The sequence below is a fragment of the Sapajus apella genome, unplaced genomic scaffold, assembly GCF_009761245.1.
Source record: "Sapajus apella isolate SASKATOON/1434 unplaced genomic scaffold, GSC_monkey_1.0 scaffold6, whole genome shotgun sequence".
NCBI classification, from domain to species: Eukaryota; Metazoa; Chordata; class Mammalia; order Primates; family Cebidae; genus Sapajus; species Sapajus apella.
In genome coordinates, this window is record NW_022436946.1 from 12357152 (window position 1) to 12429240 (window position 72089).

Sequence of the window (72089 nt, forward strand, 5' to 3'; positions counted from 1 at the left end):
TCAGGTGATCGATCCTCCAGCCTCAGCCTCCTGAGTAGCTGGCAGTCCAGGGCCATGCCACCACACCCGGGTAATTTTCTGCTTTGTGTGTGTGTGTGTGTGTGTGTGTTTGTGTGTGTGTGTAGAATCAGGATTTCACCATGTTGCCCAGGCTGGTCTTGAACTTCTGAGCTCAAGTGATCTGCCCGCCTCGGCCTTCCAAAGTGCTGGGATTACAAGTGTGAGCCACCATGCCTGGCCAGTTGCTGACATTTTTAAATGTTGTGCCCCAATCACAATTTTTGTGTAAGACCTTTGGTTGTTACTGTGTGTATTTTGCATAGCACAGAGATTTTTTTTAACATACACTATGTTATAGGATAACAGAGCAGACTATACTGTGTTTATAGCCGTGACACTGGATGAGGCCATTCAGTGGGTGAGTGTAGATACAGAAGAGGCGAAGGTTTGTATCCAGGGACACACCAACTATAACAGGTCTAGGAGAAGAGGACCCAGCCTAGGAGCTGCCTAGTGAGATGGGAGGAAGCCCAGAAGACCAGGGTGTTCTGGAAGTAAAGTGAAGAAAGTTCAAAGAGGCTTGAACGCCCACATCTGACGCTGCAGAAAGACCAAGGAAAAGAAGAGGAGTCACTGAGAAGTGACCACTGAATTAGTACTATGGTGGTCTTGAATAATTTTAATAAGTGCGATTTTGGTGGAGTAGCAGCAATAAGCCTAACTGGAAAGAATTTAATAGAAAAAAAGGAAAAGAAGAATACATTTAAAAAATAATCATGGAATAAATTTGCTTTTAATACATGTCTTTTTCAAATAAGCTTTGTCATTAAGTGCATATTTTTGTCTTCTTTGGTATCTGATAGATCAGGATCTGTTTATAATTTTTAAAGATTACTATAGAGTTCTGGCCAGGCATGGTGGCTCCTGCCTATAATCCCAGCACTTTGGGAGGCTGTGGCAGGAGGATCACTTGAGAGCAGGAGTTCAAGACCAACTTGGGCAACATAGCGAGACCAGCCCCCTTTGTGTGTGTGTGTGTGTGTGTGTGTGTGTGTGTGTGTGTGTGTGTGACCTGGTCTCACTCTGTCACCCAGGCAGGAGTACGGTGGCACTATCTCGGCTCACTGCAACCTCCTCCTCCTCAATTCAAGCAACTCTCCTACTTCAGTCTCCTGAGTAGCTGGGATTATAGGTGGGAACCACCATGCCTGGCAATTTTTTTTGTATTTTCAGTAGCATTTTGTATTTTCAGGAGACGGGGTTTCACCATGTTGGCCTGGCTAGTCTCGAACTCCTGACTTCATGTGATCCGCCCTCCTTAGCCTCCCAAAGTGTTGGAATTACAGGCGGGAGCCATTGTACCCGGACTTTTTTTTTTTTTTAAGATTACTTTAGAGTTCTTACTATGTGCCTGACATTCTGTTTAAGAGTGCAGATGCTAGAATTGAGACAGACATACTCGTGAATTCTGGTTCTGCCACTTACTAGTTGTCTAAAGTAAGGTTTACCCTTTAGATTCCTAAAATGAGGTTAATATTCTAACTCGGTCGTTGTCAGGTTTAGGTAAGTGAAGTGCTTAGCATGGTGTCTGACACACAGAATGGCTCATGAATGTTATTATTAATAGATTCAGGCTGGGCACGGTGACTCACAGCTGTATTCCCAGCACTTCGGGAGGCCAAGGTGGGTGGATAGCTTGAGCCCAGAAGTTAGAGACCAGCCTGGGCAACATGGTGAAACCCCACCTCTACAAAAAAAAAGTGCCAAAAATTAGCCAGGCGTGGTGGTGTGTACCTGTGGTCCCCGCTTAAAGTTGGGGAGACAAAACAGAAAATCAATTAAATAAGTATGTAAATGGTGATGAACAACTAGTGCCAAAAGAGACTGAGACACCTTGGAATTAAGATGACCAGGCAAAGTGAGATTTTACATAGAACTTAAAGAAAAATTGTTCTGAGAAGGGATTCTTTTTTTTTTTTTTTTTTTTTTGAGACGGAGTTTTGCCCTTGTTGCCTAGGCTGGAGTGAAATTTCGCAATTTTGGCCCATGGCAACCTCCTCTGCCTCCCAGGTTCAAGCGATTTTCCTGCCTCAGCCTCCCGAGCAGCTGGGATTGCAAGCATGCGCCACCACACCCAACTAATTTTGTATTCTTAGTAGAGACTGAGTTTCTCCATGTTAGTCAGGCTGGTCTCAAATTCTCGACTTCCGGCGATCCACCCGCCTTGGCTTCCCAAAGTGCTGGGATTACAGGTGTGAGCCACCGTGCCCAGCCAGGATTCTTAACTCTTGCAATATACCTGCTACTCCGCATGGGGCCGTAAGTACAGTCATGTGTTTAAGCCTCACCACCCACTATGATGAGGCATTCTTCTTCCCGGTTCATGGGTGAGAAGCTCTGAGATGCTTATTCGCTTGCTCTGGGCCACCAGTTAGCAGGCGGCTAGAGTCAGCCTGGGCGTGCATCCTCTGCAAAGTCCATGCTTGGTGGCGGCAGAGCAGCAAAGCAGGGAGGTGCGGGTCAAATCCACTCTCTGCCATTTGCAGGTGATAATAAGAAACACACAAAACATCCATAGCATGTAAAGCCTCGTTTCAGCCTGATAATGTACGTCATCTAGAGAACTACAACAAAGCAAAAAAAAAAAAAAAAAAAAAAAAAAAAACCCAAAGAAACAAGCTGCATGTTTTTCCTCTTGACCTTTTTTGCCCTGGGTAGAGTTAATTCGTGCCCAAAAGTGGTTCAAGAGAAGGTGAGTGAGAAACAAAGGTGGGGAATTATCAACAAATGCGTATCAAGAGGTGACTGTGCTTCTGGGGAAATAGTTACAGTCCAGTGTGTGTTCTGTTCCCCCACCGAGCTGGCTGATCTGGGTTTTCATCTCTTCATGGGCTACATTGCTGCAATCCTGGTTCCTGTATAGTTCCTGCTGGGATACCTAACAGGAGGGCAGGCATTGAGATTTCCAGAATGACTCCATTCTGGCTGAGCCTCTCATTCAAGCTAAGAATGGAAGGCCACAGCTGGCCTGCAGGGCATGGTTCTGAGGAGCTGCCCAAATCCGTCTCCACCACCTGGCCATTAAGAGTTCTCAAAGAGTCTCCTTAAGTAGACATAGTTTAACCAGCAGAGATACATTGTCATTGTCGTTTTCTTAGAGTTCAATTTCTGGAAGAGAATGAGATATATTTTATGCTAGTCATCAAGTTAGCTACTTAAAGCATTAGCAAGTACAGTCTATTCACCCACTGTCACCTGGTAAAGGCTGTGACTCTGAAGGATATACCCAGGACAGATAAATGTTGATGGGTTGAGAGAAAATGAAACATGTGTCTTTGTCAGGCTTCTGTGAGATTTGGAAGGAGGGCCTTGATGGGGAGGTATATATGGTTCCCAGGGTTGTCATAACAAATAACCACAAACCGAGTGGCTTCAACAACAAACATTTATGCTTTCTTAGTTCTAGGGGTCAGAAGGCTGAAATCAAGATGTAGAAGGGTTGGTTCCTGCTGGACATTTTGAAAGAGTGTTCTATGCCTTTGTTCTAGTTTCTGGGAGTTGCTGGCAATCTTTGGTTTTCCTTGGATTGTAGAGGCAGCTCTCTGGTCTCTGCCTTTGACTTTACCAGCTGTTTTCCTTGTGTCTCCGTCTCCGTGTCTCTTATCTTCTTATAAGGACGCTGGTTGTATTTTATTAAAGGCTTATCCAGGATGACCTCTTCATAACTAATTGCATCTGCAATAACTCTACTTTCGAATAAGGTCACATTATGAGATTCTGAAAATAACATGAATTCTGGGGGGACACTCCCCGACCTGGTAAAAGAGAGAAGCATAAAACCATGAGACTTTGTTGTTTGGGGACAGAGAATAATGAGGAAAGGAGAGGAAGAGTCTTGGAGACACAGCTGAAAAGATACAGCATGCTGTAAAGCAGGCGGGGTTACATGAAATAGATATCCCATCGAATGGGGAACTCGAGGAGAGTTTAAAGAAGGAACTATTTCAGTGAGTGTCAGGGTTAAGTAAAAAATCAAACAAACTAGAAGGCAGCAAAGCCTTCCCTGGTAACAGTGGCGGGGCTCCGTTTTCCCCAATCCTCCTGCCCTTCCCCTTGTCAGAGCTGCACCATCAGGGCCTCTGTCATCTGCCTGCTCCATGGTGCCCTTCAGGTCCCGCCCTGGGCCTCCCTGATGCTGAGATGCAGGTGCCTATGGGACCTTGCCTGGCCTTCTGGCATGTGTGACCTGGAAATACAGGTGAGTCTGTGGGGTTGCACTTCGCTTGTAGAATGAGGGCTGGAAGGCCACTGGTGCACATTCCTCGTTTTCCTCCCCAGTAGACTGTATGAGGTATATTTCATAAGATTTCGCAGAAGATTCTGAGGGTGAAGCGCCCATTGAAAACAGCAGTGGCCCACTCAGGAACTCATCTTTGTTGGCTTTGAGCCTCGCTGTTGTTCACTCTTCCTGCCCCTCATTCCTCTTCTCTAAGCTGAGTTTCCTAATAGACCACCTGCACCCAAGCCTTTGTCTCAGGCTTTTCCTTGGCAGAAGGTGTAAGGGGCATGCAGGGTTACTGGGGGAAAAGGGAAGGGGAGAGGCTGGGGAAAGAGCAGGAGCAAGCTGATGGTGAAGACAAATTGCTGTCTCCTGGGAAGAAATCAGTTACTGCCAACTGTAGGACCAGCAGGTAACAGGGAGGGAAGTACACAGTCCAGACCCAGCCTCCTCCCACCCGCTGGCCCCTGTGAAGACATTCTATGGCGGAACCAAACCCCAGAGAGTGAGGAAGGAGCTCAGTTAGTAGAGGTCCACCTCCCAGTACACAGAGCAGGTGGGAAGAATGGAGGGGCGAGCTGGAATCAAACAGCGTAGGCCCAGCATGACTAGGTTTGTTCACATATCAGTTTTCCCTCTTACTGACCAGAGCCTTACACAATTGACACAACACTGGCGTAATTCATAAGGTCATCTTTTCAAATGGGTAAGTGCTTCTAAGATGAAGTTACTTTTCCAACTGCACAGAAAGAACTTTTCTGCTACCTAGATTCTTATATTTATTTACCATCATTGAGCATAATGGTCTCAGTAAGCCTGGCCATTGTCTGAGTTAAACAGCCTCATATATTAGGAAGAAAGTGGACCAGAATTCAGAACAACCCTGATTCAAATCCCAACTTTGCTACTAACAAGTGATGTGCTGTTAAGCCGGTGTCTTAACTCTTCCGGGTCTCAGTTTCTTATCGTAAAATGGGTTTAAAATCTCAGCCATATATCACAAATTTTTTTGTGAGGATTCAATGGAACAAGGTATTATAGATGGTGGCTTTTAAGAAAATGCTCATTTGGGTAAGTGCCGCTATTTTCTTACATTCATAGATACTGATGGATATTATTAATGAATTATACAGCATTCTAAACATGAGAAGATTTCTCTTAAAGTTTTAGTTGGATAATTGCAATATTTTATCGGCCCTGTCGTTTTGTGATCAACCATATAAAATATCCAAGAGTTAATAGTAAGTAACAAATGAAGAAGGTGTTTTCCAAATGCACTCAGAGCTTAATAATCTTTAAACCCAAATTGGTGGAGATGAAGTAATTTATGCCCAGACTTTATGAGACAGTTTGTCTGATTGCTGATAGTGATGAATCACTGAGGGAAAGACCCACATTTCTGTGCTGCTGGAGGCTTTTACTTAACTCCTGCGTCAGCTGATCAGCGTACAAGCTCACTGGCAGTGACTTCTCTGTGGAAACCCAGCATGAAGGGACTTCTCATCTCGTGGCTTGCTCTCAGCTATTTGAAAATGTTTTATGAGACTCTGTGACCCATATGTGCTGACGGAAGAATGTGCTCTTTCTGAGGTGCAATCCGTCTTGCATCCAATAATCAATCTGAAATTTTGTGAAATAGAACATGTTTATTTTTTTCCTTATCCTTTGTGGAAAATCTGCCCAGTGCTCTTTGGAGCCATGGTGTCATGTAGAGGAAATGTCTCCTGCCTTGTAAATCATTTTTCCTCCTATTTTCTTCCTCTTTCCCAAACAGAATTTTTTTTTTTTTTTTTTTTTTTTTTTTTTTTTTTTGATTCACCTTTTTATTTTTTTTTTTTTCGCTCTGTTACCCAGGATTGCAGTGGCATGATCCTGGCTCAGTACAAACTCCACCTCCTGGGTTCAAGTGATTCTCCTGCCTCAGCCTCCCAAGTAGCTGGGACTACAGGCACATGCCACCATGTCCGACTAATTTTTTGTATTTTTAGTAAAGACAGTGTTTTACCATGTGAGCCAGGATGGTCTCCATCACCTGACCTCATGATCTGCCCGCCTTGGCCTCCCAAAGTGCTGGGATTACAGCTGTGAGCCACGGCCCCAGGTCCCCAAATAGGTTTTTTTTTTTTTTTTTTTTTTTTTTTTTTTTTTTTTTTTTGGTTAAGGTGAATGAGGATAATGAGAAAAAGAGAACTTAATGAAAAGGAAACCATGGATACCAGTTTATAATACTAGCCTTATTTTTTTTTAAAGGAAAGCAATGAGGTTGAAGCAAATTGGATAATAAAAAAATAAGAAATATTATCTAAGTAGTAATGTCTATATTTTCTCTCTGGATTAGATAGTTGTTAAACCATATATTTAATTTGTTGAACATTTTGTGGTTATTGCTCTGTTTGTAAAATGATTGCCGGTTTAAAGTCTCATTCAGAAGAGGAAGCCAGGGAACATTGTAATAAATATGTATTAGTCCTGAAGTAGTGTTTAAACAATAGAGCTGACAGTTCTTAGCAGGGCTCTGGTGTTACAACCAAGAATTAAGACACAACAGAATTTAAAATAGGTCTTATATAAGAAATTTTTTCTCAGGGGTGTATATTTTGAATCTGTTTTCAGTGAACAGAGAAGGAAGATGCTGAGAAATGCATTTTTGACTGGGAGAAGTGAAGGAGACACATGGAAGGAGACAAGAGATGAATCAAATATTTTCTTTAAAAAGAGAAGTCACAAAAAACCTATTAGCAATTTGAGATTGGGCGCTATGAGTACCATTGCTTTTGGGACTCTGCCAACAGAAATTTTTCTAAATTAGTTTTTAAGTGACAAGAATTATAGATATTTATCATGTGCAACATGTTGTTTTGAAATATGCATACATTGGGGAATGGCTAAATTGAGCTAATTAACATATGCATTACCTCACATACTTGCGTCTGTGTGTGTGGTGAGAACTCTTAGAATCTACTCTTCTCATTTTCAATAGTACAACCTATTATTATTGACTATATCACCATGTTGCACAATAGGTCTCTTGAACGTTTCTCCTATCTAACTGAAATTTTATAACCTTTGACCAATATCTCTTTGTAAAAATTCAATGGGGATTATTGGTCAGAGGTCCTTGGGAAATCGACCAGGCTCCTCACCGTCCTATACTTCTCTTTTATAGTTCAGTGTTGCCTGCCATAGAATTGTTGAAGCCCTTCCTCTTCCTAGAATTAGAAAGTCATTCTGGAGAAAGAGGCAGGGTCTAAGGAATAACTCAGTCTTGCTCAAGACAGTGCAGAGGGGGAACCTGAGTTATATTTCATTTGTGCCTCTCTTACCTCATCCTTGTCCTAGCCCTGAGAGGCAACTAGTGCTGTCGGAGAGCTCTGGGATTTAGGCAAGACAGCAATTCGATCTGGACACCTCCCAGGACCATGATGGCTGGGAGCCCACACTGGCTCAGGTGTGGCAGCAGCTCCAGCAAAGAGAAAGTACTGGTTCTATGCCTGAGCTTCAACTGTGCAAAGTGACAGTTTACCCCTATGACTAACATATACTTAAAACACCCAAAATGCACCTGCAACTGATTAGATCTCCCAGAGTTAGCCCAGGCTGATCCACGTGCCTGCTCGAACAGCTGAGAATTTGTTTTCAGAACTGTGTGGTCTGACTGTCTCTCAAGAGGCTTATGGGTGCTTGGCTTGGTTTTCAAATATATTTTCTGTGGTCCCCTCTAATTCTGACCATCTATCTATCCCCACTCTCTGGGTCCTGAGATCCACCCTTCTGTTCTGTTTGGTGATCAGACAATGACTCCCGATCTTCTGTTCCTGTGAACAGAATGCCCAGATACTAGATCACAGCTGGGCTGTATCTTCTCCATCAGAGGAAATGAGATTGTTCTTATAAAAATGTTAGGAGGTAGGTGTCTTGACTGCTTGGATTTGGCATATATAGATAAGGCTGTTTCCCATCCTCCCCAGGTACAGCTCCTTCTCCACTCCCCAAAGCACCTTGATTATTTACTGCTTTCCCTGCCAGTATCCACAGAGCATGATTTACACATTTTGTCCTCATCTGACTACAGGCTTCATGAGTCCAGGGACAGCGTCTCATTAGACATCGGCCTCTGCAGCACTTCACCTAGTGCCTGGGACTTCAGAAGGAATTCTTAGCTGAATGAATGAGTGAATATCAAATGTGTAACTATCAAAGGGCATTCATGGGAATTTCTGCTTCTCATCTGAGTAGAAGGTATTTTTCTTGACGCTCAAGCATCTTTTTTGCTAGCCATTGAAACTGCATCAGGAAGACATTGTGATAACTGAGGCATGGCCAGAGGAACAGATCCAGAGAAGAGACATTGCCATGAATCACACCTAGGTACTTGTTTAGATAACAAAGGGTAACACCAGAGTTAGTAATCAGGTAGACTAGACAGACTGCCTTATTACAAAAGCACAAAATGAAGAAATAATTGTTAGTTGGGAGCCTGTTGCTTTAGAATGTAAGTGAAAATGTTGGCAAATTATATTTATGTTGGATAAGATCCTTAGACTATTATCCCAGATATATTGTAAAATTTTTATGACTCAGTGTAGCGTATCCATGGGGTTGACTCAAGAGTATCATCATGTGGCAGAAAGATTCTTACAATATGTTCCTCCACTGCTGTCTTGTGGGTGGTTTCTGAATGAAGCATTTAAGTGCTCTGGGCTTAATTTTTGTTATAGAAAACAAATAGGCGAAGTTGTGCCTAAAATCTTTCCAATCTTTAAAATATAATGATTTTTATACTTTTAAGTGGTTTCAAAAAACACACAATCATTCAGAGTGCTATTTTCGTTTTAAAGAAGCTCCAAATATACTTCTTTCCATTAATATAATTTAAATATTTAAATAAAATTTGTTGTATGTTTAATTATTTATTATAAAAAATTAATATATATATATATTTTTTTTTGAGATGGAGTCTCATTCTGTCACCTAGGCTGGAGTGCAGTGGTCTGATCTCGGCTCATTACAACATCTGTCTGCTGGGTTCAAACGATTCTCCTGCCTCCCTTCCCAAGTAGCTGGGATTACAAGCATGTGCCACCACACCCAGCCAATATTTTATATTTTTAGTAGAGACGAGGTTTCACCATGTTGGTCAGGCTGGTCTCGAACTCCTGATCTCAAGTGATCCTCCCGCCTTGGCCTTTTAAAGTGCTGGATTACAGGTGCAAGCCACTGTACCAGGCCAAAAGATTAATATTAATTAGAAATCAATTAGATACACTGTACCACAATGATGTTCTCATCACAATTTGCTGAACAACCATTTGTCAGGGCTGGTAGGAGTGGGCTACCTCTCTCTGGAGCTGTGAGAGCCCCAGAAGCCTTTATTTACAACCCTGGAGGGAAAAGTGATAAGCACATCACAAGGAGGAAGCAGGGAAAAGAGCTGGAGGGGGAAAGCAGTCACTCGTATGTGACTTCTTCCATGTAATTGTTCCTCTACCGTGATCCCCTCCATCCAGCCAGTAGGAAGTGTGGAGAAGACAGAGATGAGTTACCAACGCATCGTGAGAAAATTGAAATGCACGGGTTCCCTGTCCTTCCTATCTCCCGTTATTACCCCAGTGTTCCCAATTGTGCAACAGTGTGACCTTACATCAGACACAAAAAAGAGGGAGTTTGGCAATGACGTGATAAAACCTTCTGACGGAAATATAATTCCCTTTGCTTTAAAAAAAAAAAAGTATAAATGATGTACAAAAATTATGGTCTAACTTGAGCATTCAATTCCATTGATACACAGTATATGCTACCAATGTCTATTTAAAAATAAGATTTTGCGGGCTTTCTAATCTTGTTTAATAATGAGGAAGATGGTACAGCTTGGCTTTTCCCTGTAAGAATGCTGAAACAGGTTCTGATAAAAAAAAAAAACCAACACAAGCCAGACAGCTTCCTCTTTCCTCTGTGTTTCCCTTCTTCCACAGCTTTGGGCTCTTCCAGAATACCTGTTACCTCAGATTAGGGTGGGATGCCTTTGAGATAGTCCCACAGAGGGGAAACTAAGCTTTGGATGGTTTGATGTTATCAAGGCCCCGTGCTAGCTGCTTGCATCCATGATCTCATGATGGCCATGCAAACATTTATATGAGATAAATTCTCCTTGACTGGAGCCATACTCTTATCTTCTTGTCAATCTCTGCTTAATTATAATCAATGTCATGGGAATTTCATAACTGATTCAGGATTTTTTTCAGAGGGAAGCTGGGCTGTGCATTTGTGGACAAATTCTCCCTGAAATCTCAGAAAGTCCAAAGTTGAATTGCCTGGTATATGGCTGTCTTGGCATACTATCTCTGAACAAACTGGTTTTATCTGGTGTTTTGTTCAGAGTGTCAGTGAGGGTGTATAGTAGGTGGCAGATGTAGGAAGAAGGCAATTTGATGAATGACAGCTATAAAATGAAACAAGGAAGGAACATCACTAAATTTGTGTTCAAGTTACTTCTGCCATTTGAGGGGTCCTAGGTTGGAAGTGACAAACTGATAGGGTCAGAGAAATGAATCACTATGTTTAGAAGTGTCAAGGTTGACTGGAGTTCTTTCTGAATAATAAAAAGAAAGCTTTATCACATCATCAGCTTTGACTGGAAGTGGAAAGAAGACAGAGTTGAACAATTGCCCAGAGAAAAACTGATTTTGTACATACTTCACAAGCTAACATAGACCATTCCTTGCAAAACCCTTCCTTTGAGAAAAATTGCACATGCTCTCCATCTCCCTGATTTGATTTATTTGCACTGTCTAACAATCTCCCCTCCCTTCCCCTCCCCTCCCCTTCCCCTCCCCTTCCCTTCCCTTCCCTTCCTCTCCTTCTCTCTCTCTCTCTCTCTCTCTCTCTCTCTCTCTCTCTCTCTTCCATTCTTCTTTTTTTCCCCGAGTCTCACTCTGTCACCCAGGCTGGAGTGCAGTGGCCCAATCTTGGCTCACTGCAAACTCCGCCTCTGGGTTCAAGCAATTCTCCTGCCTCAGCCCCCTGAGTGGCTAGAACTACTGGGAAGTACCCCCATACAGGCTAATTTTTGTATTTTTAGGAGAGACAGGGTTATACCATGTTGGCCAGGTGGTCTCGAACTGATCTCAAAAGATCTGCCCATCTTGGCCTCCCAAAGTGCTGGGATTATAGGCCTTGCCCTGCCTTGTCTAACCATTTTATGATGCATATTATTTTGCCCCTTCATTTCTCTTGCAGAGTCCAATATGAAGTATTGAAAAGAAATTGGATATCTCAACTTCTCTTTAAGACACAATCCTAATGTTTTGTTTTGTTTTGTTTTGTTTTGTTTTGTTTAAAGCCATGAAAACAAAAAGTACCAAGTCTGTGCCAGGTTTTCATTTTGTTTTATGTGTGTGTGTGTGTAATAATAATGAGTTACTTCATATGAGCTTCCAGATTCACTGGTTCTGGCAGAGAGATATTTGTGCAGCTCTTACACAAGCTCACTCCTGACTAGCTGAGGTAGGGCATCCAAACTACAGCTGTGGAAAAACAAAACTAACTGAAATAGACATAACACTCACATTTTTTATTAGCGTTGTTGCTTTCACCAAATGCTTGTTCAGCTCTTAGTTGTCGTTCAAAACCTGCTCAGGCATTGCCTTGTCAATGAGCCTCTTTAGCCACACTTCCTACTCCCTCTGCTCCCCTCATGCCTCATTTTCCCTATACTCTTTCTAGACTTTGTGCGTATTTCCACGTTGAAACTGTCCTCCACGTTCTGTTTATGTCTCTGACGCTTCTACTAGTACGTGAATATCTAGAGAGAATAGATGTGATTTTGCTGGTAGCCCTCCACCTAACAATGAATGGAAAGAGTAGGAGCAAAATAAGTGGATTTTTACTTGACCTGACTTCAGTCATTTTCATAGAGTGCACCGGCAGTTCCAGAAACATACTGTTCTCTTGGTGCAGAATATCTGCCATTAATGTTTTATTTATTTTCTGACTCAGAAAATTTCTTCAAAGCCGGTTCTGATCTATTGTGAAATATCCTTTTTGTGAACCACTTCCCATGCCATCCCTTAACACAGATATGCACATAACCCAGGCAGAGTGTTTCTTTGTGGGTTCTAGGCAGTGATGGGAAATGAAAATACTACATTGCATGAGTTTTAAAACCAAACTTTTTTTCTACTACTTCTCCTTTTTTTTTTTTTTTTTTTTGAGACAGAGTCTCACTCTGTTGCCCAGGCTGGAGTGCCGTGGTACGATCTCAGCTCATTGCAACCTCTGCCTCCCGGGTTCAAGTGATTCTCTTGCCTCAGCCTCCCCGGTAGCTGGGATTACAGGCAGGAGCCACCATGCCTGGCTAATTTTTGTATTTTTAGTAGAGTGTTTAGTAGAGTGTTTCACCATGTCGGTTAGGCTGGTCTCAAACTTCTGACTTCATGATCTTCCTGCCTCAGCCTCCAAAAGTGCTGGGATTACAGCTGTGAGCCACTGCACCCAGCCTTCTACTACTTCTTGAACTGAAATAAGGGAGTATTTCACGATCGATGACATCTTATGGTTGGCAGTGTTTTTTTTTCTTTTTGAACAGTACCTGAAATAATGTGTCTTTGATGATATCCTAAATTTGTTAAAAGATAGTACTTATAAAAAAAGTCGTACTGGTAGCCAGGCCAGCCCTGCCAGGTTATATGTAAATTCGGGATATGTTCCAAGTGCTACGTTAAAAATAAACCAAAACAGAAACAGACTTTGTAGAATAGAGTGAAAGGGCGAGCCTTGAAGGATCAGGGGCAAAGTTCACAGGGTATTCATTGTTCTGTCCCTGGCATCTGATCTACTACGTACATGGCACGTATCTATCACTTAAAACACAAAAATAATTGCTCATGGTTTTGAGTCCCTGCTATGTAGAAGTCACTGTGTTTTAAGTATTTTTCATATGTGAGCTCATTTAATTCTCAGGATAACTCTTTGAGTGGGTTCAATTATGATTCCCATTTTTCTGCATAAAGTCAACTGAGGATAGATAGGCGACTGGCTCTAAGTCCTGTAGTTAGTAAGTGACAGAGCTCTGCTGGGTCTCAGGGGCATTTGACTTTAAAGGCGATGCTCCTACGTTCTGTGCAGCACCTTCTCCCTAATGGATATTTATTTTAAATAAATGCCATTTCTACTAATTTTGACGGCTATTTGCTTGAGTACCCCAACCCCAGTTTCCATTAGTCATTAAATGCTTCCCTGAGATTTAATATTTAGATGAATATTGCTGATTTTTGATAAACAGTTCATTGGAAAATATTTTTTAGGCACCAACAGATCTTTTATTGACAGAAAGACAATAAAACTTATAAGTATTAAAATTGGATATCTTCTTTATGAGATTTTTATAACATACAAATTTTAATGTCAAAAACTAATTTAAACATAAAAATTAGAGTAAACGTCATGAAATTTGAAAACAATTTTAGAAGTAAGCTTTGTTTAGAAAACATAAATAGCAGAGACACGGAATCAACCCAAATGCCCATCAGGAATAAAAGGATAAAGAAAATGTGGTACATATACACTATGGAATATTATGCAGCCATAAAAAAGAATGAGATCATGTCCTTTGGCTGGAGCTGGAAGCCATTATCCTCAGCAAACTATTGCAAGAACAGAAAACCAAACACAGCATGAAAAATATTTTTTTAAATTTAATGTTCATAGGCAAAATGCTATCAAAAGTGAAACTCTTATTCAGGCATGGTGGCCCATGCCTGTAATCCCAGAACTTTGGGAGGCCAAAGCAGGAGGAGTGTTTGACCCCAAGAATTCAAGAACAGCCTGGGAAACATAGCAAGACTCTGCCTCTACAAAAAATAAAAAATTCGCTGGGCGTGGTGGCACACAACTGTAGTCTCAGATACTTGGGAGGCTGAGGCAGGAGGAGTGCTTGAGCCCAGGAAGTTGAGGCTGCAGTGAGCCCTGATCACACCATTGCACTCCAACCTGGGTGTCAGAGCGAGATCCTGTATCAAAACAAAACAAAAAAACAAACAAATGAACAAAAACAACTCTCAAAAAAGCCATTTGTGATTATGATGGTGTTGTATTTCATAGATGTGATTTTGTTGAGATAAAATTTGTTATAAGTAGGAAAAAATGCAATCCCTATTTTGGAGAATTGTCACCCTTTAGTTCCCTGTGAGAAAATAAACGAAGTTCAGTGGACTTTATTAACCTCCTCTTTGGGGCTGAGATGTGGTATTTTTTTTTTTCCAACACCAAGAATCTCAGGCATAATTTTAAGAAGTCACTGATGAAACTGAACTTCAGGTACAAAAGATTCTGTTAGACAGTTCACTTTTTTCTCTTTTTATTCATTGCAGAGAGTTGGAACTTGAAGTGGTAAGTTTAACACTGCACAGGGTAAGGGAAGAAGCATTGGCCTAGACCAAGCTTGAGTGTGCACCACCGTCACCTGGAGGGCTTGTTCCAGCACGGAGGGCTGGACCCACCCCCAGAGTTTCTGATTTATTAGGTCTGTGCTGGGCCCTGAGAATGTTTATTTAAAACAAATTCCTGGATGCTACTGGTTCGGTTGCCACACTCTGAGACCCACTGGCCTTGAGCTTAGAAGACGTGGGTTTGATTTCTGGATTCCACAGTTTGCTAGCTATAACTTAGGGAATTTAAATTACTTACCTGAGTCTTGGTTTCTGATTTGTAAACTGAACTGTAAACTACCTGTTCTTCTCATTTTATAAGACTTTTGTGAGGATAAAAGAATCCATATGCAAATTATTTAAAAACCTGTCGTTGTTGTTGTTACTAGTATTATTGTGAAAGAAGCTGTTGATTTATGTCATCCCGAGCTAGGAGCTGACAGAACATTTGGGTTGCACAAGGTCTGCTGGAGCACTTTAGAGAATTCCAGATGAATCTTGATTGCATCCTGGAATGTACCGCTGGAGCCCTGGGGACCAGCATGGGACATGAGTGAAGACAAGATGGGCTCTACTGTCCTCTAGACCTGCATATGTGTGTTCGAATCCTGACTCCATGGGGCTTGAGTCTGTATCCCTCTGGAAAAATGGGAATAAAAGTGCTTACCTTATGGGTTTATTCTGAGGACTATTTTAGATAATGCATTTAAAGAACTTGCTCAGTGCATAGCACATCACGGGCACTCACTAAATATTAGCTCTTAATATAGTTATGAAAACTAAACCCAGTGGGGAGAAAATGCAAGGCCATCTTGGTAATGAGGGAGTCAGCTCTCTGAGCCCAAAAGACCATATTCCAGGGCCAGGCATAGTGGCTCACACCTGCAATCCTAGCACTTGGGGAGGCTGAGCCAGGGGATAACTTGGGGCCAGGGGTTTGACACTAGCCTGGCTAACATGGAAAAACCCCATATTTACTAAAAATGAGAAAACTTAGCTGGGTGTGGTGGCACACACCTGTGGTCCCAGATACTCAAGAGGCTGAGGCATGATAATCGCTGGAACCTGGGAGGTGGAGGTTGCAGTGAGCTGAGGCTGTGCTACTGCATTCCAGCCTGGGTGACAGTGCAAGAAAAAAACAAAAGACCATATTCCAATGCTGCCGCTCTGAGAGAGCAGTTGGATTCATTGACCGCCCAGGTTGCTTCCGAATGAGATCCTAATGTCAGCACAAAGCAAATGCATCTAGTCAGTTGCCAGCAGCCAGGGCTGTTTTCCCCAGTCTTCCCTTATGACTGATAGCTACACCATTCATTTCTTTGCTACAACCTACCTTGTAATTATTAAGGAACACTTTCTGGAATTCCCTAGCAGGCAGAGCACTGACAATAGAAAACTGAAAATAAATGGAGATTAGTCCACAGAGCTCTTCATTTTCCCTTGGATTATGTGACAGTTGAATCAAGCCTAAACTAGACAATGCATGGCAACACAATGAGCTCTGCACTAACAAACGCCAGATAAGCTCTGGCAGTCTGCTTTGGGTGGGTGGAAGTTCCAGGCTTGCAACACCCTGTAGAAAATAGAAGCAACAACTGGAGCACAATTGCTGACCCAGTCGCTAAACCTGATGCCAAGTCATGGGGCTGGAATGCAGCTCAGTTCCACACTAGAAAGCCTTTTCTCTTATGCTTCATGGTGATTAGAAGTTATTCACTCAGGCTGCAAGTCTTCTTGCACATCACATGAACTAACACTTTGCCATTCAACTTGACAGCACAAATGATACGATGGGCAGGGTGTCCTCAAACATGCGTGCCTGTTCCTGTGATAGCAAGTGGTTGACTCAGCAAGAATGGAAGAGAACTTGCTCAGCTTTGAGCTTTCTCCTCTTCACTGGGTTTATGCAAGCTAGGTGGGTCGCAGGACAGGTGAGGAAAGGTGAGGGTGAGGCATTTCAATGTTATCTGAGAACACTAGTTGCCTCCCTTGACATTCCTTGCTAGCAAATGTGAAAATGCGATACCCTGTGTGAATGTGCCTACTCTGTCCTGTCCTTTCCCCTAAGATGTGAGGAGTGAGATCCCCTTATTATTAAGTTTTCCAGTGGAAATGCCCACTGTGGTTGCAGGATAATGCACCACCCATTTTGTACACAACTGATTTTTTCTGATTTGATGTAAACTTGTGACTTTTCTGCCCTTCACTGCCCAATTACTTCTAATTCTGAGGACTTTTTCTCACATTCTTCCCTGGTTTCGGTCTCTGGAGCACTGACTTCCTTTCCATGTAATTCACTGCCAGCTTTCCCAGTGACCTCCAGGTTCTTAATCTTCTGGTGTCTTCCATTTGGATAAGCTCTGTCTTCATATGGTCTCAGCCACTCCCCAGGAGGCTTGGCCACAACTCAGATCCACTCCATTTTTCAGGATGGCACATTTGGAAATCCCTTTCTTTTCTGACTCCCTCCTTCCCTCTTTCTGCTATGCTTTTGCTTTTCATCTTTCTTGACTTCTGCTGCATAGTCCTTACCTGGTCACCTACTCCAGCACTGCATTTGGTTCCATTCTCCCACATCAGTCTGAAATCACCGGTCCATCATTCAGTTGAGGGTCACCCTGCAATCCTCTTCCGTGCTGTCTCTCAAATCTGTCTTCTCTTCCATTCCTCCAGGTGCTCTCTAAGACACTTGCAAGGATCTCCCACCTCGTCTCCTTATCTTCCAATCTGCTCTGCTCTAATCTGTATTAGTTTAGGAGGATCATCCTGCTTTTGAAACTCCAAGAAAGCTTCCAACTCTTACCCACCAAAGCCCTTCTACTTCTTGCTCTAAGTCTCACCCAAGCTCTTTCCTCTCCTTTGAAATGCTCTCTCTCATCTCTGCCTCAAAAATACCATCTGTTCTTTCTAAAGACCATCTCAAATAACATCTTCAGATTCCTGAAACTTTACTTGACTCCCTCTTGGTGTCCATCCTAGCTATAATGGTTTATATTTTTGTTTTATCTCCTCTGCAATGTGATCGGTGGAAGGTTGATGAGCTCTGGACTTAGAGAGAGATCTGGTATAAGTTATCGGTATTTACCAGTTGTGTCATCTTGGGCAAGTCACTCCGTTTTGCTAAGACTAAGTGTTGGAAGCAGATGCTCGGTGTCGCAAAGAAAAATCAGCACCGAGACAACAGATCTCTCAGCAAAGCAATTTTTACTTCCTGGGCTGCAGGAAGGCTACTCTCGCTAGCCATTTTGCCGTGATTTAAACTAAAACCCGATTGGCTAACAACTTAAAACTTTTCTAAACAGGTAAAAGCAGTGGCGAGCTGGGACATGCCTGTGAGCACATCCAGCACAGACATCTCAGGTAAAGTACAAGGACACAGAATGTACTACGTGCCTGTAAACATGGCATGTCTAACAGCTACATAGGATAGGGCTTAACAAAGAGTTATTAGCACACGTATGATTTATTATTTAACAAGAAAGAACATTTTAAAGAGGAACTTCACTACTTTCTACACTAAGTTTCCCCCTTTGTATAAAGGGCTGATGCTATCAAGCTCATGGGATTGTCAGGATTAAATGAGATGCTAAAATGACTGCCATATGAAAGCCCTTCAGTAAATATTATTTCTTGTCTTTTTCCCCGTTCTGTGCATCCTTGAGGTATGAGATTATCCCTACTCATTTGGTTTCCTTGGAAGGCCAACAGTGCTTGACGCCTAGTAGGCTATCAATAAATAATTACTGCATTCATATCATCTGTCCGTTTTCATATTGAAAGCTAGCGCTCCAGAGAATGTATTTTTCATTTGCAGCTCATTTCCTACTTAATTCTGGCAAGTTTAAAGCAGAATATTCTTTATATACTAAGCAGTTAACAGAGAAATCTAGTACTAACAATTCTTTCTTGTCTATTGAGAAAGACTAGCGGCTATGTGGTCTATGTCTGGCTTGGAGTTAAAGAGAAAATTTTTAAGTGTGTGTGACAAAAACTCATAATAGTGACATTTGAGAAGCTTCCTTTTCAGCTTATTGATTCAACACGACCCAATAGGATTGGGGCTAGTCATGGCCCTCTCCGAGTTTCAGAGCCAATAGGAAATGAGCTGGGAGCACTGATTCACTTCCTTAAGTGTGTGTGTGGTGCGGCTTGGTGTAGGGAATAGGGATTCCTGTTACAAAATCTAGTGATACTGCAGCATTCCTGGCTAAAGAAGTGCTTCTTTTAGGAAAAGCTAAGCTTCAAGCTAGATATGTTTGTCAAAGGTTTCATGATGTGGAACAAAGATTATTGAATTTGGAGTAGTGCAGAGGCTTGGCCTCAAATCTGAGTTGCACTACACAGCAGTGGAACCTCGTGCACATTACTTGAACCTCTTTCTCTTTTAAAAGGCGAGCACAATACTCACATCACAGATTGTTGTAAGGATCGAAGCCATGCTTATGAATGCACCCTGTAGAGTGCATGACATATACAGAGAAAGCAGTTCACAAATGTTAGTTTTGGAATGCCAAAATGTGTAGAGAACTTCCTGTAAAAGAAAGACCTAGTTTACTTTGCAGAAATGCAATTGTATGCACTATGTTATTGTCCATATGCCTGTGTGATAGTTTTTATGCCTCAACGTGGCTAGGCTCAGGTGTTTGGTCAACAGCCGTCTAGAAGTGGCTGTGAAGGCATTTTTTAGTTATGACTAACAGTTCAATCAGCAGACTTTAAGCAAAGCAGATTACTCTCCATAATGAGAGTGAGTTTCATCTAATCAGTTGAAGGCCTTAAAAAGAAAAACAAAAACAAAAACAAAAAACTGTGGTCCCCCAGGGAAGGAGGAGCTCTGCCTCCTGTCTGTCTTCAGACTAGAGCTGCAACATCAGTTCTTCTCTGAGTCTCTAGCCTGTTGACTCTGCAAATTTTGACTTGCCTGCCCCCAAAATTGCATGAGACAGTTCCTTAAAATAAATCCCTATTTACCTATTTATCTGTCTGTCCTGTTGGCTCTGTTTCACTAGGGAAGCCTAACTAATTCAGCCCACCTTGCTCCCTGCATAGTAATTGAATATCAGGAACTGTATCTAACTCATCTTCACATCCCCAGTACCTAGCACAGTGCCAAATCTATAGCAAATATTCATGCTTATTGAACTGCAGAGAATAGCGGCTCACATTCAGACACTATTTTATAAAAGTAGTACTTGCAGGCCGGGCACAGTGGCTCATGCCTGTAATCCCAGCACTTTGGGTAACCAAGGTGGGTGAATCAAGAGGTCAGGAGTTTGAGACCAGCCTGGCCAACACGGTGAAGCCCTGACTCTACCAAAAATACAAAAAATTAGCTGGACGTGGTGGCGCACGCCTGTATTCCCAGCTACTTGGGAGGCTGAGGCAGGAGAATCACTTGAACTCAAGGTGGAGGTTGCAGTGAGCCGAGATCACCACTGCACTCCAACCTGGCGACAGAGTGAGACCCTGTCTCAAATAAATAAATATTAAAAAGTAAATTATAAAAGGTACTTGCATAGAAGGTTAAATCAATTCATTCCTCTACCTAGTTATTCATCCATCAGATATTTTGAGGGGAGCTTATTCCATCTGACTGTGCTTGACACTGGTGACGCAGAGAGAAAAGACACAATGCCTTCTCACTGTCTAACGATGGAGTGAGGAGACAGTGCAAGTGATGCATAAAAGGAGGGTAAAGTGAGACACTGGGAGTCTGTTTATCCAGATGAGACAACGGGACAGCGTGACACAAGGGGGGACAATTGAGAGAAGAGGAAGGGATGGGTTTAGGAGGTAGAAACAGTAGCAGGTGGGAAACAAGGAGTGAGGCACCTCCCATGACTCTGTGGTTTCTGGTTAAGGCATCTGGGAACACAGAGGAGGAACAGAATTTCTCATCATCTTATCTGATCCTAACATTCCTCAGCATCATACAACACAACGCCCTCATTTTAGGGATATAGATACAGAGGCTGGGAAAGAGCAGGTCTTTTGCCACCAACCTCATAAATCAGGAGCTGGTAGAGTGAGTTTTAGAAGCCAAGAGTGCTGTTTTTCTGAGTGTCCCCTCTGGCCCCCACGATGGTGCCTGCCAAGCTCCTTGCGCAAGGGAAGGAAGGGGAACAGGCTCAAAGAGTCCCTGTTACTTCTGCGTGATGCGGTTTCCCTCTCGTGAGCCGTCGCGTGGCTAGCCAGCCTGCCTTGCTCTCTGAGCATACATCTGCATCTCCTAAATGACCCGGGAGTAATGCACTTCCTTTCCCACTATTATGCAAAGAGCCTAGCAGATTGGTTACACTGTTGGGCTGCCCCTTGAGGATGGGAAAGGGAGGGAGATCTATTGGGAGTGGGCGAAGGAGACTATTAAATCAGTCACAATTAAAGTACATTTTCTCCAAAAGGCTGAAGTAATCCCATGACCCTTTTCCTCAGAAATGCCTTAGCATGGGAACCGGTGCTCCTTTCCAGTAACTGACAGCCCTGACTTGATGCCTTTTGCAATCGGCTTGTCCGCTCCCCTCCCCCATCCCATCTCCTTCCCCTACTCCCTGCTGGCCGCAGGTGATAAACCAAGTCACCAGTCCAGAAGCACAGACGTAGCTGGAGCTCCTTCTAGGCTGAGCCTGGTGTTCCATAACTGGAAGGGGGAGAATTGCTCAGTCTCTCTTTATCTCCCTCTCTCTCTCTCAGACTCACCTGGAAGTTGGAAGCCAAAACGCCTCTCTGGCCTCCTGTATCTCTTTCCAATGCCTCTATGCTCTCTTCTCAGCTCTCTTTGGCCTGGACTCTCTTGATACAGTCCCTGAGTTGGGGATGACCCACAGACTGCTAATGGCTTTTCAAGGGTGCCGGTTCACATAGCTGGGCCTTTGCCTTGGTCTCGTTTCTGAATTCTGCTATAGTCCTGAGGACTATGGAGCCTGAAGCCCTCTGAGGACAGAGGGGCCTGCCTTATTTTCCTTGCATCTCTCCCAGCTCCCTGACTGTAGGAATCCCTCATGTTAATACTTGGTAGAGGAGTTGCAGGTAATTCAAGTGGAATTTAGAACCCTGTAAGACAGAGGAAGTAGTCAACACGTGTTAGCCCTTTTTATTGCTGCCTAGACTTCCAAGCCTTGCCCCACCTGGAATGCCTGGAGATTTGCTTTACCTACTATTTGTGACATCTTCAAATTGTCGTTAAGGGCAGTGTCCATCATCACAGGGTGAGTTAGGTACAAGGGTCAACTGGGACCCGACTCAGCACCAGACTCATTCCATTTGGAGAATGGGTGTAATACCAGGCCTCAGTCCTTCACCCCGACCCCAGCCACATTCAGCTGTGAGTTCACAATCATCCTGAATACCAAGTCTCAGCAATCAGATCCTTCCCAGATAGCTAAGTAGTGTGATGCCATTTTTATATGAAATCATTGCAGACCAATGGAACTACCATTTTCACGGAGACCAGCTGAACTCTGCTAACTGCAAATTCAGGGCATCTCCAGCCATTGTATCCAGTTGATGAAGCAGATGCCCTCCAACCAGACCACATTATTTACAATCCAAATTCATAGTTTACTTTCCAGGGTCATCCTGAGGATTGGAGGAAGACACAGGAAACATCATCCATTATCCTCCATTGTCAGATTATAATATTTTTGGTGTTAACATTTTTAGCTGGAAAATAGCTTGCAGAATCTAAAGCCATCTCTTAATCCACATTCTTTTGTAATTCTTTTTCAATTTAAAATCAATGATATCAATGGATTTCAATATTCTACTATCTAATCCCTTGTGTAGATCTGCAAGCTCTCAGTTATGTATTTCACCCCAAGTTTCCAGTTTGGGCAATTGAGAGTTGTCACCAAGCACAGGAGACTCACCATGTACATGGCACTTCCACTACGGTATAAGGTCATAGTGTGCCTGACACCATGCACAGGAGACTCACCAGGTACCTGGGACTGCCACTGTGGTCGAAGGCCATGTTGCTGCCTGAGAGCCTAGGCAAAGCCCCACTACATTCACTTCCAGAGCTTTCTCTTGCACTTGGGTGCATGTTTGCCATCTGCTGTGCTGTGTGTTCCATGAGATCAGAGGCCATGGCTGGCATGTCCACCACTCTGTTTCTAGCACTGACTCGGGACCTGGCACCCAGAAACTGCAGAATAAATATTTATTGAGTGAATGCCTCAAGACTAATCATCAGTGACATAATCGAGTTATTTGTCCTTTTCCACAACAAATGATTCTCAAAGGTCAGAAATGAAGAGATGAAAACAGGACCAATGCAGATTAAATAGAGGTATGACATGATTTCCTATTGTCTCTGTGCATCTGCAGTCAAGGTTATACTAAGATCTTCATTAGAGTGTCTTTCCCTCTTCTCTTAAAAGAAAATAGAGGAGTTCTGTGCAGTTAAGAAGTAGAATGAAAAAAGAAAGGCAGGGTTCAGAAGGAAAAGTCTAAATATTCTCTTCCCTATGGAAATAATGATAATAGGAATAATGAGAAGGATAAATTATTCGCTTTCTATATGGCACTGTACTTTATTATTTAATTAATTCTCACAACAAGTCTATGAGGTAGATATTATCACGCCCAGTTGTGGAGAGAGGAAGAAAAAGGAATTCAAAAGAATGTAAATAACTTGCCCAAGCTGTAGGTAGAGAAGCTGGAATTCCACGCCAGGCCTGTCTGAGTCCAGAGTTTAACCAGCAGCCCTTGGCTGGTTTGCATATTTAAGGGCAGAGTCCAGGTCTCATTTATCTTTGTTTAACTCATAGCACCTGGCCTAACGTCACACCTGCCATGTGGAAACAGCAAATATTAGTTAATTCAAAAGTAGAGCTAGTCAGAGGCCCCGGCATAGGGTTATTTTACTGGAAAATGGAGCATGCATGAAAGGAAATATCAAAGCCAACTAAGAGAAAGCGGTGGCACAAGTGGTCTTATATCCTACCAAAGGCGGAAATGACCCTTAAATATGTTTGGAATTCATAGCATGAAGTTAAAAAAGTATTTTGAAGTGGCTATAACGTAAGAATGATAAATCATAGGAAACAGCTGGAAGGATCCTGAAGGTCTTTTTTCTGACTTATTCTTTTTCCAAGGACTGTAGACTCCGTAGCTTAGGCCAGCTGGGGTGCGTTCTTGTTGGTGTCCAAGTACAATGGTCTTCACAAATAAGGCAAATATAAGACTCGGTGATGGTAGCTTTGTGCAGTGTTCGCACCCCAATCTCCAGGCCGCATCTCTGCTGTGCTGTCTTAGCCAGCTTCTCGTGGGCAGGGCTGTCAAGCCAACTCCCAGACTTGGCGGGTTGTCCCTTCTATCAGCCTCCTTCAGAAGGTTCGTTGTGGCATATCTAGGTCCTTCTCAGAATGCTGTCTCATTTCTTTCCTGACAGTTAAAGAAAACTTAAGAAAGTGAAAGCTTACATGAGAAAATGAGTAAGCACTTTTAAAACAGAACTATAAAGCTCACTTTCAATGTAGCTAAAATTAGTCCTTTTTAGACACCTTGGAATCCCTAGTGCCAGAACTGTATCTTACATTTACTATATATATATTGCTTGAATACATGTGTGAATGAATGTCCTCTAACTATTTCTTTAGAGAATCTTATCTGTAACAGGTTGTGGTGATGAAGACATCCCCACTGATCAGAATAAGAGAAGTTGGCTTAAATCCTAACATGTGGGACTACGAACAGATAATGAAGAACCTGACATTCATTCTCACAAATGATTACATGGGTCTCAAGGGAAGGGTGCAATGACTTTTGAAAAAAAAATCAATATTCATAACTTCTTGATAAAAGATGTGTTAGGTAGCATTCACTTTAGGGAAGATGAATTAATAGTCTTCCCAATACACCTGGATAACATCACCTCAGACTAAATAGATCCCAAACCGCTATATTTGCCCAAAGACTTTCTCGTCCCCATGTCTTCATTTTTCTGTTAACTATGGCTCCATTCCCTACTCACCTGGCTTTAAACATAGCTGTCAGACACAATCACTTTTGCTTGAATTCATTTAGTTACCAAGACCTACTGATTTTTTTTTTAACAATCTCTGTCTTGTCACCCATTCCTTCCTTTCCATTCTTAGAGCCCAATTTTCTAGATCAGGCCTGGTATTCTCAGTCTCTAATAGTCCCCTGATACGTCCAGCTTGTCTCCTTACACACATTTCTCCCTCCAGCAGCTGTTGTGAACTGAATTACGTTCCCCCCACCCCAGATTCATATGTTTAAGCCCTAACTCCATGTGACTGTATTCAGAGACAGGGTGTTTTTGGAGGTAACTGTGGTTCCATGAGATCATAAGGATGGGGCCCTATTTGATAGGACTAGTGTCCTTATAGGAAGAGTATGAGACACTACGTTCTCTCTGCTCATACACAGAGAAAAGGTGGCCATCTACAAGCCAGCAAGAGGGTCTCACCAGAAACTGAATTTTCCAGCCTTTCGATGTAAACTTCTTGACTCCAGAACTGCAATGAATTAAATTTCTGTGGTTGTAGCCACCTGGTCTGTGGTATTTCATGTCAGTCGTAACAGACTAATAAATAGGCCATCTGCCCAGTATTCTCAGAGTTACATGCGTAAAGCCCTAAACTGACCTCATGCTTTACAAATCTCCAAGGCTGCCACTGCCCACCCCTATGACTTGTAAGTCCAAATGCTTTAGCTTGGAACCTGAGGCCACCCTCCGTGTCGTCCCCATAGTTACCTGCCCAGCCTACAAGCCTTTATACTGTTTTAGGCAAACATTCTGATCTCATTGTCCTCAAAACCCACATGACATTTTCTGAAGCCACAGTGAAGCATGGTGCCTTTGGGGAACTGCCTGCGGTTGCCATGGCTGCAAGGTGAATCTACACCAGAGGATGGCAGGATGTGAGGGAGAGGAGTCATGTTCCAGACATGGCTTCCTCCTGCCTCTCTTCCTGGTGAACAGAGTCCTCACTGAGTTTGGAGAGGAGAGGGGTGCCCAGATCAGAGGCGAATAATGATGTCTAAGCCAAGGGTCAGCAAACTATTTTCATAAAGGGCGGGGTGAAGGTAAACATTTTTGGGCTTTGTGAGTGATATCGTCTCTGTCACAGCTCCAACATTTTAGTGTGAAAGTAGCCACAGGCAATCCGTAAACAAGTGCGTATAGTTGTGTTCCAATAAAACTTTATTTACAAAAGCAATTGTTGGGCTAGATTTGGCCTGTGGGGCATAGTTTGCCAATCCCTGATCTGCCAATCCCAGAGCACTGACATTGTTGATCTTCTGAATCAAGTGTAGAACAACTTTCAGATGTTTTGTAATGTGAAAGGCAGAAAACTCCATCTTTTAAAGCCCTTTTTAATTTCTTGCTATTCACAAGGTTTGCCTTAGACCAGCAGAATCAGCACCACCTGGGAGCTTGTTAGAAATGCAGCATCTCAGGCCCCCACCCCAACCTCCTAAATCAGGATGTGCATATTAATAAGAAGCCCTGGTGATCGGAAGGTACACTAGAGCTTAAGGAGCACTGGTTGAAGCCACTGTTAATTGAATGTCCTATTACTTGCAGATGAAAGCACGCCTAGCTATTGCTGACAGGAACAAGTCATCGATATCTGTATGCTTTGGTAAGGACTGTGGTTTTGTCCTGAAGGACATTAAAAGGCTTTAAGTGGGGAATGAAATGATCGGCTTCGGAGGGCATACAACTCATCTCTCTGATGAGATAATAAGCTCCTAAAAATCAGAGTGTATCAAAGAAATACCCCTGATATTTATCCCACTCTCCAAGGCCAGTTAGGTAGGTAGACGCCTCACCACTGCCACACCATTGGATGGAATTCAAAAGCAGCCTCTTCTCCTGCTTTTGACCCGATCTCCTGCCCATACCTACTGCCACAGGCCCCGGGAAGATTCTCTGTTTCTGGTGTATCCATGGGGCTTAAAAGTAATTGCAAGGCTGCAACTCTAGCATTATAATTGGGCATCTGAGACTGGAGAGCTTTAATTTTAGTTACACTTAACACTGCCACCACCCAGCTTGGTTCAATTTACTTTCTGAATATATATCCACCTCTCTGTAAGACTATAAGCTACTTTGGCCTAAGCAATCATATTTTAAGATTTTTGCATCTCTTCCATAAGGCTTGCAAAGTGCTGTGCACATGACAGGCATGATAAATACAAAATTCATTTTAAAAATATCAGCCATCATGTATTGCTTTTCCAAGCTCTTTGAATAATACCTAAATAGCATAAACATCTCTAATGTGAATATCATTCATCAACTAACTAAAACATCGTAGAGTCCAAAGGATCCAAATAACATCAAATATTTTGCAAGGCAGGTCTTTTCATATTGTTCATGTTTAGGTTCTAAGACACCCCAGGAATGGTTTGAAAAAGAATTCGGTACAAGTATTTGCTCATATCAAGTCACCACATCTTCCTGTGGTTCGTTTGTGAAGAGCTAAAACCCAAACAAACACCACCTTTTACACAGTCACCCAGAGTGTTAGTGCGCACACGGAGGGAGCACGTCGTAAGCCCGTTAGACACATTACCTCGCTTAAACCGTGCAAGACCCTAGGGTTGGGTAGATTATTATCTTCGTTGATGAAGAAACCAAAGTGCAGAGTGTTGATGTCAACTTAGTGAAGATCACACTGGTAGAAATTTGGTGGTGGTAAGAAAGGGCAGCTGGAATTCAAACCCAGGCAGTTAAGCCCTGAGTCTGTGCTCTGAACCATTAAGAAGTGTCTCCATAAACAGAGCTTTCTGTGTCAAAGGCCAAACTCTCACCATCCTATTTTCATCTGCAGGCATCATCAGCTAGGATTTTCATGTGACAAATAACCGATGTTAAGCCAAGATATATTGAAAATAAAATGTTAGAAGCCATTTATTTTATGGTCAAGTTCAATGAATGACAGTTTCTATGTTTAAAGCCGTATCCCATTATGAGTTAATGGTTTGGTCTATCATGATTAATACTGGGAAATATCTTTGAAATCAAATTAGAAGGTTTGAGTTTTTGTTTTGGCAGTTAGTTATCATAGAAAGGTTTTCTCTGTCATTTCAGAGTCTACAGTAGAGACTGTTGAAGGAGTACCTGTAATTATGATCTTATTGATCTATTTAAATTAGAGAGTTTATTACAAAGCCTATGACCCTATCCAAACAGTTAAATTAAAGCATGGAACGGTATTTCAATGACTCCGGGGAACATAGACAGCCAACTGGGATTATTGAAACCTGAAAGTAGATAGTTTGTCTCCATATAATTCTGATCATCTGTCCTGACTCATTTAAGAATTTCAACTCTTATTTTCCCCTGGATTCTAATATTGACTCTGCCGATTTCTGAATCAATCTGATCATAAAAATCACAGATCATCTCTAACAGAGGCTCTTTCTTCTCCAAGATATAATAACTATGACTTTGTGTTGAACAAATTGACACCAAAGGATTACCTTTTGTATGCCTTGAAATTTTATATTAAATAATTGTTCCTAGAGATTTTTTCCCATTTCTAAAGCCAAGGGGCATTAACTTTTTTAAATGGCAGTGAATTCACCAAAGTAAGTTTGTAGAGAAAAACTAGTGGCCCAACTTTAAGTTATTGCTACAGAAATTTCAGTTCTTAGAAAAGGATACCTACTGCCTTCCATGAGTCAGTCTATCACCACTGATTATTGTGTATGAGCCCTTTTTATATGGGAGTGCATTTCTTTGAATTGTATGTGCATATATTGATTGGTTGTACAAAGCCTTTCACTCCTGACATCTTTTTTGGCTTTTTCTCCTTCATTTTTTCTCTTGCCATAAGTCCTTTCTTCCAGAAATTCTTTTTTCCATTCATCAAACTGCAGAAGCAAGGAATCCAGGAATATCCTCCTCCAAATGCAATCAATAACCAATTCTTGCAGATCAGATTTCCAAAATAGAGCTCGAATCTAATTCAATTAATCTTTACCACTCTTCCCCCAGTCCAAACCATGATAGTTTCTCTCTCTATGTGAATGTCCATCCCTGGAGAGAGACACAGGGTGATACTGCTTGGACCACTGCAGCATCCTCTTAATTAAATTCCTCCATCACTTCTGCACCATCATCCATTCCTCACACAAAAGTCAAAGCAGAATATGTCACTCCATTGTTTAAGTCCCCCCAAGGCTTCCTGTTGACTTTAGAATAAAATGCACACAGGGAGGGTCTGGCTGTTCTCTAGATTCTCCAAGGCCTCTCACTGCATCTCAGCCATACTGATGGACCATTTTGTAGTCTTCTCTTCTACCCTGAGTCTGCCAAAGCACCCACCTACGCATCATAGGCTTGACATGTCCTTTAGCTCATAGTTCCAACATTATATTTTTAGGAGACCTCTCTAAACATAGATGCTAAATTCAGTGCCTATGCTCTTCATCCTAGTTCACAGAGTCCTTCCTCATAGAGAACTTTCGCGTTTGTGTGTTTGTATATCTATCTCTTGTCTTTCTCAATAGATTATAACCTCCACAAAGGCAAGGACAATCACTTTTTGGTTGATCACTTAGCATTGGGTCAGGCACATGGTAAGCTCGCAATTATTATTTGTGGAATGAGTAAGTCAATATAATCTGTAACACATGTAATCTCATGAAATACAAAGTGAAGATCCCTTTTGAAAACAAAGGAAACGATTCTTAAAAATAAACGTCATAATTCAAAGGCAAGATTTTGGGGATCAACCACATGTTAATACAGGATTTATTTCTGTGAACTGAATCAATAGAAATGGAAATATAATGTGTTTAAGAAGCTCTGTGACAAAATTATTCTGAAAAAAAGTCAATATAAACATCAATGTCTATCATAAACAACAAACACAACACGAAGCAGTTTTTCACAATGGCTTGTTCCAGCAATGTAACATATGTGCACCCTCATCCAATAATCCAGCTTCTTCCAGGCTCCCTGCTGAGCAGAAGCAAGTCTGAGTTAGCTCCTTTCCCAGAGCTAAGATGTGGGATTTTTTCAGAATTGGAGAACTTCCCTACATGTTGGGGGAGGGGCCCTCACATACACAGTCATCAGAATCAGGACACTGGACATCTTTTACCCTGGTTACAAGCGTCTATAACAAAGCAGTTCGACAATGTTCCAAAATTAAAGCTCAAGGTTAAAGTTAATTTTATCTTATTTGCTTATGTATATACAAGTTAGTGGCTAAAAAGCAGAATGTCAACATCCTATACATTGGTTGGATCCCTTACAACCAGCCCAATAAATCTTTCATAGCCTTTGTCGATAATGTTATTTTCAATACAAAGCACATTGTATTTTTACACATATAACCTAATGTGACCTTTAAAGCAGGTATTATTATTCCCATTTTAATGCTTTAGTGGCTGATACTCTAGTGTCCCTCAGCTCCAGGCTAAGCTGTTTATACTCTATTTTCTGATGCTGGGCTGAATTCTGACATTCCTGTTATCCCCGTGTTAGCTCCCTGTTGGGGTCCACCCCAAAGGACCCTGAGGAGACACTGGAAGGCAGAAGGAGGGAGAAGGGATTTCATCCTCTCTGTTTGCTTCCTGTGCATGGCAGTGCCAGGGGATCTTCACCAGGCAGAAGCCTTTGCCCATTCCACCTTACAGCTTCTTCTTACTGTCCCCACACCAGCCTCACTGCATCACTCGGAAGCAATGTCTGCAGCATCTGGGCAGTGCCTCCTCCTCAAAAGAGGGGCAATGCAGACCCATCTTTGCACATGCGTATTTGCATAACAATAAACACACAGTGAAAACATTGTATTCCCACTTCTAGCAATAATTGGGTTAGCTACACACTGACAGCATATTGAAACATTGCTGCAATATGACCCTATCTTTACATGAATAAGACAGCTTTACAGAACTATAACGTGACATTTCAAACCTCTGATTTTTCCCTACACTATTTATTTTTCCGTTCTATCCATGTTCCTTTCTGTCTGGAATACCTGTCCTTCTCCCAGACCTGGTCCAGAACCCTCAAGGCCAAGCTGCACATTTTCCTCTGCGAAACCTTTGAACCCCGTGGCAGGCAGAATAAGCCTCTCCGTCCACTCAGCTCCCATTATTCCCTGAATACTCTTCTCAGGGACTTGAGAGAAAACACACACATGAGCATGGAAATGGCCTGGCTTGGATGGATTCTTGGCTTGAGTAACTAACTTCCTATGTGAGTTTGGTAAGTTATAAAAGTTTCAGTTGCTTCTTCTGTAAAATGACACAAACTTCTCCCAAATTTCTCCCTCTTGCATCCTTGGCATCTCCATCTTTCCAGCTACTGAAGCCCAAATCCTTGGATTCATCGACTCCTGCCTTTGTTTCTTCCCAACATCCAACAGCAAATCCCAATGGCTCCACTTTCAGAACGTATCCAGAGTCTCATCACTTCTTTCTACCTCTCCTGCTACCATCTTGATCTGAGTTGTCATCTTTGCCTGGATCATTGCACAAGTCTCATAACTGACCTCCACAATCTTTCTCTATTCCCTTCTGGTATATGGCAGCCAGGCTGATCACGTAAAAATATAAACTAACACAAGAACAGAAAAACAAACACTGCACGTTCTCACTCATAAGTGGGCGGTGAACAATGAGAACACATGGACACAGGGAGGGGAACATCATACACTGGGGCCTAGCAGGAGATGGGGGACTTAGGGGAGGGATAGCATTAGGAGAAATACCTAATGTAGATGACGGGGTGATAGATGTAGCCAACCACCATGGCACGTGTATAACTATGTAACAAATCCGCATGTTCTGCACATGTGCTGCAGAACTTAAAGTATTATATACATGTATATATACATATACATATATACATATACATATACATACATATATATATATATATATATATATATGAGACCAATTTTCTGTCCAGTGGAAAGCCATCTTATAGTAAAAGCCAAAGTTATTCCAATGACCTATAAGGCCAGTAACTTCAAACTTTAGTTCCTGCCATCTTGCTCACTCTACACTGGCCTCCTTCCTGCTGCTGGAGCTGGCCAGGCAAGCTCATGGCTGAGACCTCTGCACTTGTGGTTCCCTAGGTCTGGAATGATCTTCCATAAGACAGCTACATATCTTTCTTCCTCACCTCCTTCAAGTCTTTGCTCAAATGGGACCTTCGCAATCAGACCTTCCCTGAGCACTGTATTCAAAATGGAAATCCATCCCTCAAACTCCCTAGCTCCCTGCCATGCTTTATTTTGGATGCTGTTATGCTTTTTTTTTTTTTAATCACTGACACATGGGAAATGATTTTATTGTAATCAATGGCAGCCTCTGAGTCCACAATTAGGCAAACTCTCCCAGAAGGGATCACAGATCAAATGAAGGTGATCAAATCGTGTAGTTCATTAAATTGACTCAAAATTCACACTAGAGAAGTGGGAGTGAGCTAATATGCCTCACATAGCACCCAAACGGGTAAAAACCCTAACCAGGACAATGTTCAGATGTCTCTTTCTTTCTCTACCACACCAGCCATTCCTGGTAGTCACTAGGACCAGCATTGTACTTTTTTTGGGGGGTTGGGATAGAGTCTAACTCTGTCCCCCAGGCTGCAGTGCAGTGGTGTGATCTTAGCTCACTGCAACCTTCTTCTCCCTGGTTCAAGTGATCCTCCTCCCCAGTTTAAGTGATTCTCCTGCCTCAGCCTCCCGAGTAGCTGGGATTACAGATGCCCACCACCATGCCTGGCTAATTTTTGTATTTTTTAGTAGAGACAGGGTTTCACCAGTTTAGCCAGGTTGGTCTCAGACTCCTGACCTCAGGTGATCTGCCCGCCTTAGCCTCCCAAAGTGCTGGGATTACAGGCGTGAGCCACCACACCCAGCCCAACATTGAACTTTTGAGCATGGGTCTCAGCAGACAGAAACGGTATCAGAATCCAGCACATGGCGGTGGCTGGTGCTTGCCAATTAACCAAGCAACCAAGATTGTATTTGGTTTTTGTGGGCAAAGGTAACTCGAGGTCAGAATAAATTTCACAAATGAGTAGCCAAATAAAGAACTCATGAATATCGAGTGTCTCACATGTATTACAGTGTCATGAAGATCAGGTATCCTGGCGCTGCCTTTCCTTCCTTCCCCTGTGCATGTACACATGCTCCACTTGATCTTTCTAACCTGTCCCTCATGCTGCTCACTTATTTTCCTATACTTAAATATGAGTTTCACCCATTTCAGTTGCTTTCTTCTACAGCAGAATTGAATATTCTCAAGCAATACTACCAATGCATATTACAGCCTTCTGCCATCTCACATTTTTTACTTACTTTGTTTACTATCTAGCGAATTAAAGATGCCACAAACACGAGAATTTTCATTTGTTTTCTTCACCAATGTACTTAAAAAATAATTATTGAAAAAATAAAAGAAATTCTGAAAACCATGAGGCTTATATCAAATAATATTTGAATTGTACTAGAACACGAGAGAAAATGACTTGGAGCAGGACGAGAAGATGAAATTGAAAGCCCATGCTATGGTCCCTGTCCTGCTGATGCCAATCCCTTCCCAGGTCTGTGGGTGTGGGGTGCTGAGATGCTCATTCTGAAACTCTGGAGATCACCCATTCTTCTGAAATTGCTCACATTTTCTTTCTATGCTCTCCAAGTCACTGTTCTTTGGCCCACTTGACTCACAGTCAAACTAGTTTTAATCTTGTACTCTTGAAATATTTGTTCAATGAATGAATATCCTGTTACAGGTTGTTCTGGGACTTCAGAGCCCTGATGAGGATTGATACTTAAATGACTTCAGATATTTATCCCAATGAGTTTATGCTTCGTCCAATCTGCAGTGCTTCATTCATCCTGAAGTTGCCCCCTGGAGGGTCCTGGGCATACCCAGGCCTAAGGCCTCACATGAGTCTGCTCAGGCTGCTGTAACAAAAGATCATTGCCTAAACTTGATGGCTTAAACAACAGAAATCTATTTCTCACAGTTCTGAAGGCTGGGAACCCAAAAATCAGAGTGCCGGCTAACTCATTTCTCTGGTGAGGGCTGTCTTTCTGGTTTGCAGACATTTGCCATCTTGCAATGTGGTAACATGCCTTTCCACACACACACACACACAGAGAGAGAGAGAGAGAGAGATCTCTTCTTCCCATAATAAGGCCACTAGTCATACAGGATTAAGGCCCCACCCATATGCCCTCAATTTAACCTTAAACTACCTCCTAAAGACCTGTCTTCAAATATAGTCACATTGGGAGCTAGGACTTCAACCTATGAATTTTGAAGGGATAAAATTCAGTCCATAGAAGACCTATTTTCTTCTACCCAGGACAGTATCATTTTCCTTTTTTAATGTTATTATTAACTTTTGAAAAATGTATAGCTCTTCTATAAAATATACATTCTAATCCATTTCTATTCCTGGCTTGCTTCATTTATTCTACCCACTCAGCCCCTTTAGACATTGAAGTTTTTATCCCACATCCATTGACTTAATCATTATATTTTCCAAACTGAAATTCAGGACATACAACATCATCAATATGAATGTGCTTATGGAAGAGTAGAACAAAATGTCAGAAATTGGGATTGTCCTGGAAAGGCATGGATATGCAGAAAATTGATAAATAAACGAATTCTCCATATTTGTGTTTCAATGATGGAGAAGAGATTAATGCAACTTGAGCTTGGTGCCACTCAAACCCACGAAAAATTCTCTTTGTCTAGTTAGATGTTTTGATGGTGAGGAACTTATCGGCATTGGGCTGTGGAAGATACAAAGGTTGAAGACAGGTGCTGTTCTTTATGGTAGACTTTTGCAAGTGTTCTTTGGCCTATAACATAGAGCAAGAAATTTTACCTTGCAAATCTGTAGGATGTGATGCACTCTGATCTATGCTATGCTATGCTATGCTAGGTTATGCTGTGCTATTCTATTATTTCTACAACGGGTGTTATGGCCTGCATAATTGGTTTCCAAAACATGAATCTATTGCTGTGTGCATTGGGAAGAAACAAACAAACAAACAAAAAACGGTTCTAGTGGGTTGGGTCTGATAGGGTTTGGTTTCCTTTCTGTTAAAAAATATTTTGATTAGCATGAAGGTCTTTTTGTTTGTTTATTTTTGTGTTTTAATATGTAGAGCTACTAGCCTACTATCTAGAAATAGTTTCATTCTCTTGGAAACTTATCTGCTGAAACTTTTCTATTCACAGATCAGAGGTTTTTGGAACTGGAAGGAGCTGCAGGGGTGAAGTCAGAATATATCGCACAGGAGTATTTATATTGATGCTCCATTGTTTAGACACTGATCTTAAAAATGCAGTTCACAAAAATTGTTCTTTTTGTTTTTTAACTCTTCTGAACAGAACCCATCTTCAACTTAGTTTGCCAGCTGCCTGTGTGGCATGATCTTGTTCTCCCTTGCAAAGCTCACAAGATGGGTTTTTGTTTTCTTTTGTTTTGTTTTGTTTTTAGTTTCCTTGCTGTTTTTCCAGGTCACAGTACCACAGTTGATTGATTGGTGATTGTGGTTTGAGGTCACCTAGAGAAGAGGGGGGAACCCAAAGATCTCATTGCACACCTCAAATTGCTCTCTGATGACACCAAGAGCGTCAGAGGGGCTGAGGTTGTCAGTGAACGTTCACCTGGAAAAGCAGGGGTGAAGCTGCTTATGGGAGAAGATGAATCCCGTGCTGCCATCTATTGGTAACTGGTATTAAAAACAGCAATTTTTAATACTACCTGATTTTTTAAAAATTTGGTTTTGGGGGAACTACAGTTCACTTTCACCTATTCTCCAAATTTATATTTCCCAAGAAGTCTTGATTTCAAGTGAAGGAATCTGTGGATGGGAATGACCCATCTTTAACCCTAATGAAGTTTGTCTGTAAAGTAAACCAAAGGGACAGGGGAATTCCCACATCATCTCATTACTGCCCAAGCCGACACACTTCCCTTTGAGGATGGTTTGAGGGAAGGAGGGACTGTCTGCTTGTCAGAGGGATTTCAAAGAACGCACTGTTCTCATGCTTCAGATCTTGCCGATTGCTTCATGGGCCACCCGAGGTTACCAGATGTTTTGTCCAAAGGGTGGCTTCAAACAGAAACAAATAGGCCCTCTCTGTTTTGAAGCCTGTTCTAAATACGACACCACTGCAAATAGTTCTCTGGGTTTATTTATTAGTAAGGAAAATGAGACATTAAGAACAAACCACTTCCATTTTAAAAAGATTCCTGCTCATTAAAAATAAAACGAAAGGAAACTAGAGTGCAGTGGCGTGATCATGACTCACTGCAGCCTCGACTTCCTGGGCTCAAATGATCCTCCCACCGCAGCCTCCATGCCTGGTTAGTTTTTTCACATTTTTGTAGAGATGAAGTCTTGCTTTTTTGCCCTGGCTGGCCTCGAGCTCCTGGGCTCACGCAATCCTCCTGCCGCAGTCTCTCAAAGTGCTGGGATTACGGGTGTGAGCCACTGTGCCCAGCCTACTATCCTTATTTATAGAAAGAAAAGAATGGAGGAAACTGAGGCTCGGAGAGAATGGTTTCACCCGAATAGCACTGGTGTGGAGGCAGAAAAACCTACTGTTGACAAGTAGAGTTGATGGCAGTTTTTTGGCCAGGCCTAATGAAAGTAACCCTGGAGACTTCACACTTTCTGCTAGTAGAAATGCAGCTGTCATCCACATCAAGATTCAGGATGCTGGTGATTACTATGGCCTGTGTGGAGGGGAGAAGTTTGCCACTTTGGCAGAGTTGGTCCAGTATTACATGGAACATCATGGGCAATTAGAAGAATGGCGATGTTCCTGAGCTTCAATATCCTCTGAACTGTGCAGATCCCACCTCTGAAAGGCGGTTTCACTAACACCTCTCTGGGAGAGAGACAGACAAATTATCAACGGAAAAAAACAAACAAACAAACAAAAAACACAGTAGCTTTCTTGTATGAGAGAGCCAGAGCCATGCTGGAGATTTTGTTCTCTCTGTGTGCACCGGTGATGACAAAGGGAGAGCAATGACGGCAAGACTAAAGTGACCCATGTCATGATTTGCTGTCAGGAACTGAAATATGGCGTTGGTGGAGAACAGGCTGACTCTTTGATAGATCGTGTGGAGCATTACAAGAAGAATCCTACAGTAGAAACCCTGGGTCCAGGACTATGACTCAAGCAGCCCTTAACACGACTCGTATAACACTGCTGAAATAGAAAGCAGAGTTCAAGAAATAAGAAAATTAGCTGAGACCAGAGGTAACGTCAAACAAGACTTTTGGGAAAAATTTGAGACACTGCAACAAGAGTGCAAACTTCTCTACAGCCAAGAAAAGGGTCAAAGGCAAGAAAAAAAAATAGAAAAACATCCTTCCCTTTGGTGGTACCAGGTTTGTCCTACACCACAGTGACCCCAATGAGCCCGTTTCAGATTACATCAATGCAAGTGCCTTTGTGCCTGAATTTGAAACCAAGTCAACAATTCAAAGGCCAGAAAGAGTTACATTGCCACACAAGGCTGCCTGCAAAACACAGTGAACGACTTTTGGTGGATGGTGTTCCAAGAAGACTCCCGAGTGCTTGCCATGACAATGAAAGAAGCGGAGAGAGGAAAGAGTAACTATGTCAAATACTGGCCTGATGAGTGTGCTCTAAAAGGCTATGGGGTCATGTGTGCTAGGAACGTTGAAGAAAGTGCTGCTCATGACTATATGCTAAGAGAATGTAAACTTTCAAGGTTGGACAAGCTCTACTCCAGAGGAATACAGAGAGATGGTCTGGCAATACCACTTTTAGACCCGGCCAGACCACAGAGTGCCCAGCGACCTCGGGGATGTGCTGGACTTCCTGGTGGAGATGGCACCATAGGCAGGAGAGCATCATGGATGCAGGGCTGGTCGAGGTGCACTGCAGTGCTGGAATTGACCGGACAGGGATGTTCATTGCGATTGATATTCTTATTGACGTGATGAGAGAGAAAGATATTGACCGCAACACTGACGTTCCCAAAACCATCCAGATGGTGCGGTCTCAAAAGTCAGGGATGGTCCAGACAGGAGCGCAGTACCGATTTAGTTATCTGGTGGTCCAGCATTATATTGAAGCACTACAGCGCAGGATTGAAGAAGAGCGGAAAAGCAAGAGGAAAGGGGATGAATATACAAATATTAAGTATTCTCTAGCAGACTAGACGAGTGGAGATCGGAGACCCCTCCCGCCTTGTACTCCGACGCCACCCCGAGCAGAAATGAGAGGAGGCCATGCCTAGAGCCAATGAAAATGTGCACCTGACGCTACAGCAGGAAAGTTACAGATGAGAAAATTCCTGCCAAAACCTCAGCACAGAGATAGATGTGGACTTTCACCCTCTCCCTATGAAGATCAAGAACAGACACAAGAAAGTTTATGTGAAGACAGGATTTGGATTTGGAAGGCTTGCATTGTGGTTGACTACCGTTTGATACACAAAATTGGAAACCATGTAAAGACCACTGTGTTTTAACTCAACAATACCTGCTTCCCAATTATTCATTTGCTCAGCTAAGAAGAAATCATCTCTACCGTGTAGACAGCATTGTATTTTATAGAATTTTGTTTTAAATTGAGGAAACAGTTAAATTGTTTACTATATTTTGCAGATTATGGAGATTCAAATTCTAGTGACAGGCTTTTAAAAAATTATCTTAACGAGTTTAATTTTTTTTTTGTTTCTCATTGTGGGGGATGATAAGAAGAAATGGTTTGGGGAAATTAAATAACAACATCCTAGAAAAGTGCGGGCCGTCTCATTTACTGTCATGTATCCAGTAGTGGATAATTCATTTTGATGGCTTCTATTTGGTGGCTTCTGGCTAAATGAGAATTAAGCCAGTCCCTAAGACTATCAGAAGCTGACTGGTCTACCTTTGCGTTGGCATTAAAAAGTCATAAAAAAAGAATCATGGATATTTATGAATTAAGAGGTGTGACTTTTTTTCTTTTAGCTGATGACCAATTACAATCTGGCTGTTGACTGAGAAGGCTGTGGGGGGCGGGGAAATGTTTGCCATATTTTCTTTGCATTTGAATCATTGTCTTGTACTTAGAAAAAAGGCATCTACAAATTACCAGTGTTTTTGGTTGTCAAATGTTGCTGAAAAGTTTACCCCAAAACTTTAGTGGCTTAAAACGCTAGACCGACTGGCTGTTCCTCTGCCAGCCTGCAGGTGGCCACTCCTGTGGTCAGCAGGTCGGCGTGGAGACTGGGATGGCTGGGCTTCTCTCTGCCTGCAGCCTTGAGTCTCATCCCTCCGTGTAGTCTCTTTCAGTGGCCTTACCGGCAGGGTAGCTCAGAGCTCCCAAGAGCTCGAAAGCAGAAGTTGCCAGACCTTCTGAAGACTTAAGCCCAGAATTGTCGCAGCATCCCTTCTGCTGCCCTCTATTGATAATGATTTTTTCTGACCAGGAGAGAGTCTGAGTATGCCCTCTACTTACTAAACAAGTCACAGGCTCAGCCCAGATTCAAGAAAAGAGTGTGAAGTGAATGTGCCGTTAACTGGGGAGCCACTAGTCTAACAGCTGGTCACAACCAGTGGCACGGAAAACCAAGGGTATTAGCAAACAGAGAAGTTTGCTAGTGACCTTGGGAAGCCGAAGCTGCTTACAGTAGCTGGGACAAGCTGAAAATCAGACTGAGAAATAAAGAGAAGGTCTTAAAGAAGCTTCCTGAATGATTTCTGCCAACCCTGAGACTATTTTTGGAACCAACCCTTGGGGAAACTGATCTTGTGAGGATGGATGTGTTTAGGGACACAGGGGTTTTGAGAGCAGCACCACCCCACTGGGGCACCCCCTGACTTGGGAAATGTGATGCTTTCTTAATGCCACTGGTTTTTAGTCAGGATGCAGTGAGAAGAACACCCCTAACAGGCCTGCCTCCAGCCAGGTCGAACAAGCTCATTTTTGTTTTAGCCAGTTGACAAAATTTGCTAATGGTCTCCCTTAAGTTCCTTCTCCAAAGACATCCCTCTTTGCCTTACATGTTGAATCATCATTCGGTGTGACTATTTTAATGAAAATATCATTTGTTGACTTTTGTAATAGTAATAAAATGCTATGGCTCTTTACTGTGAATAAATAAATAGCAACAAAGACATGCTTAAATTGAATTAATGAAGTTCTATATTTAAAATGTCTAGGCAGGGTGAGGTGGCCCAAGCCTGTAATCCCAACACTTTGGGAGGCCAAGGTGGCAGAAGCACTTGAGTCCAGGAGTCTGAGACCTGGGCAACAAAGTAAAACCTCATCACTACAAAAATAAAAAACTCGGCTGGGTGTGGTGCGACACACTTTTAGTCCCAGCTACTCAGGTGGTTGAGGCAAGAGGGTGGCGAGAGCCCAGGAGGTCAAACTGCAATGAGCTGTGGTCACACCACTGCACTCCAGCTTGGACAGTACAGCAAGACCTTGTCTCAAAAATAAAAGCTTATATTGGAAAAAAAGATTATTTTTATGAATGAGTGCAATGCCATCTAATTGTGTTCACTATTATATAATCATAAGATTTAAAATATTAATTTCTAAATCTACATAGCAATGGAATGAATAGCCTTGTTTTGTTTCATATCTATCTATCTATGCTGTGTATATGTATATGCCAAACACTCTACTGGATGCTCAAATATATCAGTGAACAAAGCAGACTAAAGTCTCTGCCTCTAAGGGCATACATGCTAATGGTGGGGGGGAGATAAACAATGAATAAACTAATTAAGACATATAGAGAGGATGGGAAATAGTAATAAGTACTATGGGAAAAAAAAGGCTGCAGGTAATGGCAGTAGGGAACGTGTGCAGAAGGGTAGGCTGTAACTTTGTTGGATAGTCAGGGTACACGTCATGGAGAAGTTGGCATCTGAGCAGAGATTTGCAGTTAACGAAGGAGGCAGCTCTGAGGCCATGGGGAGAAGGAGCACTCCAGGTGAGGGGAGCAAGCAGCCCGTGCAAAGGCCCTGAGGAAGGGGTGTGTCTGGAATAATAGAGACGTCCAGCGTGCTGGAGGCAGGGAGGTAGGCGGGGCCTAGGACGTAATTCGGGAAGGTGGATTGTGAATTACCTTGTGGGTTTCAGCGAGGACTTTGGCTTTTACTCTTGAGTGCAATGGGGAATCGTTGGAAGATTTTGAACAAACAAGCACTGTGATCTGATGTACATTTTAAAAGAAGAATTGTGCTAGCTGCTATTTTCCGAATAGACTGTAGGGAGCAGGGACCGGAGCCAGGCGATCAGTTAGGAGGCTGCTGAAACCAGCCACGTGAGGGGTGCTGGTGGTTTGCACTGAGCACACAGCGGAGTTGATGAGAAACGGCCAGATTCTGCATATAATCTTAAGATTGAACCGGTAAAATTTAAGTAGAGATTCATTCATTGTGAGATGTCAGAAAGAGCAGAGTCAAGGATGACCAAAGACTTTTGGCCTGAGTACTGGGAACTGAGTCGGCCTCCACTGACATTGGAAAGACAGAATATGGGGTTGTTTCAGGGGGGACATAGCAACTTCTCCCAGTTCCATCAGAGGGTCGCTGCACCTGAGCCTACAACCTCACTTGGATACACAATCAAGACTGTAAATTCACAGCCTTTTTGCCAGTAAATCCCCCTTAGTTAAAAGGCCTTTCTGGCCCCATTTTCACAAAAAGGCTGCCCCATTCCCCCGTGGCTAACAGATGCCCCATGATATCCCTCATAGTACGTACGTCTTCAGAGCAGGCATTTCAGCTATGATACTAGTGTGATGATTTGCTTACTTACTATTTATCCGGAAAGACTCTAAGTGCCAGACATGAGAGGACTATGTCTATTTCTTCTTCCAATTGTTTTCTCACCTGCCGGACAGGCTTGGCACATGATAGGTATTCAGTAAATATTAAGGAAAGAATGAATCACAGTGAGATTTTAGGGACCAAATAGGATCTTCGGGAGCCCATAATTTTAAACTATAGGATTCCCTTGGGACTACCTAATTACCCTGGGATTATTTAGTTACTCAGAGCACCTCAGGTCAGAGGTTTTTGTGTGCTAAACCCGGACAGAAGTGTGGCCCTGTTCTAACATGGCAGCTGCTCTGTGCTGGGGAAAATGTGGGAGTTAGGACTGCACATCTTGAGGGGGCAGATACGCGTTGCTCACCTTGCTTTCCTCTGGGTCTGGTGACTTGGCCCTCCCCTCACTTGCTCTCATTCCTTCTCATTCAGTGTGGTCTTAGCCATCTTCACACCAGCGGTTTCCATGGTAAATGGACTGAGGAGGAAAGGCAGTAGCTCCCTCTGCTTCTCATCCCCACTCCCTGCTTCTGCTCTCAGGCCAACAGGCCTGGCCAGGATGCTCGATCTTCCATACTTCTTAGGACTGATTCTAGGGCCTCAGTAAAGGATGAGAGGTGTCCAGATTTCAGCAAGGAATGTACCTCCACACTCCTCTTCTCTGCCTTGTTTATCACACCGATGTGAAATGATCTCTTGCTCTTAGTTTCATGATCACTCCCAAGTTTACTCCAATGCAGGATTTTTCAACTTCGACACCAGTGACATTTTGGGCTGGATAAATCTTCACTGTGGGGTCTGCTCTGTGTTTATAGGACGATGGTGTTCTATGGGATGTTTAGCAGCGTCTCTGGCCTCTACTCTCTAGATATCAATAGCACTCCTTCACAAATGTGACAATCAAACATGTTTCCAGACGTGACTAAATGTCTCTGGGGGCCAATATTGGCCCCAGTCACAGTGTTGGTCTAAGGTCTGGCTCTATTTTTTTAAATGTCCTTGACATCTGGCCCCATAAAGTCTCACTTCTGCCACCCTCCCCTTAGACTAGCTTCTTACATAATCCTGTTTTATTCTATGAAGGTTTTGGATTGATTAGAAGGGGGGTACTGGCTTCTCTGTCCACTAACGATTTCAGTATGTGACCCTCAAAGCTGTCGTTCCAATCACCATCATCCCTGTCTCATGTCCTTGACGTGGTTATGACTGCAGGAAAGTACTGCCCCCTAACAGACTGTCTGAACCTTTACCCATTCCATGATTATGTCTTTATTTTCTTTGTTCAGTATTTTCCTTGTTAGCTTAAGAAATATTTTTTGTTGATGATAGTACTGATGACGGAAAAGTAAAAAAAGTTGTAGATGCCAAAATAATCTTTGGCAGATAATTCTGGGAAACTCCCCGATTAGTGGGAAAATTACTGGGTTTTGTATGATATTACAAGCCTTCACTAATCCTAGGAAGACAGTTGTTATCTGGGCTGCAAATGGCGAAATCAGGGAAACAATATTTGTTATAAAATATTAGATGAAGTATGTGGTTATGTAGAGATGGAAGCAAAGCTCAGTTTTCTACATTAGAGAAACAGGAGCTCAAAGAAAGTGAGAGCTGCTTAAGAAATCAACTAATAGAATTCTCTCCTTTAGGATATAACCAAACAGAAAGCAGAGAGAATAATTGCTTTGCCCAGGGGATCAGGGCCTAGATTTAAACACAGACCTCTTAATTCTCTATTGTGATTTGCGATAAAATTTTATCAATCCATGGCAAGATGAAAAAAATAAGATCAATTTGGAAAATTTGTGTCTGAATGTGAATTACTTAAATGTAAAGAACTATCCTTTATCCTGAGACTTGGGCCCTTCCAGCCTTCTACCATTTTTGGTAACAGAATATTGTCCCTATTAGGAAAGAATGACTCCAGATGTATTTGGAGTTTGGGGGAGTTTCTTAATGCTTTTATTTTAGTAATCCTAAGGCAATTCACCACCATCATCCCTTTTTAAAAATAAACAAAAGTCTAAGAGCCCCTGAAATAGAGTACTTGTGTCCAAAGAACCACAGAGATGTTATGGTTCCTAGAGAGCAAGATGGGATGCACAGGCATGTGGGTGAAACCAGATGGAGACTCACAGATGAGTAATTCCTGTGAACAATGGCAGCCCAGCATCCCAGTCTTGGGGTTTTCTGGAACCTCCCTCCTTCTTCCTCTTTACTCCCTTGTCACTCATTGAAATTGAATCAGAACTTGAGCATGATTCCTGAGAGGAGGCCTCTTTCACACTCTCTCTCTCTCTCTCTCTTTCTTTTGTAGAGATGGGGTCTCACTATGTTGCCCAGGCTGGTCTTGAACATCTGGCTTCAAGCAATCTTCCCGTCTCAGCTTCTCAAAGGGCTGGGATTAAGGCTTGAGCCGCTGCACCCAGTAGGAGGCCTCTCTGGATCACCAAGGTGGCTGTATCTGGTCTGAGCCAGACTGTTAGGTGTATCTGGTTGGAGTGGTTGAGGGTGGGCTTCTGGGCCTCCCATTGTTCTTTCTGACTGTGGCTTACCTTAAAATGCAAAAGTATCAGGATATTACTTCTCTAATATTCTTAAACCCTCTGTCTGAGAGAAGAATACCAAGATCCAAGGTCAGACTTTTAGAGTATTATAGGATTGGGGCTGAAACTGCTGCCGTCTTGTGTCCTTATCCCTCACTCACTCTTGTCCCTAGGAAAGGGAAGGCACAAGTAACTAGAAAAGCTTCATCAGACTTGAGTCGCCACCAAAATGTCCTGGTATACCAATTTGACCACACCACTCAGATTCCGCATTCCCATTTTAACAGAGGCTTCTGAAGATGTCAAAATATCAATCTAAAGAAGGGAATGAAATAATGAAATTGCAGCCTCCCTCCTTGCCCGCCCAGCTGTAGTTAGGGGTTGGTGCGCCATGAGCCTGGGAGTTCCCTTCGGCCTGGGACCTCAGCAGCTGCCAACCAGCCCTTCATGGAAAAGAGCACATGAGGGTTTTAAAAGAGGAAGATGACATTGGGATGTCTCAGAGATCTGAAAGCATTTTCAAGGGAAAAGGAAACCAAAAAAGGAAAGAAATATGACATCAACATTTATCTATATAACCTCATCCTGTAGCGGACCTTTGTGTCCTCCCATTCCTGGTGTCATAGTTGTCTAAGGGGCCAGATGATTCTCTACCAGAATGGGCCATTCTAATAAGGCTACACCTGGCCAAGAATAAGGCTGTCTTTACATCTGGACTACTTCTTGGAATGCTTCAGATGGTCTCACATGAGCTCACCTAGAAAGGTTTGCAACTCCAGGAAACAGCAGCTGCTAAGAGGAGAGAAGGGACTTAACAGTTAACTGCTTTGTGAGAGGTCTCGTTGAGAGGCTTTTCGTGCGCTTTCTCTTTTTACCTTCTCAGCAATCCCCGTGGTATCATTTTCCTCATTTTATAGTGAAGGAAACAGATGCTCAGAGATGTTGGGTAACTTGCCCCAGGTCAGAAAGCAGAACTGGTCCTGTTCAACCTAGGATCAAGCCAGGATTCAAATCCAGATCCTCCTGCCTCTGAAGTGCTCTTTTGACAAGATTGAACTTCAGTATACGTGGCCATCCCAAGCATGCAGGAAGTGGGGAAGGAGGGTGTGGTTCCTGAGCCATGAAATGGTCCAGAAAGAACCTAAGAGACAGAGGCAGAAAAACATTAGAGCTACAGTCATCATCAACACACAAGTTGACTAACGTCAACTTTTTAGTCCCAGGCTTCCTGCCGACTATCTGTCTTTGAAGTACGCTGCTTGAGGGCTGTGCTAGATGGCAGAGCACTCTGGCATAGGAAGGAGAGGAATCTGTATTTCATTAAACAACAACAACAATTCAAAATTGTAATTCTCCATCTTTTTTTTTTTTTTAGACAGAGTTTTGCTCTTGTTGCCCAGGCTGGAGTGCAATGGTGTGATCTCGGCTCACTACAACCTCCACCTTCTGGGTTCAAGAAATTCTCCTGCCTCAGCCTCCAGAGTAGCTGGGATTGCAGGCGTGCACCACCACGCCCAGCTATTAGCTTCTCGGGAGGCTGAAGCAGGAGAGACGGTGGCGGCACATGCCTTTAATCCCAACTACTCAGGAGGCTGAGGCAGGAGAGACGGTGTTTCTCCATGTTGGTCAGGCTGGTCTCCCACTCCCGACCTCAGGTGATCTGCCTGCCTCAGCCTCCCAAAGTGCTGGGAGTACAGGCGTGAGCCACTGCGCCTGGCTGAGACAATGAAAAGGTGGACGTTTGATGAGCTTGTGTTGCTGACAGTTTCTAGAGTTCAGAAACATGGAGACTTGTTTGCAAAACATCTTCATTACAGCATTATTATTTAGTTGATTTATTCTTTCATTTCAGATCATTAATATTAACTGAGGTCAGGTGTGTTAAATATTTAGCGATAGAAAAAGAAGTCTATCTAATGAGCAAAAATACATTTTAAGATTAAAAAAAAAAAAGAAATCAAATATTTGGGATCCAACATGGGACTTTGGACAGCTCAGGAAATCCGCTGGTTTCTGCCTGGGATCTGAAGACTGTTTACATTCCAGTGGAATTCCTGGGAAAGTCCAGAGCTCTCAGTGCTGTGAAAACAATGGCTTATGGTGATAAACTCTTAACTGCCTCACCCTGCGAAGGTTCCCTGAGCAGGATGGACAGGGCCAGACAGCATTCCTAGGAAGACTTTGTCTTGTTTGCTGCCTTGAGCTGAAACTAAAGCTGGTTGGAAGGCATGTGGACTCCTGCCTGCTGAGCCGTGGCTGGACATTGACGAAGATGGCTGCTACCCCTCTTGTCATCAGTAGCTGACAATTTCCACAGGGAGTCACGGCCACTCCCTGCGCAGACTAGGTACTCCCAAGGTATGGGAACCTTTTGCATTCATTAGGAAGTCATGGAGATGGAGCCAGTAATAGTGGGCCTTAAGCTATATTAAATCCTTCTTTTGCAGAAGAGAAAACAGAGGTCCAAGAAGTTCATTAGGTATTTTAACATGGCTGGTCACTTATCGACTCAACACATATTAATCAAGCTCCGTACCATGTGGCAGAGAAAGAACAGGGAGTGAAACCGTTAGGAAAGGAGGGGTGGATTTGGGGCTAAGTCCATCCTGCAACTTTGTTTTCAGCCCTTAAGAAACAGAACCTGATGCTTGGTTTAACCTAGAAGAAGCTAAACATGGACATATTCCTCTTGCCAGGGGTTGATTTGGGGTGGGCCTGGCACATGATCTACTTCTGGCCAAGTAGATATTAAGGGAAATTTGCTGTGGGGCTTGGACATGTTTCTGGGAACAATTTTTCTTCCACTAAAGGTTGTTGCATGTGGATGTAGTGCCTGGAACTGGCCTGTGGACAAGCTGACGTGGTACAGAAGGGAGACGGAAAAACCCTGGGCCCTTGACACCATCATTGAGCTACTGAAAACCAAACTCACAGGCCCTGCTACAACACTTGTGGAGATGTAGCTGATAAAATTAGCTTCCCAATTTAGCCAGCCGAGTTACGTTTTCTAATATTTGTAATAGAAAGCATTCTTTAAAAATATTTAAAGTTTTGGTGACAGATATACTAGAAATTTCATCAGATGGCTTCTGTTTTCTCTTAGGAAGGTAGGGGATGGGTAATTTAAGAAAGTAAAAAATTGAAAAACAGCTCCTTAGAGGAATTCAGGAGTCGGGCAGGCCTGACGATACCTGAGCCCAAGAGATTATAGCAGGAACAACCAATTCACTAGGAGGCTTTCCTCCAGCTGTGCTCAGTAGCCCAAGAACAGCAGTGGAGAAGGTAGATTATTACATTCTGCAAGGCTTGGGGATTCCTCCCAGGCAGATGCTTTCCTTTCTCTGACACATTATATTGCCTTTAAGATGTTGATTCAGTTCAATGTTAATCAAATGCCTACCATGTACAAGGCACCCATAGGTTCCCATGAAAATAAAAAAATATTGTTGTGGCTTCCAGAATGGCTCAGATGAATCCAAAGGATCTTCCAGTGGGTACATAGCTTCATGGCATTAAATGATGTTCAGTTGTGAAATTGAAAGCGTTCATGTGTCTCTAAAGACTTAACAGCTAATGAAAGACATAGATTTTCAAAATGGAAAAAAAAAAATCACAGGAAAAAGAAATAAATTCCTGTGGGCGACTTTTGAACTTCTTTGGGTTAAAAACAAGGGGAATATGGTGATTAGATGCTCCAGGTTTCCTTAAAGAGCAAACAAAAGCAAGGAAACAAGCCAGCGCTGAGCACGTTCGCGCCTGTATTCTACCCTGAGTGTCCAGCACGAACAAAGGGCAAGTTCATGTCCTTTGGGCTGCAGACCTGCTGGAGAAACATTAATGCTTATGGCAAAATTTAGGATTTACACATGGCAGAGAGAGACATAAAGGAAATGCTCCCTTCTCTTTGGACAGAGATGGGACAGCCAGGTAGGCAGCCAGGAGGTTTTCAAGGGAGTCCTAGTAGAAATTCTGTAGACAAGAAGGGTGAGCGAAGCATTTCAAGCACGAGCAGCAGCCTGTGTGAAGGCCTGGGTGTGCACAACAGGGAGCCTCTTTGGGGCCTGCTGTAGCATTCTGGGCTCCTCCCAGGTAGAGAGCTTTACGTAGGAGGAGGATCTATAGAGGTCCAGGGTCATTTAAGAAACATGAACCTGGATGCTGCTAGAGAGAGGGAGCCACTGGGAAGCAAAGGGAGGTAAACAATGCAACCAGATTAGTGCAGAAGCTGAACTGTAGGGAGTTGCTGGAAAGGGACTGGAAACGGGGCAGGCGCTCTGGCGAGCAAGGCATTCCAACAGGAATGGAATGCACATTTAAAAACACAATAGGGATGCACATTTAAAACACAAAATATCTCTGATATTTTGGGACCGGGGAATCTGTAGACTATCACATTTGGATTTTCAAGTTCGAAAGGGTATTTCTGAATCCTTTGCCAAATTGGAATTGGCCTTGTACTTTTTTGAGATGCTGACAGAGTTGCAGAATTACAGGCCAATGACCAGAATAATTTTTTAAAAGTCATATTTATCCTTTGAGTGGAGTTTTTTTAAAAAAACGAAACAATGAAACTGTGAAAGAGATCAAAATACATACCCACAGCTACTGTTCCAACAATTCCCTTTCCTCTGAAACACCCCTCTCACATACCCTGCTTGCCTCTCTTCTCAGTGCAGCAAATCTCTCTAGCCTCAGCCCCAGGTGGCTCTTCTCTTCCAGCCCCCCAGCCTGCCTGTTCCACACTCTCCCACGCACCTCCATCCACTCACTCTCCCAGACAGAGAGACCCCATGTTCTCCAGGAGGGAAAGAGCTTCTAGCAATCAGTGCTTTTCCTTAGAGTCAGGAGAAAGGGGGATGACCTGGCTCACTCCAGGTTAATTATTTTTCATCCCATCATATTACCTTCTCATTTGAAACCTGTTATATTGAGTAGCCAGGACTCAATCATTGATGTGATACAAAGATTGAGACAATTACCTGAGTCATTTAGGAAAAAGAAAGGAGATTTCTGCTTTCATCATTCATCAGTGTATTTTTCTTTTTTAAATAAACTTTATTTTCTACAACAGTTTTAGGTTCATAGCACGTTTATTTTAATAGAGGACAAATGTCCATTCAATGCTTAAGGAAGGTTCTGAATTAAGCAGAACCTTGCTACATAAGGTTTTATAGGTCATGACATTTCCTACAAAACAAATTGTGGGAAAATGACCTAGATGCTGCCTCATGGGCAACTCAAGGGGTTTATGGAATTCACTGACATGATGATTCTTGTGTAGTTTGAAGCTAAGATTTATTGAGCATTTATCTGTGCCAGGCATACTCCAAAGGCTCTCTTGTATTAGCTAATTTAATCTTCACAACCAGCCAATTATTAGCCCCAATTTATAGCTGGAAAAAACTATGAGACTCGGCTAGTGAACGGTGGAGACAGCAAGAGCTCAAATCCAGCCTATTGAATTTCAAAGCCAATTTTAACCACTAACTCTTTGTATTAGTCAGGTATCTCCAGAAAAAGAGAACCAATAGGATATATATGTATGCAACAGGAGATTGATTATGGGAATTGGCTCATGTGATTATGGAGAACAAGAAGTTACCAAGATCTGCTGTCTATAAGCTGGAGAACCAGGAAAGCCACTGCTATAAGTCAGTTCAAGTCCCAAGGCTGGAGAATCAGAAGCTCCAATGTCTAATGGTAGGAAAGGATGGATGTCCCAGCTCAAACAGGGAGAATGGATTCTGTCATCATCTGCGCTTCTGTTCTATTCAGGCCCTCAATTGATTCCATGTTGCCAGCCCACATTGGTGAGGGCAGATATCCATCACCCAGTTTACTGTTTCAAATGCTAATCTTACCTGAAAACACCCTCCAGACAAATTCAGATGTAATGTTTTACCAGCTATCTGAGCATCCTTTAGTCCAGTCAAATTGAAAAATTCACCATCACAATTCCAGCCCTTGCTAATCTGACACCCACACATGTCTTTTTAAGGCATACTTAATCTGTAAATAAAGACAGCAGAGTTATAATTCCACCTAACATGATACAACTCGGCTGTGTACAACCAAAAATCCCTTCCCTAGAAGAGGAGGTAAAGTTCTTGAGTGAAGTTGACTCTCCTGATTTCCCATAACGTAAATACTGATGTAATATTAGCAATACTTAATTACTGGTATAAAGTTAATACAGCTTAATGTTACATGATAAGGAAGTAAGAGAGAAAAGAAAATATAGATATTTGCTTAGCATATGTTAATAGACACACAAATGTGTGTCTATTTATAACAATATAAGGAGAAAAAACTCATGAAAATTACAGCTCTTGTTTCTATAACTGGTCACATAACTGTAGCTGGTATCGATAACTACTTTAGTCTCTTACCCATTCCGTATTCCCTTTGCCTTCAGCAAGCACCTCAACTGATCATGGTTTTCTTACCTGGCAGAGTGACCCAAACCTTCATACCTTAAGTGTCTGAGCTAATATTAGTTCTGCCTGGATTAAGTTGTTGTAGTTTTCCATTGATTTTAATCACAGGAGATGGTAATTAAGAGATACTCTAAGAGATCTCTTGTATTTCAAACATGCTATTTCTTACCTCCACTGTTGAATAGTAGTGAATTTTCCCTTAGCAGTCAGATAGTCATGCAGCCAGCACTGTAACCCCCTTCTTGCCCTGTTGACTCAGGCATAAGGAGCCCAAGGCGGCCTAGTGGCAGACTTAACTTCCAGTTCAATGGAGTAATTGTTATGTCTACCGGTGGTAGCATTTCTCCCACTGGAACTAAGACCTCTTGGCCAGCACAGCATGAAGTCATGGGAACAGGAAGCAAAAATTTTGCTAGTGTGTCACTGGGGGTAATGGTGAGTAGTGCCACTCCCATTTCCGCCCCTTTATTCCTAGACCTGTGAATCCTGGCTATGGAAGAAAGAGTACCATGTGTTGGACGATGTTTCAGAGTGTATACAGCCTTCTAGAGAACTGTGCCCCAGCCTGCAAGATACTGCCACCTAGCTGCTGCTGTAAATGAGAATGTAAAAGGCCATTTCCTCTTTCTCCAAGCCTACTGCTTCAGGATGGTGAAGAACGTAGTAGGACCAGTAAATTCCATGAGCTTGTGCCCATTGCTACACTTCTTTGGCTGTGAAGTGAGTTCTTGGTGAGAAGCAATGCTGTGTGGAATACCATGACAGAGGATAAGGCATTCTGTAAGTCCACTAATGGTAGTCACTGTTTCAAATTTGTCCCCGAATGGTATATTGCACGTAGGAAAGGCAAATTCATATCCAGAGCAAGTAAGTTCAAAACGTTGCCTCTTCCATGACAGGATCTAGTCAACCTGCCACCAGGTAGCTGGCTGATCGCCCCAGGGAATGGTGCCACAGCAAAGGCTCAGTGTCGCTTTCTGTGGCCGGTAGATTGGGCCCTCAGCAGTGGCTGTAGCCTGGTTTGTCTTGCTGAGTGGAAGCTGATGTTGCTGAACCCATGCATAATCTCCATCCCTGCTACTGGGCCACTTCGCTCATGTGCCCATTGGGCAATCATGAAGTGGCTGGCAACAGGGTTGACAGAGCGACAGAACGGTCATCCTAGCTATTTAATTATTAAAATCCTCCCCTGCTGAGGTCACCCTTTGGTGAGCATTTGTACGGGACACAAATATTTTTATGTTTTTTGCCTTGAAAGTAATTTACATATGTACATCTCCAAATTTCAGTTGTCACCAATTTTCCAATCAAGTTTCTACGAAGTCCCTGATCCTCCAACCAAACCATCTGTCACAGCCCATGAGTTAGTATGTAATCTCACATATGGCCATTTCTTCTTCTCCTGCAAAGTCACAACCAGATGTGCTGCCTGCAGTTCCGCCCACCAGGAGGATTTCCCTTCACCACTGTCTTTCAGGGATGCCTTAGAGAGAGGCTGTAGTTCTGCATTCTGTTTGCACAAGCCCAGGGGCAGGCCAAATGCCATCTCTTAAAAGGAGGGTAGTTATCTGTGGATGATGACATTGCTCCCAGTGTTCTGTCGTCCTCAAAATACCTGATTATTTAATTTTCTCCAATGCACATTTATACTGGTAAAAATCCATAGGTTTTTCCCATCTCTACTAAAAATACAAAAATTAGCTAGGCGTGGTGGCATGCGCCTGTAGTCCCAGCTACTTGTGAGGCTGAGGCAGGAGAATCGCTTGAACCCTGGGAGCGGAGGTTGCAGTGAGCCAAGATCATGCCACTGCACTCTAGCTTGGTGACAGAGTGAGACTCCGTCTCAAATATATATGTGTGTGTGTATATATATATATATATATACACACACACACACACACACATACACACATATATATACTTATATTTATATATGTGTATATGTGTTCCTCTTTGGGGAAGACTGGGGGGGTGATTAATAGTATAAATTTTTGGTAGTGTACTGAGGTTCTTTCTTGAGGGGACCCAACCTCCCCTTTACTCAAGAATTCCGGACCTTTAAACTGGCTCAAGTCTTGGAATTGATTGAGGGGCTTAGGGTTCTTTAGAGAAACAGAACAAATAGGATTTATTATGAGAATTGGATCACAACATTACGGAAGCTGAGAAGTCCCACAATCTGCTATGTGCAAACGAGAGAACCAGGAAAGCTAGTGGTACTATTCAGTTCAAGTCTGAAGGCCTGAAAACCAGGAGCCTCAATGTCCAAGAGCAGGAGAAAATGATGGTTCAGAGGAAACAGAGAGAACAAATTCTCCCTTCCTCCACTTTTTTTGTTTTATTTGGGCTCTTAACATATTGGATGATGCATGCCTACACTGGTGAGGATAGATCTTTATTTAGTCTACTGATTAAAATGCTGATCTCTTCTGCAAACACTCTCACAGACACACCTCGAAATAATGTTTTACCAGCTATCTGGACATCCCCAGTCAAGTTGACACATAAAAGTAACCACACCCTTGATGACCTTGTGCATAAAAGTTTAACATGTATTTCTTCCTGGAATGTGGTCCCTTGGGTAGAAGTGTAGGAAACATGGGATCCAGAGGTGAGATCACATCAGGCTCATGGGAATAAGCCACGAGAGGAGATGGAAAGAGGTCTGGAGTCCTAGATGGTAAGTGCATCCTGTAAATCACATTGTTGACATTTACGGCATTTCTAGCTCTCAATACTTCTGTAAGTGTTCTTCTAGGAAGGTGTTGAGGCATTAGGTCCTGTTTTCCATGCAGACAAAGATGTAAAGGAGCAGTGCTACCTGAGGCATCATGGTGGTGGCAGTAAGGAAAAAATAAAAATTCCTAAGAAAGTGGAGCAAGTCAGAGCTGCAAGATTCAGCTGCCCCTCTGGACACAGGATTCTTACTCCGTTGTTAATGTTAGAAAACCTGGGTGCATTGTATCATGATTAGGGAAGGGTGTGGTTTTCTTTCAAAGGGCACAACATAGTAAACAGAAACTGTAAGAGTTCCTATAGAATGGAGAATGAGGCCTAGAGCTGGGAAGCTGTGCAGCTTTCTAGTCTTCATCGAACCTCCCACTCCCTTTGGCTCTTTAGGGCACTCCTGTGTTGACGTTAATATTTGTGTTAATACTATCAATTTCTCCTGGACTTCGCTTTCCTGAGTCACTGCTTCCATAAATCACTAACCTTCCCAGTTTAGTGGCCCTGGGGTATATATGACCAATCATAAACCTCTCTTGAACTGGACTCAATGCAAATACTCAATAAATGTTAGTGAATTGATGAGTAACATCAAACTAAATGAGGAGGAAATCATGAACATTGAGTGATCATCTCAAAATGACTTTCCTGAAGTTTTTGTAAGTATCCTAAAAATATCCGGAGGGGAAAATTGTTTCCTGTCATTTTTATTACCAAAAAATTTTCTTCCATGAGCAGTACACTAGCAGCAGCTTCTCCAACTTTTTGACCAAATAGCAACAAGGGTAAAGCCAGGATCGCATACTAAGGGTAAGAGGCAACTTTAATCAGGTTTAGGGAGTCTAAGAGTACATTCAGCAGGAATAAAGGCACTGAAAGTGTCTTCTCTTTGATTCCAAGGCATTCCCCTTTGCCTTTATATTTCTTGGAGTGAAGTCAGTTTCTCAGACATATTTTCACCCACACAGAGATGCTGACATTTTTTCCTGACCTTTCCACTTCAGTTATTTCCAAATAAGTGTCCATTGATGTGGGATGCTGTGCTTATCATTCTGCTCCCATCTGTTCTGGTCTCCACTTGGCATGGGATGGTGGGGAGTTCCATGCCCATTTCCTATGAACCTTTGATCTGTTTCCACCTAAGTTCAGCCCATGTAGCCTGGGAACAAAACATCCCATCCAGCATTGACCTTGGATCACCCACCGATACAACTTGCCTCCCTCTACCTTCGAAATTTTGCACATATAAATATTTCCTTGTTTTGTAGACATTCTGACCATCACAAGTGAAGGCCTGCCTCATGGCTTATGCTGCCAAATAAAACTAGGAACGTATTGTGTTATAATATGCCATTGTTGATACTCCCAGACAACCCATGAAGTTCATTCTGGAATAAAACTGCAAATTGACTCAAAGAGGGGAGAATGAAGAGAGAATCAAGATGGAGGAGGCACTCTGGCCTGTGAGCCAGGCATTCCAACAGGAATAGAATTCAAATTTTGAAAATAGACCAAACACTGTTACTTTGGAACAGAAAATGTATACACTCATCATATTTAGATCTGAAAGTTTGAAAACTTATTTCTGAATCTGTCATCAAATTGGAGTTTGCATTGTGCTTGGAATGGTAACATAGTTGCAGAAGTGCATACAACTCTAGGGAATCTGGATAGAAAAGTTTCATGGTGGGGCCCAAACACTCTGTTTTGGACTCTCCATGTTTTCTCAACTCTCCGAGATGAGAAAAGTCATCTTGGGATGTAAAAGATTACTATGTTTTGGGATAAGAAGCTAAACATAAGAACAGCTAAATGTAAAAGGCTGAAAACGTTCTAAGTATTTTCTAAATATTTTTTAGAGTTAATAGTGATCAACACCTGACCAGATGGAGGATATGACTGAAGTCTTGACCTAGATTGCAAAAGCAGTAGAGAGGCATGTTGTGGCAACGATGGGGGATTTCTACTGTGCTGACAGAGCTCAGTTCATCCACACTCAAAGACTGATACATTTTTAACTTACCTGGTTAGAGGGTGACACTCCCAAAAAGAAACAAAAACTCATGAGAGGAGCTTCTACCATGGATAAATTATAAAAGACAAGTGAAAGCAGATTGGTGAACTGAAGGGAAGAGAGGGAAAGTCAAAGAGGAAGCGTGCAAACACTTCTTGAGTCCCTACCACATATCAGATGTCACCCACAGCAGTTAAAACATGTCATTATATTTTTTCATCTCAGTGGCTCTGAGGGAATGCATGAGTATCTCCACCTAACCTCAGAGACATGAAGTAACTGGACTTAGGTCACTCAACTAGTTTTAGCAGGTACAGGTTTAGAGCAAAGCCCTGACTCAGAGTCCAGGCCTTCTATATGACCACATTGCTTCCTTGAGAACCTTGAATAAAAAAGACCATGTCTTTTGAAGAGTATCAGACATTGATACTAGACCTGGGGAGACATTTCAGAAAGAGTTCAGCTAAAGCTAGATGTAAGTCTGTGATTTCAACTATAAAATAGAGAGCATTTGAAATGTCTGAGTAACCAATGATCTCTGCAAATAGCCCAGCTTAAGTAAAGCTGAAGTGGTCAGCAAAGATGCTCATATGGCTCTCAAGGAATTCAGCTCAGATTTTAGAAAGACACACAGGAAAGGTAGTAAAGCTCATAATTAAGGAGTAATATGCATGTGAGTTTACATCCACGACCTGGAATGCTAAGGAACAAAGGCTTGTGAAAAGTGCTGAAGTGAAAAGTGAGGGGATTTGGAGTATGCTAAAGGCGGGAAGTAGGACTAAAGGATGCTACACTTAATAGCTGGGTGATGAAATAATCTGTACAACAAACCCCCATGACACAAGTTTACCTATGTAAAAAAACCCTGCACTTTTATCCCTGAACCTAAGATAAAAGTTTAAAAAATAAATACCCAAGAAAACCATGAATAGCTAAGGTAATACAGATGACCCCTGACCATGGTTCGATGTGATTTTTTTTAAACTTTACTATGATGCAAAAGCAATATGCATTCAGTAGAAACCATACTTGGAGTACCCACACAATCACTCTGTTTTTCACTTTCAGTACAGTAGCAAATAGATTGTCTGAGCTATTTAACACTCCATTGTGAAAAAGAAAGAATGAAGAAAGACCTCCTCCAAGGGCTGATGATGTAACATCAATGGGAAACAGGGAGAAAACAATACTGTTCTACTGCTAGTTTGCTTCTGTTGTCTTCATCAATAAGAACAATCTTTAGATCTGCCATGTTTGATCCAACTCTGGTAAAGACTCTTAAAACTCAACTCCCTTGAGTTTACATCTCTTGGCCTAAACTAATGAGCTTCCTGAGAAAATTTGCCAGACAGGTCACAAGGCGGCATTAATCTGTGACAGTGAAGCAGGACACAGGCTCCAAAAAGGTAGAATTTGGCATATGCTACCTTGATTTTCAAAAAGGGAGGAAGATAACGTCTACAGAACGCAGTCTGGCAAGCTCGATGTATGCATTCCAGGACAGATGAGGAATCTGCTTAGATTTACTGCACACAAGCCATGCTGGACTCATCTCCTTTGTCTGTAGAGTTCTTCTTTACATGGAAGGCTGCAGGCAGACAAGATTAAGTCTTGAGAAGAACATTTGCGGATAGAACGTAATAAATCAAATAAGTTCATTTGTAACTGGTAAGAGACCATATCCAAGGAAGTGCTGCTCATGAAACCATGTCATCCAGCAGAGAGATCTCCAGGAGTTTCCATCACAGTCTGACCATGTTTAAACTTTCTGTTTTAAAGAATATAGACTGAGCTGGCTTTTTAATCAATGCTCCAGAAAATGTAAGACTGAGAACAATGACTGAAATGTTGGATGTCTGATGTAGGGTTAAAAAGGAACTTGAACATTAGCCTGAATCCAACAAAGAAACATATTATGGTTAACATGAAGTTTTCTGGTTAGATTTCAAGATGAACTTCACATGTATACGTGTCAAAACAGTAGCATATAAAGATAATAACCTTGGGGATTTTCTTTTTTTACTCAAAATGAGTCAAGAGCATGAAGAAACTGCTAAAACCTTAACTGTAACTTTTGGCTGCATTAATGAAATGTCTGGAACAGCAGAGTGAAAAGCCTCTCTATTGTACTCGGGTTAGACTGTACCTCACAAAGGGTGTTCAGTTCTGGGTGCACACTCTAAAAAGGACAGTGTCAATTGGGAACATGGTCAGAGAAAAAGAACGAGGTTGGGAAATTAGAAACAGTTAAAGGAACTTAAAGGGCTTGGCATGGAGAAGAGAAAATGATAAGGAATGGAGCTATTTTTATATAGTCTTAGAAGGAAGACCAGGGCCAATTAGATAGGCTTTGAGCTACTTGCAGTTTTAATTATTATAGATGCTCAGCCAAAACATGGGCTGCCTCACAAAGCTGTGTTTCCTCTTACCCTTCAATTACAGGTTGGACAATCACCTGTTGAAGAAGAGAAGGAGACAGAGATTCTTGCCTTAAAGTTACATCATTGCCCGTGGCTGGTCATCCAGTTTTTTCTTGAACACTTCTTGGGTTGGAGAGATCACTACCTAATTATATTGCTCCAACATTTGAGTAAAGCTTATTTAATATTACTCTCACTTATTAGATAACTATGGATCTTAGACAATGCTTCTGTAATGCTCTTTGAGGTTGGAACTGTCCCTTGGATTGAACCTAAGATGAGTTTCTCTCTCTGTTCCCTGCTCTAATTACCTAATTCAGACTACCATCATTGCTTGCCCAGAATACAGCAATTCTTTCCTTAATGTACTCTCCAAATCTTTAGTTTTATGTTTCTTCCAATGCACTCATCACTTTGGCCACAGTATTCCTTCTTAAACACATTTTATCAAGTCACTACCATCTGTAAGACCTTTAGTGACTTAGTATCTTCAGTAAACCCATGGTGTGACAAGGGTGGGATGGGAGGAAGGGGAGTGGTGGGCTGCTCTATAATGAAAGAGATTTAAAAGGCTTAACCATCAAATATAATGCTTGGATCTTGATTGGATACGTATTTGTACAAACCAACTCTAAATTTTCTTATACACCATAATAGAAATCCTTTGATTCATTTCTTAGGCCATTTTACCTCCAACAAACCATCCTACTTTGACTTTCCCTACAATCTAAAGCAAATGTTATATGGTTATAACCACAAATATAGAATAGAAGCATAAATTTGGCTCAGTCTGATTGATCGCTTAGGAGAATAGTAGAATAATAGACTACCGTCTGCATAGGCCGTTGCTCTAGAGAACCATATCCTTTTAATGGAAAGGTAGTAGAGTCAATTGTTGGTTATCTGCTAACTTATGGAACGAGATATAAACATAATTAATCAGTGGATACTTCACCTACTATGTTATTCCGCCGTGGCAACGTCTCAAAACTTTGCTACAAAAAAAAAAGTTGAAGAAAAACAGGGAGATAGGAAGCAGTCTTTGAGAAATCTTGGGTGAACATTGAGCTATGAGCTGAAAATCTTAAGTTGTTTTACTTTTGACAGTTGTATCTAAATTACATCTTTTAGATTAGCCTGAACTAACAGCTTCACCTGTCCTCACAAAGAAATTTTAAGTGAGATTCCCTCTCTGCAGGTAGCTGAAAATATAACATGAAAATTCTATCCCCATGAACCAAGGAAGTAGAAAAGAAAAATCTGTGTACAGGGAGAGACAGACTAAAGCACGTGGCTCAAGGACAGCAGAGGGAGATATTGAAAGAAAAGTCTTGGGGTTTTCCAAGACTTGTTCTAATTGCTTCCTGAGGTCTGGCTGTCTTTCTCCTCTTGGAGTTCTTAAGACACACCTCTAATTCTTGAATTAATCTCCTGTGGTTGATAATGGAAAGAGAAAGTAAAACAAATTAAAAAAAATAAGGCCTTGTCATTTTCTGAACATCTTTCAAGCTTTTACTGTTTCTGTAAAAACTTCCCTATCACATCACCCCAAGAGATGGTATCTTTTTGATTCCTATAAGTGCTTATTATCTCCTCCACCCACTTCACTCACCACAGACTGATTGCATTGTGAGTTATACTCACAGAACCCCCAAGTAGATTACACATTATTTAAAGCTATGATTCCATACTTCCAGGTTTCACACTGCATCAAGACCATCATGTGACAGATAGACCCTCAATAAGCATTTGCCAATTTGATGAGACTGATCCATGCTGAGCAGTTCCAGTTCACCTAGTTGTCGAGCAATTGAAATTATTTTAGGTTTAACAAAAACAACTCGGCTGAACCATGTAGAAAATAAAAATAAAATGAAATACTTAACGACATAACAGTAGGAGGAATTTGAGATTATATACCAGCATAGAAAAAGTTTTAAAAGCTCCCCTAAAAGAGTGTGCAAGCCTAGATTAAATACCTCAAGGAGGTGGAATGTTTTACCAGCTTAACAAATGTAATTAGTTGTTGACTCACTGGTTCATGGTATCTAATTTGTCTATTCAGTTGCTGAAACTTCATGTGCTGACAATTATCTGTGCTTAGACTTTCCACATTTACATCACCCAGAAAAATAAAGAACTTGCTGTACAACTACAGGTTTGGGGAAGTCTGACTAGGCAGGCATTCTCATGAAAAAGATCTAGGGGCTTTAACTGATCCCAAGCTTAGTATGAGTCAAGAGCTTGCTTTAATTTCTTAAACAGGCTAATTCCATCTTAGGCCAAATTAGATGAAGAATCACTTTAACTTAGCACTGTGTGTTTTGGTTATCTCAAAGTTCAGTATCTTGCATGATGCTGAACTTTCGCTATTCCAAATTATCCAAGGTATCCTTTGGCCCCACTAGTGACCCCTGAAACAGTTACTGCCATGTGACACAGCTCAATTGATAGGAAATTCTCTTGACATTTTAAACTTTTTTCTACCATCCACTTCCCTGGTACTTCCACCTCATAGCTTCATCTTGCCCATTGCAAGATGGCCCATTGGTATATGGTATATGGCCCATTGCCCATATACCAAGTCTCACTCTTCACCTTTATGACCATGGAAAGGCAGCTGTCATAAGCCAAATCCAAATCTCAAGACTAGGCTTGATATCTCTCCAGTTCTGGCAACCATTCTCTACGTCATATGGTTTCTAGATCCCTCACTGTTTCGCTTGCCCTTTTTGTGAAGCTCTACTTTATAAAGACACTGGGGCCGAGGCTGGGCATGATGGCTCACATCTGCGATCCTAGGAATTCGGGAGACCAAGGTGGGTGGATCACTTGACCCCAGCAGTTTGAGACCAGCCTGGGCAACATGGCAAAACACTGTCTCTCCAAAAAAAAAATTAGCTAGGCATGTTGGCATGCATCTGTAGTCCCAGCTATCTGGAGGGCTGAGGTGGCAGAATCACTTGAGCCAAAAGGTCAAGGCTGCAGTGAGCTGTGATTGTGCCACCGCATCCCAAGCTGGGTGACAGGGTGAGAACCTGTCTCAAAGAACAAACAAAAACAACCAACCGACCAAACAGACCTAAGGCCAAAAGAGATAAATTATTTTCTCAAAGTCATACAAAAAATATCAGAGCTGAAATTTGTACTCGTTATTTGCAATGAATTGACTCACAATATAGCGATTTCTTTTTTACCTGGAATGATGCTGTATTATAAATCAACCTGGAGGCCAGAGATGCTATGAGAATATGCCAACAGATAAGCAATCAGACCACAGAGTTTCTAGGATTTCTCTATCTTTCAGATGAAAACATGACTACATTTTGAACAAAAGCGTTGAACAAATTTAAGAAAATCAGTATTGTCTCCTCTATTTCTCAGGTAATGAAACTGATAGCTTTTGAAGAATATGCCTTTTCCAGAGCTAAGAAATGGAAGGTGGGTAATAAGCATGCTAGATTTTTAATGTCTGCTACATTTAAGATGGTTATAAACAAACATTCCCTTTATACTTGGTAAGCTATTTCTCTATCTGAACTTGTCTTTTTAAATAATATGGAGCCGGGCACTGGGGCTCACGCCTGTAGTCCCAGCACTTTGGGAGGCCGAGGTGGGTGGATCACGAGGTCAAGAGATCGAGACCATCCTGGTCAACACGGTGAAACCCTGTCTCTACTAAAACTACAAAAAATTAGCTGGGCATGGTGGCGCGTGCCTGTAATCCCAGCTACTCAGGAGGCTGAGGCAGGAGAATTGCCTGAACCCAGGAGACGGAGGTTGCGGTGAGCCGAGATCGCGCCATTGCACTCCAGCCTGGGTAACAAGAGCGAAACTCCGTCTCAAAAAAAAAAAAAAAAAGAAAAGAATATGGAAACACTATATGTAGTCCTGAGAAAAGCTTGATACTGTACTACCTATTTGAGAGTAAAAGACATGTGACGTAGGTGTGTGTTTATTGTAAATGTTGAGATTTATGAATTGCTGAGTCAACCTTACCAAGAATCCTGGAAGTTAGCAATCCTGATTTGACTGTGATTTCTCCCCGAGGTCAGTTCTAGGTCATTGTATTCTGAGTCTTGGTGCCACTTAGTCATGATGGGAATTAAAGTTGACCTGGATTTCCCCCATTGACATTGCCACTTGATTAGCTCTGAAAAATAAAAACTGTGAATCCTATTTCATTCTAGACTTAAGTAGGAGGAAACTTCTGCTTTTCTTCCCAAACATACTCCCTCAAATTTATAGAAGTTAGAAATCTCCATAGAATCACACAGCAGATGTTTCTGGCATCACCCAGAGGGACTAGGTGAGTATCATCATAGAAGTTTTCACAGGCTCCCAGGGTACTACTCAACAAATGAGAGCCATTACTTAACTAATTCAGTCTAATTGGATGAAGAACAGTCTGAGTTTGTAAAATCTTTTAATTATATGCTTAGAAAAACTTCTCACAATAATTTCAAACCATAAAAAATTTTTAAACAATACTTAAAATGTTCATATATCCTTTACCCAAATTTCTAAAATTTCTAACATTGTAACCACATTTTAAAAATCATTATTTTTCTGTGTTTGCCCATATCTGTACTCTTTACATTTTTAGAATCATTCGAGGGGTTAGCCTTTCACACTTCCGTTTACCTCTTAATATTTTCTAATTATTTCTTAAGACTAATGGCATTCTCTCTCTCTCTTCTTTTTTTTTTTTTTTTTTTTTTTTTTTTTTTGAGACCGAGCCTCATTCTGTCACCCAGGGTGGAGTGCAGTGGCACAGTCTTGGCTCACTGTAGCCTCCACTTCCTGGGTTTAAGTGATTCTCCTGCCTCAGCCTCTGGAGTTCTGGACTACAGGTACCCACCACCACACCTGTCTAATTTTTGTATTTTTATTAGAGACAGGGTTTCACCAGGTTGGTGAGGCTGGTCTCAGACTCCTGACCTGGTGATCCTCCTGCCTTGGCCTCCCAAAGTGCTGGGAGTATGGGCGTGAGCCACCACATCTGGCCAAGGCCTCACATTTCTCTCTTATATAATCATAGTACTGTTATCAAATTCAGGACACTTTGATGCAATAGTTTTATTTATATTTTTTCCAATTATCTCAGTAATGTCCTTTATAACTTTTTTCTCTTTTCTAATCCAGAATCCAATACAGGACCATGGATTACATTTAGTTGTCATTTTTTTTTTTTTTTTTTTTTTTTTTTGTCTCTTTTAATCTGGAACAGCTCTGTAGCCTTTCCTTTGCCTTTCATGGCAACGGTCAGCAGTTTTATGGAATGTTTCTCCATTTGGATTTGCTGATATTTTTTCTCTGGCTACAAAACGACATGATTCTGTGTCCCCCTCAGGTATCCCAGGCATAAAATACCCATCTGCTCCTCATTTATTATGTTACTTTTGATCATCTGATCAAATTGTTGTTTATTTTCTTCACTATAGTGTGTCCATTTTCTCCCTTGCAACTAGTAAGCAATATATGGAAAGACACTTTAAGCCCATGCAAATATCCTACTCTTCATCACACTTTTCTTCCTAAAGCTGATTCTTGCTTTAATTAAACTTTGCTATAATGGCTATAAAGTGTTGATTTTACATGTTTACCCACTCTCTCCACATGTATTAGTAGGTGTTCTTTTGTTCTATAATCAGCGTCTCTCTCTCCCTCCCCCTTCCTCTCTCTCTCTCCCTTTCTTCTTTCTTCTCTCCCCTCTCTCTCTTCTCTCTGCTCTGCCTCTCTTCTTCTCTCCCTTCTCTGATTTTAATGCTCAGATTGTCACAGACTTGGCAAGTTGGAGCTCCTTTAAGCTGGCTCCCTTTTTATATGCTCCTATAATTTTTTTTTTTTAAACCAACACTTTCTTGTTTTCTGGTTCAACAAGATGTTCCAGACCCATCAATTAGCATCCCTGCTCTAGCACAGGAATCAACCATTTCTCCAAGGACATCTCTTTCCTTATCATGGGGAATGGTGTTTAGAAACCAAAATCTCGGCATTATATGTTTTCATTGTTACTGAGGTGTTTACCTCCAGGCTCTTGAGGACAGAGCTAGGAAAGATATACACACACAGATGCATACACACACACACACACACACACACACACACACACACACACACACACAAAGGCTTGTCTATACATGTCATAGAAATTCTGCAGTTACACTGATACTTTCAATATCAATCCCAATCCACGAGGTTCTTTGTTGCGTTTCCCCCACCCACTCCATCTTTGAATCTCCCTTCTTCCGCAATGAGAATTCTGCCTTTTGACAGCATCAGAACACTGACTTATTTTCCCAGTCCTAAAACACACATACAATCATTTCAGAATTGATATACCCAAATCACCATGCATATCAAATCAAGTAAAAAGAAATTAAGATGCATTTGTAGTTCCTTATTTTTTCCCTAGAGTAAAAGCACATAATCAAAGTGTTGTCTTTAAAGTTACTTGAATTAGTTCTTTGTCTTTGTCTCCACAACCCTTGCTTCAATATAGTAATGCCATCCATTTTGCAGAGGTTTATGCAGAGAAGTATCCCTGCCTACTCTATTACTTCTGTCTGGTTTTCCCTCACCTATTGTATGTAAGTGTTTTCATTGTCTTCTGGTTTATTTTTCCTGTGTTTCTTTTTCCAAAAATAAGCAGACTTGTGTATTTTCTTAGAAATAGAAATAGAATAGTTCATAGAAATACTTTTTAGTGAAATTGTATAGTACTCTGTTGTATAAAGTACTTCAAAGTATTCAGATATTTCCCAGTATTTTGCTATTCTACAAATAATCCTGCAGTTAAGAGCTTTGTATGTATGTACTTCCTTTTTTTTTTTTTTTTTTTTTTTTTTGAGACAGAGCCTGGCTCTGTCACCCAGGCTGGAGTGCAGTAGCATAATCTTGACTCACTGCAACTTCCACCTCCCAGGTTCAAACGATTCTCATGCCTCAGCCTGCTGAGTAGCTGGGATTACAGGCATGTGCCACTATGCCTGGCTGATTTTTTTTGTATTTTTAGTAGAGATGGGGTTTTGCCATGTTGGCCAGGCTGGTCTCTAACTACTGACCTCAATTGATCTGCCTGCCTCAGTCTACCAAATTGCTGGGGTTACAGGCGTAAGCCAGTGTGCCTAACCTGTATTTTGGTATTTTGAAGATACATCTTCATGATATATTCCTAGAATTAGGATTGCTACATTGAAGAGTAAATGTCTGTGTGGTTTTGTTAGATATTGACAAATTCCCCTTCACGGGCTATACCATTCTGCATTTCCATTACCAATGTATGAGCATGCATATTTCCCTACAGTCTCTTCAATGGAATGTATTATCAAGTTTTTGAATATGTGCTAATCTGGTGGGTGAGAAGAGTCTCTGTGTACTTTCAATTTCAATTTCATGAGTGAAATTGTACATCTTCTATGTACAATGCCTGCTGTGTTTAAGGGCCATGTTTATGTCTCTTTTTGGGAATTTGTCATGTCTTTTGCCCACTTTAAGATAGTACTGTCACTGTTACCTCACTTTTAAAAATGCTTATATAATAGAGATATAAACTCTTTATCTGTGATAAATACTTAAAAAAATTCTTCCAATTTGTTATTTGTCTTTTAACTTGTTTATAGTTTTTGTCACTTTCTTTTTTTGTAGTCAGATCTATCAAGCATTTCTTCTCTTTCATGTGGCTTTTGAGTTACAGTTAGAAATCTACCTACAATCAAATTTTACGGAGATTCATTTCTGTTTTATTCTGGCACTTGCATAGTTGCATTTAGACCTCTAATCCATCTGGCACTTATTTGTGTGGGAAGTGGACATAATTTTATCTTTTTCCCAACTGTCTATCCAGTTGCCCCACTACCTTTATTTAAAAGCCCATTTGTTTCCTGAGATTTGAGATAATACCACCTTTGTCATAGTCTAGATTTCCACATGCTGTTGGGTCTGTTTCTGGACTTTCTATTTGTTCTAACTGTTCATGTGCCAGTACCTCACTGTTTTTAAAGCAGAGACTTTATAATATGCTTTAATGTGAGTATGGCCAGTCTCCGTTCCTTCACCTCACCCCTCATCCACACACTATATATATTCCTTTTCAGTATTTCCCTACCATGTGTATTTCTCCATATGAACTTTAGTATTAATTTGGCTAGCTACAGAAAGAAAAGGGGTTGCTGTTTTGTTGGAATTTTATCAAATTTACAAATTATCTTTGGGAAAACTGACATCCAGATACCATTGAGACATCCTAATCAAGTCCTCAAGATGTCTTTCTATTATGTCATGTCTACCTTTGTGTCCTTCAGGAATGTTTATAATTTTCTTCATTTAGGTTTTGGACACTTTTAAAGTTCATTCCTAAATATTTTATTTTTCTTATTGCTATTATAAATGGGTTTTTTCACTTATATTTTCAAACTGGTTATTTTTGAGTATATGAAAGCTATTGATTTTTGATTTTTGCAATTGTTAAAGTATTTTGAAATATACCTAATTTTATTGCCTCTGAGTATGTAACCTCAGCATTTTTAGTGCTTCCGAATTTTTGAAGTATTTTTGCAATATGTCTTTTGGCTAGTGTATATGATAACTTGATCCAGTAAAACAAAATAACTCCTAATGGAATACACTGCTTCAATAAAATGACCTATAATTAGTTATCAATTGTATGCTGTTCTAATGTAGTCATTATTTTTCTTAAATACTTTAAAATTATCTACTTCAATGGTAACAAATTTTTAAATTTCAAAACATAATAAAGAGGGCAAAGATAAGCTTCAGCCCAGGTCTTGCCCAAATTCTCTCAAAGGTTCAAAATCACAAGCCTTTTAATAGTATGTGCTACACATGCCCAATAAATATTATCCTAATGGTATCAAACATTCTTGCTTATTCTATGGTTGATGGAGTCAGAGGGAGGTGGACTTCCCTGACCATCTTTCAGTTTCACTGCAGTGGTTCCCAGTTCATTTCAGCAGACTGACCCTTCTGTGCTAGCTGAATGTCTTCATTTGTTTTTTATTGCTATAGTAGAACCTGAAACCGGGTAACTTGTAAAGGAAAGTGGTTAATTTAGCTCATGATTCTGGAGTCTGATAAGTCCAAGATTGTGGGGCTACATCTGGTGAGGGTCTTGTGCTGCTTCACAGCATTGTGGAGAAACAGGAGAGGGGAGTCTAAGTGTTACCACCCACTCTTTGAGAACTAACCAAGTTCCATGAGAACTGCGTTAATCTCTTCATGAGGGCAGAGCCCTCATGGGGTGGCCAGATACCTTCAACTAGGCCCTACCTCCCAGCACTGCCACATCGAGGAACCAAGGTTCTAACACATGAACTTTTGGGGAACATACTCAAACCATAGCACTGAACTATCAATACTTATTTGTAGAGAAAGTCCATAAAATCTGCAAGTGCTACAAAAGCTATAAATCTTTTGGACAAATTAAACTGTTGTTATCATTCCTGTTCTTGCATCTGTTGAAAACACAGCAGTAAGTACACATGGAAATTATTTATGTAGCTGTCAGACACTGTTTACTATACAAGTGGATTAAGAGGCCACTTTGGAAAAACTCCTCACATACCCCTTTCCCCAAGGACCCCAAGACCACAGATCGAGTCCCTGACCATCTTTCAGTTTCACTGTAGTGGTTCCCAATTCATTTCAGCAGGCTGACTCACCGTATGATGCTCTCAGGAATGTTACCTGCAGCATTGTTACAAGTATTCACAGACAGATATGGCTACAACATCAGTTTTTTCAACAGGAATGGCTTCCTTAAGCATAAACGCTTCTTTTAAAAATCGTATCTGGTTCTATCTTACATGAAAGGTGGTACGTTACCATTTTTACCATGTTCTTGACTTTACTTGATGATTTCCTCAAACTCATTCTCCTCTATAGCTATGTGGCTAGAAGAACTCTTAAGCATATTTTTTCAAACTCTTCTTTAGGATTTTGTTTTAGGTCTCTATAAATTTTTAAGTATAGGAAACTCAATAGAGTAAAACCATTTCTATTTGACAAAAATAAAAGAAATCTAGATACTTCAATTTTGAAACCCATATGCCTATAAGACATGAATCCATCAAGATGATGAATTGCATGCTAATCATATCCATCTGTAGTACTTAGAGGGAGATAATGAGCAGAAGGTTAGCACTAATTCTTTATTATAATTTGAAGAGATTTATTGAGGAACCCATATCATACTCCTAGTAGTACATAACCACTGCACAAAAAAAAAAAAACCCAAATTTTGGAGAATAGATGAATTCAAGAAGACATCACGGAATTCTTTGCTATATTCATTCAATACATACAGTCTTATACCTAGGACATCTAAGACATTGGTCTTAGATTTTGGGATACTGCAGTGAACGATGTAGACACAGCGTTCCAGGAGTTTACAGTCTATGTAAGACTATTCTTGCTGCATTGACTAAAAAAAAATTCTTAGTTTGTATGGCAGAGAATTTTGGCAAAATCCAAGCACATTTGGAAGAGACTTCCTAGTATATTAACTACTCCCTGTTGCTATGTGTGATGCTATGTGGGCAATTATTCTGAGGCCATTAGTTCTATCAGTAAGTAATTTTCTCTTTAAATTTAGTTTGTTTTTTAAAAGTTATAAAATAATTAATGTACAAGAAACAGCAGGGAACTAACTTTAAAATGAATAAATATGGTTTGCAGCATTGTGAAGGAGCATGTGAGGAATGTTTGTCTCTGCAGAAGACAGCGGGTCTTCTCCAGCCTTAAGTGTGAGCATCCAAGTAGACTGAGTTGCATTATATATTAGAATTTATCACTGCTTCTGCGTATGCAATAATGATGATGAGAAAGGATCCTCCACAGCACAGCTTTCACCTCTCTGAAACAAGAAAGACTTGATTAGAACAAGATTAGGATAAATGAATATCTAAAATCCCAGTCCTCCTCTACCTGCCAGAAGCTGAGAGAGCCTGATAGGACAAGAAGAAGAGACAATTACAGCTCCTATTTCCCTGACACTCAGCCCATGCCCAAAGCCACCTATTGAAAGGAAAACCCTGCGCATCCAATGACATCATATAATCATACCTGAAACAATGGAAAGTGCTGAATATATACCATTATTCAAAGGTAATTTGACAGACTAAAGAGACTGTGTATTTCCCCAGCTGTGTGTTTCCTACCCTTGGTATGAAGATGTTGGAGCCACTTTATGATTTGGGTCCAACCAACGCTCTAGTTTCATCTCGTCCCTCCCCATAGCATACCAATGCCTTAATAAGATTCTTTAGGTTATAGCTATCAGAAACCAAACAAGCATTTCTACACAAAAAGGGCATTTATTAAAAGAATATTAGCATATCTGCTGGAATCCAAGGAAGAGGTAAATTCCCCAGCATCTGGAAGATCCAGGAACTTCCACAAAGGGAAGTTCCATTCCTCTGCCATTAACATGGCTCAGCTCCCAACAGCCTTAGTTTTGAATTCCAGAATTGTAAGAAGAAAATCGGAATGACCCAGCCAATGTTTTTTTTTTTCAAGACTCAGGCAATGCTGGCCTCTGCCCTGGGCTCCACACTTCAGAGGGCCCTGAATATGACAAAACCATGAAAAAAAGGTATTAAAAAACAGATGGGTCTCTTTATCACTGGGATCCTGCATAGTTCTTGGTGCAACACAAGCGGTAATTCTAAATCCTCAGGGAAACATTTCTCTATGTATCTTGTCATAAGATCTTGAGTACAAGGCAAGCACATTTGGACTACATGAGACTTTGTGGATTGTGCTGCTGTGGATGTTTGAGGGAAACAGTGCTTTAGAGGGCAGGGGAGATTGAGTAACTCTTGCACATAGAGAAGAGTAAAGGCAAATTAATTAACTCGTAAAATCCACGTTCTCAGATACCATAAAGAGAACACATCCCCTTATAATGAAAGTCTGTTTTCTAGTAGCACTGAACATCTATTCTTTTATTTCTCTTCTTGTTGCCATTTGCAGTTCTAGAGGCACTTAAGATTTTAGGGTGGCATTCACAATAGTTAACACGTTGCAGCTGAGAAACATTTCGCAATGTTAAGCAATTCAGATTGTCAGATTGCTTTTGAAATTTGTATATATATAGGTCTTTAATATCAGGTAAACATAGTGTTGATTCTTTTCATGTTAAATGGTAAAATTACAAACAGTATTGTTTTTATGAAACAACAAAATTTTATTAAAATTATAAAAATTTTAAAATTCAGCTAGATTTAACTAATTTTGATTAACATTATGAAACCCATTAATTACAATTTGTGTTTACTGCTTAATTTATAAAATGATTTTAAGTATTTTAGAAGAAAAACTTCTTTTGGAAAACTACATTTTAAAAATTGTATATATATATATTCTAAGCTGCAATTTTGAATTAAAATATGATGAAATTACATTTAATTTTTTAATCTTTTAGATTTTTAGGAATGACTACAAGTCAAAATCACAAAAGGAGTAGAAAATGTAAACATAAACCCAAAATAGAAAGAAGAAATAATCTTCAAAGAGGATGTTTTCTTAAGATTTTTAAACTCACAATTAAATTGAACAAATAAGCAAATCTACATAACATATATAAATAAGATATTACAAATCCTGTATATATAGAGACTTTACTTACTGTTCAAAACAATGGAAATGAACAAGAAATTGTCCCAGTTAAATCCACAACTTATATGCCTCCAGTGAAATTCCTGCAACTAAGAAAATTCAATAATTCATATTTTAAAATACAAATATTTCTTATCAAATGAAGATTTAATTACTCATTAAAACAAACGAGATTTGAAAAGATATTCATATCAAAATCAAAACCCAAAACCTTCAAATACAACTCTGCACTTCCCCTTAAAAGATGCAAAAAAAAATAATAATAATAACATTCATGCATTATAAATTGAATGAGAAAGACAAAATCTCTGGAGCTTTACTATTTACTAGATGATGATCCTGAAAAACAGTCCATGTGGCCTTTCTTTCTGACAGTGTGAGAATGTTTCTTGCAAAATACACTGCTACAAATAAATGATTTTGATTTTTCATTGCCTGAACATTGCAGAAAATGTTATACTCCATCTTATATCATAATTCTCTCAAAGGGAGAAAAACAGTGTTAAAACTGGCTTTTATATTTTAATGTCAAAAACAAAATACTACTTAACTGCTGTAAATACTTCACAAATAATTTTCAAAATGAAGGTATTTGTTGTTAACAACACTTAGGATCTCAATTAAAAGAACACAAATATACCAGCTGTGCATATATACACAAACACACACAAAACAAAATGTGCAATTACTAGAATTTTTAAAAAATTTAAACAGCAAAAATAGTATTCTGCAAAGAAATACATAGTCTATTAGCCTGATATATTTAAAAGAATGTTATATATTTCATATTTATCCCAAGCTTTTCATAGCATGAACAGTAAACATTTTCAGAAAACAATGGAAAATTTTGTCTAAATGGAAATCATTGAGAAAAGTTATGCTATGATGTTTGAACATGTAAGCTGAATAAAAATAAAGAAACAAATGTCAAAAACCAGAAACTTGTAGATGTGTGGTCTTATTTCTAAAACCTCTCTTCTATGCCATTGAAAAGCCACATGCAGACAATTACAACTGGCCCCCTTCCTTACACCTCATATGAAACTCAACTCAAAATGGATTGAAGACTTAAATGTAAAACCCAAAACTGTAAAAATCCTAGAAGAAAATCTAGGCAATACCATTCAGCACATAGGCACAGTCAAAGATTTCATGACAAAATTGCCAAAAGCAATTACGACAAAAGCGAAAATTGACAAAGGAGACCCAATTAAACTAAAGAGCTTCTGCAAACCAACAGAAACTATCATCAGAGTGAACAGACAACCTACAGATTGAGAGAAAATTTTTGCAATCTATTCACCTGATAAAGGTCTAATATCCAGAATCTACAAGGAACTTAAACAAATTTATAAGAAAAAAAAAAACCAAGCAACACCATTAAAAAGTGAGCAAAAGACATGAACAAACACTGCTCGAAATACAACATTTATGTGGCCAACAAACATATGAACAAAGCTTGAAATCACTGATCATTAGAGAATGCAAATCAAAACAACCACAATGAGATATTATCTCAAGCCAGTCAGAATGGCGAATATTAAAGTCAAGGAAGAACAGGTGCTGATGAGGCTATGGAGAAATAGGAATGCTTTTACACTGTTGGTGGAAATGTAAATTAGTTCAACCATTGTGGAAGCCAGTGTGGTGATTCCTCAAAGACCTACAGAACCAGAAATACCATTTGACTCAGAAATCCCATTACTAGGTATATACCCAAAGGAATATAAAACATTCTATTATAAAGATACATGCATGCACATGTTTCATTGCAGCACTATTCACAATAGCAAAGACATGGGATCAACCCAAATGCCCATCAG

General features: G+C 41.2%; 2 long non-coding RNA genes and 1 pseudogene across 2 annotated transcripts; 2 read left to right on the forward strand and 1 right to left on the reverse strand.

Moving 5' to 3' along the window:
- Window positions 1-4961: 4961 nt before the first annotated feature.
- LOC116549228 lies at window positions 4962-15061 on the forward strand. Its single transcript, XR_004267758.1, has 2 exons — window positions 4962-5350; window positions 14647-15061. It is a non-coding gene; the product is annotated as an uncharacterized LOC116549228 (long non-coding RNA).
- A 21146-nt stretch (window positions 15062-36207) lies between these two features.
- Window positions 36208-38091, forward strand: LOC116548980 (annotated as a pseudogene).
- A 13535-nt stretch (window positions 38092-51626) lies between these two features.
- LOC116549012 lies at window positions 51627-65476 on the reverse strand. Its single transcript, XR_004267670.1, has 3 exons — window positions 65466-65476; window positions 59236-59245; window positions 51627-51716 (listed from the first exon to the last, which is right to left on the reverse strand). It is a non-coding gene; the product is annotated as an uncharacterized LOC116549012 (long non-coding RNA).
- Window positions 65477-72089: the final 6613 nt, after the last annotated feature.